Source organism: Hemiscyllium ocellatum, chromosome 18 (genome assembly GCF_020745735.1).
Source record: "Hemiscyllium ocellatum isolate sHemOce1 chromosome 18, sHemOce1.pat.X.cur, whole genome shotgun sequence".
NCBI lineage: Eukaryota > Metazoa > Chordata > Chondrichthyes > Orectolobiformes > Hemiscylliidae > Hemiscyllium > Hemiscyllium ocellatum.
The window spans coordinates 80,520,295-80,592,383 of NC_083418.1; the positions used below are offsets into that span (position 1 = coordinate 80,520,295).

Consider the following 72,089-nt stretch of genomic DNA (forward strand, 5'->3'; position numbering starts at 1 on the left):
TAGGTCCCCTCTCCTCCTCCTTTTCTCCAATGAAAAAAGTCCAAGCTCAGTCAAGCTCTCTTCATAAACCTCCTCTGAACCCTCTCCAAAGCATCCACACCTTTCCTATAATAGGGCGACCAGAACTGGACAAAGTATTCCAAGTGCGGTCTAACCAAAGTTTTATAGAGCTGCAACAAGATCTCAGGACTCTTAAACTCAATCCCCCTGTTAATGAAAGCCAAAGCACCATATGCTTTCTTAACAACCCTGTCCACTTGGGTGGCCATTTTAAGGGACCTATATACCTGCACACCAAGATCCCTCTGTTCCTCCACACTGCCAAGAATCCTGTCTTTAATCCTATATTCAGCATTCAAATTCGACCTTCCAAAATGCATTACCTCGCATTTATCCAGGTTGAACTCCATCTGCCACCTCTCAGCCCATCTCTGCATCCTGTCAATGTCACGCTGCAGCCTATAACAGCCCTCTATACTGTCAATGACACCTCTAACCTATGTGCCATCTGCAAACTTGCTGACCCATCCTTCAATCCCCTCATCCAAGTCATTAATAAAAATTACAAACAATAGACGCCCAAGGACAGAGCCCTGTGGAACACCACTCACCACTGACTTCCAGGCAGAATATTTTCCTTCTACTACCACTCGCTGTCTTCTGTTGGCCAGCCAATTCTGTATCCAGACAGCTAAATTTCCCTGTATCCCATTCCTCCTGACCTTCTGAATGAACCTACCATGGGGAACCTTATCAAATTCCTTGCTGAAGTCCGTATACACCACATCCACAGCTCGGCCCTCATCAACCTTTCTAGTCACATCCCCAAAAAACTCAATAAGGTTTGTGAGGCATAACCTGCCCCTCACAAAGCCATGTTGACTGCACTTAATCAAGCCATGCTCTTCCAGATGGTCATAAATCCTATCCCTCAGAATCCTTTCTAACACCTTGCAGATGACAGACGTGAGACTTACTGGTCTGTAATTGCCAGGGATTTCCCTATTTTCATTCTTGAAGAGAGGAATTACATTTGCCTCTCTCCAATCCTCAGGTACGACTCCAGTGGAGAGCAAGGATGCAAAGATCTTCGCAAGTGGCAAAGCAATTGCATTTCTCGTTCCCCAAAGCAGCCGAGAACAAATCTGCTCTGGGCCTGGTGACTTGTCAATCTTAATGTTTGACAAAATTTTCAGCACATCAGCTTCCTCTATCTCTATCCATTCCAGCATGCACATCTGCTCTTCAAAGGTTTTATTCACTTCAAAGTTTGTTTCTTTCGTAGAGACAGAAGCAAAAAACTCCTTTGGGGCTTTCCCTACCTCCTGAGACTCCCCACACAAGTTCCCTATACTATCCATAATCGGCCCTACTCTTTCTTTGACCATTCTCTTATTCCTCACATAAATGTAAAATGCCTTGTGTTCTCCCTAATCCGTTCTGCCAAGACTTTCTCGTGCTCCCTCCTGGCTGTCCTCAGACCATTTTTGAGTTCCTTTCTCACCTGCCTCTAATCCTTTAGAGCTGAGCTTGACCCTAACTTCCTCCACCTTATGTAAGCTACCTTCTTCCTTTTGACAAGAAGTTCCACCGATCTCGTCATCCAAGCTTCCTTTATCTTATCCATTCTTGCCTGTCTCAGAGGGACATATTTATTCATCACTCGCAACAACTGTTCCTTAAACAATCTCCACATATCTATAGTGCCTTTACCATGGAACAATTGCTCCCAGTCCATGCTTCCTAACTCATGTCTAATCGCATCATAGTTTCCTCTTCCCCAATTAAATATCCTCCCATTTTGCCTAATCCTCTCCTTCTCCAATTGTGGCCCAAAACATTTTAAACATCTGCCACAGCCTTACTCTGATCTCTCTTGTCATTAGTTCCTATGAACTCAAAAGAGAGCACCTTCTTTATCGATTAGTCCTTTACAGATTCCTGGTATAAATATTGAGTTCAACAATTTCAGTTCATAATCTATGTCTTCATTTGTACAGATAGCAACCATTGGTAATGATTCCATTATTGATATTTCCATGTTCTCCCAGTCACTCTATTGTTTCTTTCCTTGTCTCATTACCATCTCTGTTTGATCTGCATCATCATCTCTCTTTATCCTTTAATCTCTCTTGCTTTCCATCTTATTTAAGACTCTATCTCTTGTTCTTCAACCACAACCCCCTCAGCCTCTCTTTTCCCTCCTCCCCAACTCATATTCCAGCATCCTTTTCCCTGGCTGTCTCACTCTCTCTCAGGTACCATGCACCCATTCTCTATCTCTCACTCTCGTCCATACTCTCACTCTCGCCCTCTCCCTCACCCACCCTCTCTCTCACTCACCCCCACACTCTCTCTTGATCATGTTGCCAAGATAATACAGTTATTTTCTTCCATGGCTCTACATTTGCTTTAAATTTATTGCATCTCTCTTTTTTCGGTTCTGAAAAGAAAAGGCATCACCTTGAAGCATTCACATAAAGCACTTTTTTTTATATCCCTCTCCATAAACACAGTCTGGAACACAAAACCTTTCCAGCATTTTCTATTCCAGATATTCAGTGTCTGCAAAACTTTGCTGTAGTGTCTCCGCTGCTGTTTCTCGCTTAGAACAGAACGCACCATTGTTCAGTTGGCTTGAGTAGTCATTCTGTAATTAAAACTATTGATTCACAGCTATGAAAGGAAATAATGTCTCCCTGTTGCATGAATACAGAACAATTCGAAGTAGTGTGTTCTACCTATTTCTTCATCAGGAGACCAAACAAATTGATCAATGACCATATTTGGAAACTGTTCCGATTCTGCACTATTAAAACATTTACCTTTCATTAGCACCCATCGTTTTAAAGATTCTTATGCCTTACATATCTTTGGAAAGAGCCTGTGTTTTCCAACAATCCTCAAGACACCATTACACAAAATATACAGCAATACAATTTTTAAGCCACTGCCACAACAACAAATTATTGCTATCGATTTCCTTGCCAAGTTCAGGGTAATTTACCACAAAGGGCAGTAATTCTTTCTTCCGTGATATTTGATAGATCACAGATACCACAATAGTCAAGTAATTGCATCCCATGGCATTTAACCATTAGTGTACTAATAAGTCACAATGGCATGTGATTTATTTTTGTGTTTTTCAGTAATGTAACATTAGCTTTTCAAAAGATATTTAAGAATTAACTCAAAACAAAATGATAAACGGAAAATAAATACACTGAAGAGATCTTGAATTAAAAACAAATGCTGACATTTTGATTAAACATAACTATTTTGCTGTAACTGCCCGTCTTACCCTTTCCCACTTCTCTTTTTCTCATTTGTTCTCTTCTGTGTTAATTTTCCTTTTATTTCCTCTTATAATTGCTGAAAGATATTCCAACATTCCTACAACATATTTTACTCAAAAGTACTTTTTTAAAAGAAAAAGCCTTGTCCTTTACTTTCTGATTTCCAGATTCCGTCACTTACCTTCAAGTTTGGATACAGAATGAAAATCTTCGTTTCAGCTTCACAAAGAGAAATTGTTTCACAGATAGTAGGCATGCTCTGAGTGGTCAATGCCCTTGTGCTATTAAATTCTGCCCTAATCCTATTTCTCCAACAGCCTCTCTTCCCTTGAAACTCTGTGTTTGAGCAAAGGTTTTGTCACACCTCCAAATATTTCCTCATTTGATTTACTGTGCATTTTATCTCTGATTCATTAATTGTAAGCTTCTTTGAATAATTTAAATCATGTCCATTTATGATTCATAGACAGGTTGAGAGAAGAGAAGGAAAACATTGCCAGAATTAGAAATTTCAATATTATAATACTTTGTGAACAAGGTGCTCTGAGTATCTCTGACTATTGTACATGAAGCAATTTCTTACAGCCATGGATATATTTCCTAAAAAGATAATTGCAGGCAGTGGCAAGGTCACTGACCTGTTAAGCCAGAACCCTGTGCTTGAGATACATTGGTTAAAATTCAATAAAGCAGAGGGTGAATTTTGAGTTCAATAAAATTCTAGGAAATAGGAAAGTTAGCCTCATAGCAGCCATGACATGAAAACCATCTGGTTCACGGATACCTTTAGGAAAGGAAATCTGCCATCCTTACCTGGCCTACTCTACATCTGACATCAGACCCACAGCTATGTGACAGACTCTTAACTACCCTTTGGCAATACAAGTTAGCCCAACCAACAACATCCATATCCCTTGAACAAATAATTTTTTAAAAAATGTGACTTTCATAGAGACTTCTGCATCCAGAGAGTATTTGAATTGTGGCACTCACTACCACATGGAGTAGCAAGGGCAATGAACATAGATTCTTGACAGATAGAGGCTAGATAGATAACATGAAGGGAAAAGGTATTAAATGCTGTGATGAAGCAGTCATGATTTGGAGGGGCCGGTGTTGGACTGGTGTGTACAAAGTTACAAATCACACAACGCCAGGTTATAGTCCAACAGGTTTATTTGGAAGCACTAGCTTTTTGAGCACTGCTCCTTTGGCAATGGTTGTCAGCCACCTGATGAAAGATTGGCAAACCAAAAGCTAATGCTTCCAAATAAACCTGTTGGACTAGAACTTAGTGTTCCTGAAGAAGGACTTATGCCCAAAACGTCGATTCTCCTGCTCCTCCTCCTGTGTTTTTCCAGCACCACATTTTTCAACTCTGGTACTCCAGCATCTTCAGTCCTCACTTTCTCCTATAACGTAGTGTTGTGTGATTTGTAGTGGTGAAGCAGGGTTGGGAGAGATGATGAAGCATAAACATTGTCAGAGAATAGTTAGATCAAATTACCTTGTGTTCCAGAAAATTAATGTAACCACCTCATTATCAGTCACATCTCCAGTTTCAACAGTTATAAGGAGACTGAGCAAATCTAACCAAATGCAAACAACTGAACTTTGAAATAAAAACAGAAAAATGCCACAAATAGACAGCATGTCAGGCAGTATCTGTGAAGAGTAAACAGTTGAATTATGATATATACAAACCACTGTACAGATATCACATTACATTTGCAGGGCCAGATTTGTTCATCAGCAATAATTAATGCTCAGCTCACTGTTAAAAGCCAGGTGATATTTTTCAAAGTTGTTTAATAATGATGTTAGAGCAGAGGAGAGGAGTTCTCACCACATCAACTGATTTCAACGATTTTGACCTCATGATTGTGGTTGACAGTACAGACTGGGTAGACCAGTGAGTGACGGTTTGGAGTTTAATTGTTTCTGCTTTAAACTCAGTCTTTGAGCATATTTGAAAGAGGTTGTTTTTTTTTATTACCAGTTATGTAAGTGGTTATAAAGATTGTTTGGGTAAAAGGTGTTGAAAAGTTTGTTCAGCCATGATCATATTGAATGCTGGAACACACTCAGTGGACAGAATGGCCTCCTCCTATTCCTGTGGTCTGATGCTCTTCATCTATATTTGTGCTAAATCCGGAAGTTGATGGTCAGATTCAGAGAGACATTGATGGTGAACGCTAATGTTTCACTGTCAAAAGCACAGCAAAATCCAGGCCATTAATAAACTAACAGAACTGTCATATGGTTGGCATTTGAATTCAACTCAGAGAAGTGTTTGTTTTGATGGAGACAATAAAAGGGCCGTATATATCTTTGTTAATGAACCCGTGTCTAAATGGTTTGGATATAGAGGTATTCAATTTGGGGAACCATGTTCAATAAAAGTAACAATGTAAGTTAATAAGGCCAGCAAAATACAAATAACGCTTTGGAGTTAATTGAAAAACAGAACAATTCTTTGAAAACCTTAGTTGACCTGACTTTGGGCACGGGGGTGTAGATCTGGTCAGTATAACAAACAGGATATGAAGACATCGGAACCAATGCCAAAATGATTGGGTTCGGGTTAGCCTAACCTTAACCCTGACCTTACCGCAAGAATGATGCAGGGGTTATATTGAGAGGTTGCGTCTTTCAAAGGGGCTGTTTTTCACCGGAAATAGAAAATTGAAGGCTAATACACATGAAGGGTTTGATATGGTGGAGGTGGACGGGATGTTTCCATTTGAAATGGAGAAAGAGCTAGAGACCGCAAATGTTAGATATTCTCCAATACATGCAGTAGGGATTTTATAGATTTAAGGAGAAAATAGACAAGTATATGAAGGCGGAAGGAGTGAGTGCGATATGTTGATAGGGTTTGAATGACGGAGGAGGCTCAAGTTTGGTCAAGTAGCAACATAGTGCAGCTGACCTGGGGGTTCTGTGAATTATCTTTAAACCGTAGGATTTGGAACTCTGCCTTCAATCGGTTCAGGAATAATTTATTTTGCAGAACACGTTTGGCATAAACGACTTATGGATTAATACTAACCGGAACACTATAGTTTCGTTCCTTCCAGATTGTTTCCGATACAAGCTCTGATTGAGAAGAAGGATAGAATATTTCATGCTCACTTTCAGGAGCAGTTTCGTAAATGTTTGAGATTAATTAGAATCGGAAATTGGACCAGATTCAAAGGAAAGTTACCAGGGAAATCTGCCCGAAGTGGCAGTCACATCCAACATTCTGACTCGCACCTTGTCACATTTTGAACAGCGTAGTTAACATAACACATTCCACAATCGCAGAGGATCCCAAAGTTTACAGTTTAAATACTAACGTTTGTTAAATTGTGTTAAGATGGCAAGCTCCCGTTAACTCGATGATGCTGGTGTCCCCAATATTTCCAAATTGATAGGAAAGTTATCAATGTATGGGCAGCATGCAAAGACAGCACACAATTCAACACAACCAGAAACAAAGCAGCTCGACCAGAGTCTGTGGAGAGGAACAGAGTTAACCTTTCGAGTCGGAAGTTTCGGAAGAAAAGTCAAAATGGGCTGGAAACTTTAATTTGATTCAATTTAATTTATTCTTGTCATCTGTACCTGGTGTAGTGGAAAGTTATGTTTTACGTGCAGTACAGATAGATGATACCATTCAAAGTTCATAAGGTTAACGGAACAGAGCAAAGAACACCATGTTACAGCTGCAGTGTAGGTGAACATTAAATTTCTATTTTTTTAGATTAGATTCCCTACAGTGTGGAAACAAGCCCTTCGACAAGTCCACGCTGACCCTCCGAAGAGTAACCCGCCCAGACCCACTTCCCTTTGACTAGTGCACCTAACACTACGGGCAATTTAGCATGGCCAATTCATCCTAACCTGCACATCTTTGTGACTGTGGGAGGAAACCGGAGCACCCGGAGGAAACCCACGCAGACCCGGGGAGAGTGTGTAAACTCCACACAGATAGTCACCCGAGGCTGGAATCGAACCTGGGTTACTGGTGCTGTGAGGCAGCAGTGCTAACCACTGTGCCACCGTGCCACTTGTGAGGTCTAATCAGGAGTCTATTAACAGCGGGGAAGAAGCTGATCTTGAATCTGTTGGTAAATCTGTTTCTCTGTGAATAGATGCTGCCCTATCTGCTGGGTTCCTCCAGAACTTTCTCTTTCAGTTTCTGTTTTCCATCATCCTTAATATTTTTGACAGTGAAAATTAGTGCCGACACAAGAACACGGTCCTTTAAAGTCAGGAGCTGGGGCTTTGTGAGAATGCGTTGTCAATTGTGGAGGAGACCTGGAGTCATATTTCTGACCTAGTCCGACACCGGCACCTCCAGACAATGTGGAGATCAAATAGGGCTGTGCACTAGCGATGATAAAGAGTGTGATCCCACTCAGTCTCCCCTGCACTTGCACTCGGTTCTTGCGGGAAATGTGACTGAATTCCTTCCTGCTGGGTAAACAGACGGTAGACTGTGCCCAAGACGAGACAACAGCACTCTGGGAACATTCTGGAAGTTTCTGAATCGCTTAGTTGAAGGAATCAGGGAGTGGAGTGAATGGATTTGACCCAATGATCGGGAAGAAATGTTCTGAAGATATTTTTGCCCATATAGAGACTGTGTTTCTCCAGCACTTTCTTTGCCTGTTTGAGGAGGAAGGGAGTTCAGTTGGGACTGCTGACGAAGTAGGTGGGTGAATGCAGGAGCCCGGGCCCTCTCTCTGAGGAAGACGAGCAGAGGAATCCCCTGGAGCAGTGTGAGTGCCGGCAGATTTCCAGGTTAATCTGGAGCCGCCTATTGACAGCCCCCAGCTGCCCATTCTGACCCGCGGCTGTTTCCCAGGGAGCATCACATGAGGATTCACACAATGACTGTCTCCCCGGGGGATCCACTTTTGGTCTGTTTTTTCTCCAGGCTGTATACACTTTGCGGACGCCCACAGACTTTTATTAAAAGCAAAGTAGACATAGTAGAGTTCAGTCTGCAGTTTGGAAGAGAAGGCAAAATCGGATGTACTGGTGTTACAGTTAAATAAAGTTATTTACAGGGCATGGGAGAGGAACTGATGAAAATCGACTGGAAGCAGAGCCTAGTAGGGAAGACAGTAGAGCAACATTGGCAGGAGTTTCTGGATGTAATTGAGGACACAGTACAGAGGATCATCCCAAAGAAAGAAAAGATTATGGGGTGGGGGGGGGGGGGGGTGGAATTAGACAGGTTATGGCTGACAAAGGAAGTCAGGAAATGTATCGCAGAAAAATACAGAGCCTATAAAGTGGGCTCGAGCACTGCGAAATCAAAACATTAGGAAGGCTACAAAAACAAACAGAGGATAACAAAGACAGAAATAAGGAAGGAGAGGATCAAATAGCCGGTAATAGAACAATCCAGCGCAGAACAGGTCCTTTGGTCCTCGATGTTGCACCGACCTGTGAACTATTCTCAGCTCATCCCTCTATACTATCCCATCATCATCCATGTGCTTATCCAAGGATTGTTTAAAACTCCCTAATGTGGCTGAGTTGACTACATTAGCAGGTAGGGCATTAGAAATTATAATGAAAGTTTCTTTCAATACATAAGAAACAAAGGAGAGGCAAAAATAGAAATTGGGCTTCTCCCAATTGATGCAGGAAGGCTAGTGATGGGAAATAAGTAAGTAGCTGAAGAACTTAATAAGTACTTTGTGTCAGTCTTCACAGTGGAAGACATGAGTAATATCCCAACAATTACGGAGAATCAGGGGAAGAGTTGAGTATGGTAGCCATTACAAAAGAGAAAGTGCTAGAAAGCTAAAAGGTCTAAAAATTGATAAATCTCCAGGCCCCGATGGGCTACATCCTCGAGTTCTGAGGGAGGTGGCTGAGGAAATAGCGGAGCCATTGGTTGTGATCTTTCAAAAGTCACTGGAATCAGAGAAAGTCCCAGATGATTGGAAAATTGCTGTTGTGAACCCCTTGTTCAAAAAAGGATCAAGACAAAAGATGGAAAATTATAGGACACTTAGCTTAACCTCGGTTGTAGGTAAAATTCTAGAATCCATCATTCAGGTTGAGATTTCTCAATTCTTGGAAGTGCAGGGTCAGATCAGAACAAGTCAGTATGGATTTAGTAAGGGGAGGTCACGCCTGACAAACCTGTTTGAATTCTTTGAAGAGGTAACAAGTAGGTTAGATGAGGGAAACCCAGTGGATGTTATCTACCTAGACTTCCAAAAGGCGTTTGATAAGGTGCCTCACAGGATGCTGCTGAGTAAGGTGAGGGCCCATGATGTTCGAGTGAGCTACTGGCATGGATTGAGGATTGGCTGTCTGACAGAAGGCAGAGAGTTCGGATAAAAGATTCTTTTTCAGAATGGCAGCTGGTGACAAGTGGGGTCCCGCAGGGTTCAGTGTTGGGGCCGCAGCTGTCCACATTATATATTAATTATCTGGATGAAGGGACTGGGGGCAGACTGGGGGAAGTTCGCCAATGATATAAAGTTAGGCGGACAGGCAGGTAGTTCTGAGGAGGTGGGGAGGCTGCAGAAAGGTTTGGACAGTTTAAGAGAGCGGTCCAGGAAATGGCTGATGAAATTCAATGTGAGAAAATGCGAGGTCTTGCACTTTGGAAAAACGAATATAGACATGGACTCTTTTCTAAACAATGAGAAAATTCATAAAACCAAAGTACAAAGTAATCTGGCAGTCCTAGTCCAGGATTCTCTAAAGGTTGACTTCCAGGTTGAGTCTGTGCTTAAGAAAGCAGATGTAATCTTGTCATTTATCTCAAGAGAGTTGGAATATAAACGCAGTGATGTGCTTCTGCGGCTTTATAAAGCTCTAGTTAGGCCCCATTTAGGATACTATATCCAATTTTGGGCCCCATACCTCAGGAAGGACATACTAGCACTGAAGCATGTCCAGCGGAGATTCACATGGATGATCCCTGGAAAGCTGGGCCTAACATACGATGAACGGCTATGGATCCTGGGATTGTACTCATTAGAAGGTTGTGGGGAGTTCTGATAGAAACTTACAAGATAATGCAAGACTTAAAAAGAGTGGATACTGGGAAATTGTTCCCATTAAGTGGGGAAACAAAGACCTGAGGGCACAGCCTTAGAATGAGAGGGGATCAGTTTAGAACGGAAATGAGGAGATATTTCTGCAGCTAGAGAGTGGTGGGCCTGTGGAATTCATTGCCATGGAGCGCAGTGGAGGCTGGGATGTTGGGTGTCTTCAAAGCAGAGATTGATAAATTCTTGCTCTCACAAAGAATTAAGGGCTACAGGGAGAGTGTGGGTAAATGGAGTTGAAATGCCCATCAGCCATAATTAAATGGCCGAGTGGACTTGATGGGCCGAATGGCCTTAATTCCACTCCTATGAGTTATGGTCTTATGGATTCAATCACATTAGAGTCACTGTGATTTACAGCACAGGAAAAAAAGGCTCTTTGGCCCATTATGTCAGTGCCAGACAATAAAAATCACCTTTAACCTCCAACCACCTAGTCATTCTAATCTCATTTCCCAGAACTTGGCTCATGGCCGTGTGTGCTTAGTTATTAAGTGCACATCTAAATAGGTTGACAATGTGATGAGGACTTCTGCTTCTTCCACCATTACATGCAGCAAGTTCCAGATTCATACCAGCCTCTGGGTGAAAAGGATTTTCCTCACATCCGTGGGTTTCCTCCGGGTGCTCTGGTTTCCTCCCACAGTCCAAAGATGTGCGGGTCAGGTGAATTGGCCATGCTAAATTGCCCGTAGTGTTAGGTAAGGGGTAAATGTAGGGGTATGGGTGGGTTGCGCTTCGGCGGGTCGGTGTGGACTTGTTGGGCCGAAGGGCCTGTTTCCACACTGTAAGTCTAATCTAAGTCTAATCTAATCTCGTCTAATCTAATCCCCTCTAAACCTTCTGCCCCTTCCATTAAATCTATGCCCCTGATCACTGATCCCGCCATCAAGGGGAAAAGTTTCTCCCTGTCTACCCTGTCTATACCTCTCAGACTTTCAATACCTCAATTTTGTTCCCCTCAAATCTCCTCTGCTTTAATAATCCCAGTCTGAAATTCTCTGGCCCAATTAACATCTTGGTAAATCTCGTCTGAGATCACAGGAGGCTCTTGGGCCTAGTTAGTTCGATAAATTCAAGAGGGAGTTGGATGTGGCTAAAGGGGTCAAGGGTCATAGAGAGAAAATGGGAATGAGATACTGAGATTGCATAGGAGACAGTGAGGACTGCAGATGCTGAAGATCAGAGTGGAGAGTGCGGTGCTGGAAAAGCACAGCCGGTCAGGCAGCATCCAAGGGGTAGGAGAATCAATGTTTTGGGCAAAACCCTTCAACAGGACTTTTCCTCCTGCCCATCTTCCTTCCCACCTATCCATTCCACCCCCACACCCACCCCCACTCTGAGCTATCACTTCCCCCACCTCCATCTCCCTATGGCACTCTCAGCTACCTTCCCCCCAGCCCCATCCCTCTCCAATTTATCTCTCTACCCTCTTGGCTCACAAGCCTAATTCCTGACGAAGGGCTTATGCCCAAAACATTGGTTCTCCTGGTCCTCGGATACTGCCTGACTTGCTGCACTTTTCCAGTGCCGCCCTTTTTGGGTCCATTCAACAGTCTAATAACACCACGAAGACTCTGTACTTGAACCTGTTGGTACTTGACGTCATGCTTCTGTATGTTCCACCTCATGGAGAACGTTGGAAGCAAGTCTTACTGGGGTGGAGTGGGAGGGGCCTTTGATGATGTTGGCTGCCTTTCTGTGGCAACAAGGAGTGTAGATGATGCACTGAGTTCATGGCAGATGTACACTTCTCAATATTACACCTCCTCTTATACATTGGGTTAACACATTATAAAGTGTCGTGTTCAAATCATTAACTGAATTTCTCTCTCCCTTCCCAGATGCTGCCAGATCTGCCGAGTTGCTCCAGCACATACTTGTTCCAGATTCCCAGCATCTGCAGGACATTCACTGATGTCTGCAGAAGAATATTTCAAATTTCAACTAACTCCTGTTCGGTAAGGATTTTCCTGTTCCCCTCCAGAAAATCTTACTTCATTTTCTTAGACTTTTCTTAATCCTAGACTCCACGACCAATGCGATGACAAAGAATTTCAATTTTTCTTTTCTGAAATTCTTGATGTTTTATCAAATCATCTATCATGTTGCTATCATACCCCCAGCATGGAGGGGGGAGGGGGTGGGGGCAGGTCTCTCCATGTATTATGAAGTTCCAGGCATGTACTGTATCTTTAAAAAAGAATGAAGCTATTTTGCATTGAGGGCTTGCAGGCACCTGTCAAGTGACTGGCTAGCAGTCTCACAGTGTATTGAAAAATTGAAAATATGTAACATTTTGGCTGTGAAACAAATACTCACATTTTAGTTGCTATGTTGACAACCATTTGAATTTAACCAATCTGTTTAAGTTATGCCTCAGAATAATAAAACCCAATTGATTTTGAATTTACTGTTTTGCCAACATCGAACCAATAAGATGATCTGATGTTTGGGGTATAAAGAAGCAGACATTTTGAGAGTTAGCCAGAGAGACCAACTGCCATTGACAGAGTAACTGCCAGCAAAATATTCTCTATCAAAGGTACTTTTTTCATATGAAACAGCTCTGCAGCAAAAAGACCAAAGTCAACCCAGGAAGATCTGTAGCTGAGAGAAGACAGACACAGGAGACAACAGCTGCCATGTGGTTTTAAAATTATGTTGATGCAATTTCAATATGGGTGATTATTGGAGCAGTATATTGTTATAGACATAGAAGCAGATAACAAGCATTTAGGAGAAAGGAGGTTTAGAGTTGTAAATAGTTGTTGTTTAGATTAGATTACCTACAGTGTGGAAACAGGCCCTTCGGCCCAACAAGTCCACACTGACCCTCCGAACAGCAACCCATTCCCCTACATTTGTCCTTGCCCCTAACACTACGGGCAATTTAGCATGGCCAATTCACCTGACCTGCACATCTTTGGACTGTGGGAGGAAACTGGAGTACCTGGAGGAAACCCACGCAGACTCGGGGAGAATGTGCAAACTCCACACACAGTTGCCCCAGGCGGGAATTGAACCCGGGTACCTGGCACTGTGAGGCAGCAGTGCTAACTACTGAGCCACCACGCTGCCCCAATATGAATGCAGCAACACGTAGTTTAACTTGCTTCAGGGCAAGCTACAACTCGCACCAGTTTAGTGTTCACTTTTAGAGTTAACGAATAAATTGTTTTTTTTTCTTTAAATAGTTGAATTTAGTAGTTCTCTGTCACTCATACTTTAACAGAATATGAGGCAAGGTGAACTTTTCTGGATGTTTGGCTTAGTTAGCGGAGAGGTTCACTGTAGTAGCACCATGCAATTAACCCTTGGAATTCTTATATAATTCTGCAGATTCCACCCTTTCCAAAACCAATGTCACCTTCATAGAAATCATGGAATCCCTACAGTACGGAAATAGGCCATTTGGCCCAATAGGTCCACACTGATGCTCTGAAGAGTAACTCACCCAGACCCATTCCTCTACTATTCTACATTTCCCCCAACTATTGCACCTAACTTACACATCCCTGGACACTATGGATAATTTAGCATGGCTAATTCATCTGACTGGCACATCTTTTGGTTTGTGAGAAGAATCCGGAGCATCAAGAAGAAACCCGTGCAGTCATGGGGAGAATGTGCAAACTCCACACAGATAGTCGCCCAAGACTAGAATCGAACCCAGATCCCTGGCGCAGGGAGGCAGCAGTGCTAACCATTGAGGCACCATGCAGCCCCACCTTTTAAAGTATGATTCTCAGAATGACTGAGCATTCCAGCTATAGTCTAATAGGGACTTTGTTTAGCTGAAACGTGACTTGACTCCCTTGTTTCTCATCTTTTAGATGTAAATGTCAACATTACATTAGACATTTTGCTTATTTTCGCTATCTTTTCCCAACAGTTTAAAGACTGTTGCATTTCACAGACCTTCTACTCTTTCAAGATTTTTACCATATGTTAAGCACATTGTTTTATCCCATTTAACATGACGGCATTGCATTAATTCTCACCTGAGGAGGTTGCATTGAGTTCCTGTAGGGAAACCAGACAGTTCCATTTCAGGGACTAGGCTTTGGTCAGTCCCAGTATTATTGCAGTAGAATTCACACTGTGGATTCTAATGGGAAGATAGCATTGCAAAAGCTGATTTAATCCCAATGGGATAATAGCTACATTAGTAACTATAGGCTGGTTCATTAAATCTGAAGGTACCATTTGCCAGTTCTCCCTTTGTTCCATATGCACATTTGCAAACCTTTGGCTTTTTTGTATTATTATTGTGTTTGATCATCAGTAACCTGTTGGGTTTTGGGGGTTCTTTTTGGCAGATGCTGATGCCCCTAAGAAAAGGATGGTTTGTAACTCATCCAGATGTAGGGTTTTCAGGGAGTTCCTCTTCAAGCAAGCAGAATGTCTGAACCACTACCGTTAGAAATTTAGACACCAGAATTACTGTTTGTCTCCAGGCAACAAGTAAGATCTTGCAGGCAAAAGACAAGCAAAAACAGGGTATGCTGGAGAAACGCAACAGTTTGGGAGAAGATTTGTAGCTCAACAGGCCTGGCAACATCTGTGGAGAAAAAGCAGAGTTAACATTTCGAGTCCAATGAACTTTCTTTGGAGAAAAGGTGATAGGCAAATGGACTGGTGATGGTAAATCGGGAAGAAGAGAAGCTAAGTAAGTTATAATGGGGGCTTGAAGTAGTTGAAAATGTGTCGGTTGTGCTGTAATCAACCCTTTTCATGAAAGTTCTGAGGAAGGGTCACTCAATCCAAAATGTTAACACTGATTTCTCTCCACAGATGCTGCCAGACTCGCTGAGCTTTTCCAGCAATTTCTGTTTTTATTTCATGACAGGACTGGTTGTGGGGATATGAAATAGATAAGGAATGAGATCTAATTAATGATTTGGAGGTGCCAGTGTTGGACTGGGATGTGCAAAGTTAAAGATCACACAATACCAGGTTACAATGCAACAGGTTTATTTGGAAGCACTAGCTTTCAGAGCGTTGCTCCTTCATCAGGTGGCTGTGGATTATAAAATCGTAAGACACAGAATTTATAGTACATGTTTACAGTGTGATGTAACTGAAATTATATATTCAAAAAAACTTGGATTATTGGTTAAGTCATTCATCTTTTAGAATGACCATGTTGGTTTCAGTTCTTTCATATGTAATTCCTGAACTTTTTAAAAGTTACATTCTTAAGTGAACTTTAACAATGGGTGCCATGTCAGCTTAGATAATGTATTGAAGGTGTGAGGTGCCCTGTGTGAGGCTGTCTGTGCTCCAATGTTCAGACTGATCTCAGCAAGGTCTTCCTCAGTTTATTCGGCCATTCCCCCTCGGCGGACAGCACATTCTTGCATTGTCTGCATAAAACCGAGCTGAAAATGTGTTGCTGGAAAAGCGCAGCAGGTCAGGCAGCATCCAAGCAGCAGGAGAATCGACTTTTCTGGCATAAGCCCTTCTTCAGGAATTCCCCATGGGTTCTGATACCTTTTCTCTGGGTTCGGGCTCATGCCCGAAACATCGATTCTCCTGCTCCTGTGATGCTACCTGACCTGCTGCGCTTTTCCAGCAACACATTTTCAGCTCTGATCTCCAGCATCTGCAGACCTCACTTTCTCCTGCATAAAACGGAGCACAGCACGCTTTTCTTTTCGATATGAGCTGCTATCTCAGGAGGCTCCAGATTTTTCCAATCCAGAGGAAGCGACTTACTCCCGGTGTATCCCGGTGAGACGCATCGGCAACAAAACCCGGACAGCAAACTTTCAGCACTCAGATGGACAGACTTCAATGCAGCTTGACATGAAACCACCACTTTATAAAAACAAAGTCAGAATAAATGGCCCTTCGGTTTCATTAAGACCACGTGGTCAGAGAAACCCTGAGAAAAGGTGTCAGAACCCATGGGGAATTCCGGAACTCCTGGCCTCTCGTCATTGGCTGAATCCTTACTTAGAGTCATAGACATGTACAGCACAACAGGCCGTTCAGTCCAGCTTGTCCACGCCGACCAGATATCCTAAATTAATCTAGTCCCATTTGGCACATATCCCTCTAAGCCCTTCCTATTCATATACCCATCCAGATGCCTTTTAAATGCTGTACTTGTACCTGCCTTCATCATATGTTGTCTTAAACAATAATAATGGTCAATTTGGGCTGAATATTTTACCACAGCACATTCTAGCACCATCACTCATTCCAGGGTCGACTATCAAATCCCTCCAAGATTTTTACGATTTCTCTGGAAAAAACCTCCAAAACGGTGTCTGTTAAAGGCGCCGTGCAGGCGGCCGGCTCGATGAACAAGTTATTTTGACAAATCGAAAGACCAATAATAATTTGAAACAAAAGCAGAAACTCGGCGTTTGTGAAGAAAGAAACAGAAATGTTTCGAATCTTGTGACCCTTCGTCAGGATTGACCGGAGCCAGGAAAAGGCGAGATTTATGCTGAGGGCGGGAAATGGGGAAGGTGAATAGATGGAGACAGAGCCCAGAGAGAGAGAGAGAGAGAGTTAGGCAGACAAAGGATAGAAAACAAGGAAGGAGGGCAGCTGATAGTGGGGACCTTGAGGAGGTGAGAATGTGTGACAGGACCTGGAATGGGTAAAGGACATGAACGGTCGTGTTCAAGTTCTAAATGTAATGTGAAACATGTCATGCGATAATTGCGGGCATATAGCTCAGAGAGAGGTATTGTTTTGGGGAGAAAAGAAACTGTTTCGAAGCTGAAGAGTCAGCGATGAAGAAAACTCTGAAGTTGGTTCACATTCCATCAAACTGACGAGGAAAGTGGAACAACCGGAATCAGCCTCAAGTCATCAGATACAATCTTACCGTCAAATAACACAGGGAACTTCACATTGAATTTTCTACCAAGGTTTGTCTTGTTCAAGGTACTGCCCTCGTTCATGTAAAACCTTGCACAATACCAGAGGTGTACCAGTTCCAAACGGGGTTTTGATTGCGTGTGTGTGCTTTTGTTAGTTGTTGATTAAAATAACGGTGGGTCCCTGAACAGGCGGGGTATGTCTCAATCTGCCCAGCATTAAAAGTTAAAGCAGTTTCTCCATCCACTGCGCCCGTCAGATTCTGATCAGTTTCAAAAGAAAACCCATTTCGTTCCTCTGATCAATTTTATGCAGATTACTAACCTGGCTCGCAACAGTGCTGGAACATTAACGGGTGGCTTTCTCAAGACTATCATGAGATTAAAGAAGGAGTTGTCAACGCAAGTCACTATGAGGGACAGAGTGACATTCTGCCAATGTCACTGGATTAGTATTTCAGACTATTTCCGGTTAGTGTTTAGATCCCTTCCTGAAAAACGATTAAATTTGAAATCAATCATAATCGTGAATAAAAAGCTAGTTCAATGCTCACCTTATAACCATTGTTGATTGTTGTGAACATCCATCTGGCTCTCTAAAAGTCTTTTAGGGAAGGAAATCTGTCATCCTTACGTGGTCAGGCCTACATGTGACTCCAGACCCACAGCGATGTGGTTGACTCTTAGCTGCCCTCTAGGCAATTAGATTTAGACAATAAATTCTGGGGACTATCAATACTATGTAGAAGCTCTATGTGATAGCGATTAATAAGGATCATTGGACGGTGTGGGAATATGTATTTACACTCAATAGAAGAGAATTGTAAATTAGCTCAGTGTTCCCCTAATTCCCAGATCTCTGTACTAATAAGAATAGGTCTGTAATGTTCGTATTCACCGTCCCTTTTTGATCACCAGAATGATTTGGAGAGGCCGGTGTTGGACTGGGGTGGACAAAGTTGTAAAAAAATCACACAACACCGGGTTATAGTCCAACAGGTTTAATTAGAAGCACTAGCTTTTGGAGCGCTGCTCCTTCATTAGGTGGATCATCAGGTGATGAAACAGCAGCGCTCCGAAAGCTAGTGCTTCTCATTAAACCTGTCGGACTATAACCTGGTGTTGTGTGATTTTTTTTTAACTTTATACACCCCAGCATCTTCTGGTGTTGTATGATTTTTAACTTGGATTAGATTACTTACAGTGTGGAAATAGGCCCTTCGGCCCAACAAGTCCACACCGATCCTCCGAAGAGCAACCCACCCAGACCCATTCCCCTACATTTACCCCTTCACCTAACACTACGGGCAATTTAGCATGGCCAGTTCACCTAACCTGCACATCTTTGGACTGTGGGAGGAAACCGGAGCGCCCGGAGGAAACCCACACAGACACGGGGAGAATGTGCAAACTCCACACAGTCAGCTGCCTGAGGCGGGAATTGAACCCAGGTCTCTGACGCTGTGAGGCAGCAGTGCTGCCCACTGTGCCACCAGAAGGAATACCACCCTTTGTTTTGTTAAGATGATAATTCTGATCTATTCAAGTTATAAATGCAGGCTGTAGCATTCAATGGAAAAAGTGAGGACTGCAGATGCTGGAGATCAGAGCTGAAAATGTGTTGCTGGAAAAGCGCAGCAGGTCAGGCAGCATCCAAGGAGCAGGAGAATCGACGCTCAGGCATAAGTCCTTAGGGCTGATGAAGGGCTCTGGCCCGACACGTCGATTCTCCTGCTCCTTGGATGCTGCCTGACCTGCTGCGCTTTTCCAGCAACACATTTTCAGCTCTGTAGCTTTCAATGCTGGAGATTAGAAGTGACTGTTCTGCCCTTGTGCTATTGATGGAGCGGCTGTGTTATTCAATTTATTCGAGCCTGAATTACACAGATTTTGGATAGATAATGTGGTCAAGGGTATTGGGGTCAGACAGGCAAATGGGGTTGAGACCACAACCAGATCAACCATCATCTTATTGAATGCTAGATGGTTGGAGGGTCCGACTGACCCAAGCCTGCTCCTAAATCCAATGTTCCTATATGCCGAAGTGAACTAAACCGAGGACCATTCTGTACATCAAACTTTGCAAGTGCACATGATATTTAAACAAACTAAGCACATAAGGATAAGCCTTTATGTACATTGTCCAGCCAGGCTTCTGAATTCCATTGCAGTTTCTTTAGTTTAGACTGAGAGAATTGTATTGTACGGACAAGGAGAGTTCCGGCTGTTTTCAGGTGACCCTTTGAACGAACAGTTAATTAATCTTTTCCCCATGGCTTGGTAACTGTTTCCTCTTCAAATATTCATCCAAGTCCCTTTTGAAAATTTATTCAAATTTGCATACGTCACCCTTTCAGGCTGTAAATATCTGAATTCTTCTCGCCCACTCCCCATCCCGACACACTCACTGGGGGAAACCCACTCCCCTAAATTCTGTGACCTGTTCTGTTTGAATATGTTACGATCCCACATGAGGTCTACTAAAGTGGAACCCCGCGTTCTCTCCACAACGAGGGAAAATAATTAGAGTGCTACTCCACTAATCTGTTGTATTTTCTTCTGATGGAAAAAAAGACATACAAAAATAGAACATGTTTCAAATATCACTGACTACAGGAAGTCCCTACAGTGTTCCAATCAGACATTGGAAATGATCAACACGAAAACAACGACCAAATAAAAACTAATTTACATATTTACATTAATTAATATATCACAGATAGTCTCCATCTGCAATGCTAAGTATATCATTCTACAAATAAATTTTGTTCTATTTCAAAAGCGAGTCCCAACAATGATAAACTTTTAAGTTACGGCAGCAGCAATCCTGACTAGTGGCCGGTTCTTGTCCTCTCGGCTTTACTCGAGCTTTTCCGGAGGCCCTCTCGGAATTTCGAGCTGGTGTGGAATAATTGGACCATTTCGTGGTCTTTGCCGTCCAACACCCTCGGCAAGAAGAGGGAGGACTTTTGAGTCCGGCGGGTTTTGAACCCTCTGCGCGGTCGGCCTTTGCCGTTGATGGAGACGTACCAGAGTCTCTCGGCGCTGTTCCTGCGCCTTGCGCCGCCTGCGTTCGGAACGGTCCGGTAGGCTCTAGAAGCGTAAGTGTTATAGCCCAGTTCATGAATCCGTTCGACAAACTCACACTCCGGATTATAGACTTCCTGCAAATGGGGAGAGAAGTTTATGAGATTCATATCTTGAGGCGATGGTGCTCTAAATTATACCAGTCAGCATCAAACTAGGTCCCAATAATTTGGGATCATTTCCCTCCACTGAGTCCCGGAAGGTTCGACAGATTGTTGCTGGTGCAAATAAAGGTGCTACTATGTGGGCCAGTATTTATTATATTAGCTTTATTTTTATGGCAGCAGGAATAAATGAATAAAGCTAATCCTGCTCTGCTCGTCACCCTCCCTGACATAAGCAAACTTCGAGTTTTTGGTTTCTGTGTCAGATCATCGTTCCTTCGTTTTGTGATATTCCTGTAAGACCAGCCCGTTCTTCGCTAATGTGTACAGAACACACACCAGACAGAGAGAGAATGTGACATGTCCAGTGTGGCAATCAAAACACAGCAGATTGTAGCTGTTGCAAAGTGACCAACTGTGGTCGTTCAAATTCCAACATCCTTGCAACCGCGACTTTGGAAATTCCTGATTGTATTCATTGTACCTTGGAGAAAGTGAGAACTGCAGATGCTAGAGATCAGAGCTGAAGAAGGGCTCATGTCCGAAACGTCGATTTTCCTGTTCCTTGGATGCTGCCTGACCTGCTGCGCTTTTCCAGCAACACATTTTCAGCTCTTTATTGTGCCTTACTCAACCGGGTGAAACTTGAAGTAACTTCAGATTGAATCGCAAACAGAATCCTGTGAATGTTGGAAGCCCAGGGATGGGGGCTACAGCAAACAGACTATCCTGGTCAAAGGTCATCGACATGAAACTTAAAAATCACTAGACATGCCACATTTTCTCTGTGATTTGTATGTTGTGTACACATTAGCGAAGAACAGGTTATTCTTAGAGCGAATGTCACAAAACCAAGGAACGATGATCTGATACCGAAACCAAAAAAACTCGAAGATTGTCAATTGCACAAATGCTGCCTGATCTGCAGAGTACTTCCAGCATTTTCTGTTTCCCCAATGGTATATTCTTCACCATTGTTTTGGATTAGTGGAGAGAGAATGTAAAAACCCACGTGGGCCCTTTAGGAAAGAAAATCTGTCATCCTTGCCAGTTCGGTCCTACATGTGACTCCCTACGGGTAGCAATGTGGTTGACTCTTAAGTCTAGATTACTTACAGTGTGGAAACAGGCCCTTCGGCCCAACAAGTCAACACCGACAAGCAACCCACCCAGAGCCATTCCCCTACATTTACCCCTTCACCTGACACTACGGGCAATTTAGCATGGCCAATTCATCTAACCTGCACATCTTTGTGATTGTGGAAGGAAACGGAGCACCCAGCGGGAACCCACACAGACATGGGGAGAATGTGCAAACTCCACACAGTCACCTGAGGCGGGAATGGAACCTGGGTCTCTGGTGCTGTGAGGCAGCAGTGCTAACCACTGTGCCACCCACAAGCTGCCATCTGAAATGGCCCTGCAAGTCATTGATTCAAGGGACACTTAGGAATGGGTAATAAATACTGGCGCAGATAGTGACGCCCACATCCAGGTACAAAGAAGAAAACGTGAAAAGTGCAGCTGTTATTTAATTATTCTTCTGTTTTAAAAAGCACACGCACTTTATTAATAAAATGTGCAAAAGCACATTCCAAGATGTTTCAAGTTGAACCTTGTAGAAAGTGCAATGAAATTAAACTTTGCTCCAGAGAGCACGTTGCATTCTGAGGTACTGCACTGTAATTTGCAATACACATGAGACTTCCAATGTACATTCCATATCAAGGGTGTGGCTCTAAGAGTTCTACAACTTGCTGTCCGTCAGTATACTATGTAGACAAGCAGGAGGCTGGGAGAATACATCAAGCCAGGCAGCATCAGGTGGTGGAGAAGTCAATGTTTCCGGGGCAACCCTTCTTCAGGACCCCCTCTCCACCTCCTGTCGCTGCCTGGCTTGCTGTGTTATTCCAGCCTCCTGTTTGTCTACTTTCAATTCTAGCATCTGCAGTTTTGTTTTGGTCTCTAGGTCAGTTTACTGTGGCAGATTAGTGGTAAACTGTGATCGTTCACGCTGAACGTCTGTAGTAGCTGCCCCATCCTTCATCACATTCCCCCACCCAGAACCTGAACTTTGGAACATACGAGTCTGCAAACACTCCAGCCTGTAAGGTCAACACGTTTCCCGCAAACTAAAGAACGTCTATTACAGGGAGCTAATGCACCTCCAACCGCCCAGTCTGTGTCCCTGGGAACAATGGGCAGAGCAGTGTCCTGTGTCACAGAACTGCTCTACATGTACAAAAGGAGACAATGCACCTCTTCCCAGATCTTCCAATAGAAAGGCATATTCCATGAGTAAGTGGGAATTCCCTCTTCCTCACTGTTGCTGCCCTGGTGAGAGGGAGTGTGTGTATGTGTGTGTGTGTGTGTGTGTGTCTGTGTGTGTGTTTCGGGCCTCTATTCAAGTTAGTGCTTGGAGCAAGTTAGCGCAGATGCTGGAATCGGTACTGAGAACAACAAATGCCTGATCCGCTGTAATTTCCAGCATATTTTTTATCGTTTTGTTTTCAGAACCTTTTAATGCTTGTTGGAAGTTTTGGTGATAAATCATCCTGCCAAAAGACTTTGAGAACTGGATAGTTAAATTTTAGGGGTTATGAGAAGAGATTATACATTTTAGCCTTTTCTCTTTAGCATTTCGAATATTAAGGAAGTGATCCGATCGAATAGGAAAAGACAGGGTCGACAAAGATAAACTATTTCCACTGGATGGGGATTCTAGCTCTAGGGGATTATTCGGAGAATTTGGGCAGACCATTCTGGAGAAATGTTAAGAAACACTTCTACATATGAAAGGTGGTAAATGTCGTTCCAAAAACGGCAGTCAATGCTGGACTAGTTGTCAGTATTTAATCTATGATAAGACTTATTTTTTGTTCAGCAATGATATTAAGTGATGTGCGCCAAAGGCAGGTACATGGATTTAAATCACAGATCAGCAACGCTGTCATTAAATGGCGGAACAGATTCGAGAGGCTGAATGGCCTACCCCTGTTCCTATATTCCTCTAACAGTCTGCTCAAGGAAACGACCCAACGCTTGTTTGAATAATTGGCTCATCCCTAAGTCAGCGGGGAGTGCTCTAATCCTGCATCACCTCAATTTAAATCAAATCCTGTTCAGGTAAGTGAGTTCAACATTTTAAGGGTGTTATCCCGTTATATTCATTTGTCGCATAAATCAAGTTTCCCCGAATCAAACGGGATGTTTTCATTTTTTTTAAAAAAGGTTATTTTTATTTTCTTGTAACAAAATTAGCTCCAATACCCTGAACAGACCAATGAAATAGAAGTGCTGGACAATTTCGTCAGTTAGTCAGTCCCCCACCCCCGATGGGAAAGCGGTTAGAACCTGTGGTGTAGGTATAATGGGCGCTGCTTCTTTGTTATATCAAAGTTAAGAACTTCCATTTTAACAACTATCCCTTTTGGTTGCGATAATTACGCATTGAATAAAAGTTCATTTTTTCTAAAGGCCTTATCAGGTCAAACGTCCAAAATTAGTCGGAAGTAATGTTTTAATAATCGCTTTCCTTTTTAAAGTAAAATTTGAAACACATCATAAGCTTTTTGTTAGATAATCTCAGCTATCGGAAGTTGCTCGGTTATATGTCTGTGAGAGGTATCAGTCAATCGTGCATATAACTGCATTGAAACAAACAGGGACGTATTGAAAAAGCTGCTACTGAGACGGTAGCACTCTGATGGGAGATAAGACTGGCCGTGACAGAAGGCTCTGTCTGTTCTCACAGCTCCACTTTGAATAGATAAAGAGATTTGAAGCCCGTGATATCAAACGATGTTCTATCTGAATAGCATTTACAGCAGAATAAAGGATCAAACAGAAATTAAGAGAGCCCACCCTTTTTGGAGAAGCATTATTGAATATTTGTACAGTTTGCAGATTTGGAACTGGGAGAAAACAGTATACACTTATGACATGCAACATCAGCCAGGTATCAGTCTTAAAACTATTCTTCCATGTGAACATTAACCTAGTCCAACCAAAAGACGGCATTTAAATTAACGATCTGAAAAGAATGAACACAATTTATTTCTCACAAGGTCTCTGCTACTGTACCATCACTTGTCACAAAAGCTACTCTGAGAGGTATTGCAATTCAGCCAAACTGCATTGTGTTCGTCAAACTGGATTTGAATCAAGCCGGGGGGCGGCCGGAGGGGGAGGGAGGGTGGTAGCCAAGATTTGGAAATTGTACATAAACAGCTGATGGTGAGGTAGTTAATCTGAAACTTCCGGCGAGGGGGGGTTCAATGTGGAGCTTCCCCACTGGCTGGAAGCCGGGCTGGTCGCTCGTGCGGTCTCCGGTTTGTGTGTTGCCACATGAATCTCACCGTTATCTCCCTCTCCTGGAGCTGGGGGTGGTGCTGGTGCAGGGGGTTGACGGGTGGTGGAGCAGGGGTGGGGGTGGCAGTTAGAGTTCTGGTGGTGACGGCGCTTGGTGTCAATTACTTTCACATTCACACACCAACATAACCATTGATTGGTCAGCGCGCAGTTTCTGGAAACTTATTTTGGGCTTGAGATGAAGACGGAATATTTGGAAGTTTGTTCTGTGTTCGAGAAGTTATTGGGAACTTTTAGATTTGGCATTTACATCACAGTGAGCTCACAGCTGTGTCTGGTTCAGTGAGGAGTCATTTGCCCCCCTCCCCCCTCTCCTTTTTTTGATAAAGGTTAGAAAGTGTTCCAAAAACCAAACGCCTCAGGGACCAATTAGAAAGTGGGCCCCATTCCCAGGGATGTGGTCAAGACCTTCCTCAATCTTGCAGCGTTACTTAACATCCCAGAAACCATCAAAATGATCCACATCACTCCCATCTTCTCAATGTTCACTTTAAGCTGGGGGATACCACCCGAGCAAGCCACTTCTTAATGCTATCAGTTAACATCCAGAGACCACAGGATTGTTCATAAAACAGATTAACAGTTATTGGAGAAAGGGAAGACTGCAGATGCTGGAGATCAGAATCGGGTGTGTGACGCTGGAAAAGCACGGCAGGTCAGGCAGCATCCGAGGAGCAGGAAGATCGATGTTTCGGGCAGGAACCCTTCATCAGAAATGAGGATAGCAATTATTGTCCGGTCTCTCCAGATTTCAACAGGGAACTGAAACCTGACGTTCAGAAGGCCAGTCGGAAAACCTAGCAGATTGACAAGTGGCTGGGATGGGAATACCAATGGGAGGGATGACAGGGATATGGGCATATAGGATCAGATTAAATCGGTTATCTGAGCGGCATGGACGAGTTGAACCGAAGGTGCTGTCCAGCTCAATGACCCTAACCGGAGCAAACTCACTTCACTGTCAGCCATTGTCGCTGGCTGCTGTTCCTGAGTCAGTACACAACTTCTCTCACTGGCTGAATGTATTTAATAAACAAATATCTGGCTCTCTCCATGTTAAAGGTGTCAGGCATTGTGGGAATATAGAGGATCAGTGACCATCACGCTGAAGGGAGGAAAGTAACTGAAAGACCAGATTGTCTAGTCCAGCTCCATTTTTCGGAGTTTAAATGGTGCCAGCTATTTATCTCTGAATACAAACGTTTAACTCAACAAAGCTAACGGGTGCACTTGGCTATATTCTTATTGTAGTGTCTAATACTAATGAAGCTTATTATCTTACCCCATCCTGACGATGTGAGGAACGCTTTTTAACTGCTTCATCTTAGTATCAGAAATGGGCATCTCACCAACAATCACATCATTAAAATGTGTCGTGATTTTAATATTTTTATCATAACGTTAACTCACCGATGCATATAGGCGTCCTCTTTTATTCATAGCTAGGTATTTACCAGAGAACAGACCTTTAATCGCCACAACTCCCACATCAACAGCAGTTATTTCCAAAATACCTGAAAAAAAGAGAAACAGCAAGGCATGGAGGGGGATGTCACATATGCTGTGGTTCACAGATCATGGCAACCTCAACACAAGAAGAGTTAGGGACCAAAATAAACCGAGTTGAACTGTTCCAGAGATTGTGACATAGCAGGTCTGAACATGCTGATAAAAAAATACCTATAATCGCTCTGTGAACTTCCAACAAAACCCCGACAATATTCCTGCCAAACTAAGAATGTTGCGTCCATGGGTACAATAGAAAAATCCAGCTGAAAGAGGCCGAAACTCGGAGTAAACAAACAATGTAGGGGAAAATGAAAACAACAAATGCTGGAGATCACAGCAGGTCAGACTGCATCCATGGCGAGAGAGAGAGAGCAAGCTAACGTTTTGAGTCGAGTTGCCTCTTCATCAGAGCTCCAGCCGCCTGACCCGCTGTGATTTCAGCACTTTTTTTTTTGTTTTCTGTTCAGATTCTCGCATCTACAGTGATTTGCTCCAACAATGTGGAGGTAAGTTGATTCCCACCGGTCATTTGGTCTCCCATTATGACATGGTTCCAGCCAATGCCAGGCTCACCTACATCTTTTGACCCAAATTTGAGTATCTTATGTTACGATTTTACTCAGTTCCTTTATCAAAATATTTCTAACAGCTGTCATGGGGCTTCGTGAGTTTCCACATCTATGAACCTTCTTATCTCTTTAATGTGGGATAATTAAAGCCACTACACCTATCACAGGTAGTACAGGTGCTTTTCAGATATTTATATCAATCTCGTAGAACATCAGTCGCTTTCGGCTTAATCTGAACGTGGTTAACTGCTTTGTATCCAGAAAGCAATCATTATCTTGTGTTCTCTCCCGCCGCCCTCCTCTGCTGTGTGTCATACATTTCGGAAGTCTAACCTTAAGATATTGTCTCTGCGTCATTTCAGTTAATCCCTGTTCAGGCTATTACAGCAATTCATTGTTAATGGTTTCGCGGATGCACCGTAAACAAAAGGGTGGAAGAAGAGGAACAATTTAACCCGCTTTGTGGTCTTAAGAAAACAAATCTGAGTCTAGTCTCTAGAATGGCGCAACGCATTAGAATTGCAATGACACTGACCCTTCAGGGGAAATGACGCGTGTTGGGATAAATCCCTGGAATGGGTCGGCTCCTTTAGAAATGTTTTTCAGAAATGTTTAACCAAAGTGACAGCTCACTGGAGTTAGCCATTGTTCAGGGGAATAAACTAGCTTCCTGTCACTCCTGGACTGATCCCGAAAACAGAGCCCGGAAACTGAGCATATTGCTGCCCACAGCACGTGGACTGGCCTCAGCCGGACAGAGAACTCCGAGGTATCAGAACCCAACAACTGTGCTCCATTCAAACAGACCCTCAAATCCTTCATCACATCCCGGGAGAGGACAGAGCGTGTTCAAAGCACGCGGCGGATCTCTGAGATTTTATAGATGAATAGGGGATGGACTTACATCCAGCGATCGACTGAAGTTTGCAGAATTGTCGGGGGTGGGAGCTGCTCTGAAATGCTTGGGGGCCGGATGAGAAAGTTGGAGATTGAATATAAGAGCTCATTGCGCTGATGCTGAGCAGAGGAGTCGGCCGTTGCTGGACCCTGGTGAATAGGTAGCGAGCCTGATACTAATATGTCCCTAACAAGCCCTAGGGAGGGGCACTGCTGGACTAACTACTGATATCGCGAAAATAAACTGATCCCCCTCCCAAAAAATGCACAATGAAAAGACATTATAATCATACAGTATCAACTGTTAAACTAAATCTCCATCCAATGTGAGAAGATACCTTTGGGTAGAATTACGAGGAGGGGAAATTTGAATTCAGATGTTGCAGAATCTAAACCAACCAGTTCCCTGTCCGGACCTTCTGCAGCCCTTGGCTTGAGTTTCAGATCCTACACAATCGGTTCAAGGAGCTTTCCGAGTTTCCAAAAAGACATGTGGTGTCAAGCAGTGGGATACAGCCTGCGGCTCAGTGCAATGACATCCAGCGGCACGGTCCAATGTGCTCCCGCCCCCCCTCACACACCCCCATACCCGACACACACCCCAACCTACCCCCCCCCCCACACCCACCTCACACACACACCCACACACTCTACCCCCCGACACCCCCCCACACCCACCTCACACACACACCCACACACCCCACACCCCCACACATATCCACCCCCCGACACCCCCCACACTCACCTCACACACACACCCACACACCACACCCCCTCACACACCCCACCCCCGACACCCCCCCACACACACACCTCACACACAGCCCCACCCAACACCCCCACACACACCCACCTCACACACCCCCTCAGCCAAACCCCCTCACACACACATCTCCCACCCCAACACACCACCCAACCCCACCTCACACACACCCACACCCACCTCAAACATACCCCCCACACCCACCCCACACATCACCCCCCCAAGCCCTTTCATACACATCACCCCCATGACACACACCTCCCACCCCACTTACACACAACTCCCCCACTCCCCCCCCCACACGGACACACACATATCACTCCCACCTACACATCAACTTCCCTCACACACATCATCCCCCACTAACATACACCCCTCACCCCATTACCCTCAGCTACACATCACGCCCCCCCACGCACGTCACCCCATCTCCTCATCACCTCCTTACACCACCTTCACCCCCTCTCACACACATCACCCCCCAATCCACACACCACGCCCTCACACAAACACACATTACACATTTCACCCCTATACACACACACGGCCCACCTCATACACACTCACCATCCCTCACACTCACACACCGTCACACATACACCACCTCACAGACATACACACACCCTTACACATACAGACCTTCACACGCACCCACATTTCCCCTCACACACACACCCTCTCACACTCCCCCACACACTCACACATACTCCCACACTGCCCTCCCCCCACACACACCCTCTCACACTCCCCCCTCACACACACATACTCCCACACTGCCCCCCCACACACATTCTCATACTCCCCCCCAACACACTCTCACACCACCTCCACTCCCCCCCCCCCCCCCACCCCCACACCCCTTCCCCCCGCACCCCGCCACCTCGCTGTCACCTTCGGAACACGGGAAGCTGGGAGTACTCACTGAAGATGCTGTTTTTCTCCAAGCTGCCATCAATCTTCCCGTTCAGGTGGATCTGCAGATGGTACTTGGTGGCGCAGTACAGCCTCCTCCTGCGCGGGGCACCCCCGAGATGCTCATAGACACCCCCCCGGCCGCCGGCATCTCTCCGCAGTCTGGGCTCGCAGGCCAGCGATGGGCCGCACGGCTCCCTTGGAGCAGCAGCCGGCGCCCGGGCCAGCGGTGACTGCTGTGCACTCAACTCCAGCGAACTCAGCAACAGGCAGACAGTTATAATCATCGTGACATGGTCCAAACCCAGGCGGGGACAATCCGAGGCGGAGTGGCCGGCTCAGGGACTCCCATTAATGAAACGCTCCCGGCGGGCGAGCGGACTGCAGGACGCGGCGCTGGACTCGCTCACACTCCGGGCACTTCATCTGACTTGACCTTCTGAATTAATCCTCACTTGGCCGGCCCTTCATAATCCCCCTTCAACTGGCGCCTGTTCCGCAGATCCTCCTCCTTCCCAAATACCGCAGGGGAGACTGCAGCTAAAAAAAAAGGCACACTTTCATTTAAGACACTATCGTGAGATTTCGGCGCAGCTCCGGCGAGCGACCGCGCATGGAAAGGAAAGAACTTTCCTGGGAACAATAGCCGAAACTCCAACCAATTGATACAAAGGAGAGGGAAGGAGCTATCAGCCGTGTGTGTGTGTGTGTGTGAACTCACGGATAAGATTACAACATGACACACATCGGCACAATGCGGAAAACCGCATCACAAAGACACCAGCAGCGCATCTGATGGAAGACTTTCTTCAGAGGCCCCTTTTAACAGCCTCACCGCACCCCCCCCCCCAAAAAAAAGACTAATTATACACATGAAAAAGTATACACACTGAAGGGACAGAGAGACTATTCCCCAGGGCAGGCGGGATCTTGCAGTTCCTATCAATGCTAGCTAACAATATGTGACATCCTGAGTGACTGATGCTAAAATGAAGCAACTTCGAAAGGCAGAGGAAAAAGACGGTCTCTTCTAAACAAACAAAAAGCCCACAGTTTTTTAAAAGAAACACTGAAACTACATGCGAAAGGGATTCGCCAACGTTGCAAATTGTGTTCTAGAAGGCACTCGGGGCTGCAGTCCAGCCCAGTCCCACTCATCCACGTGAAACGACCATTTAACACCTTCTTATAGTCTTCTGATAGGCTGCTGTCGCTTCGGGCGTGTGCAGGACTTTAACGTTGCGTTCAGGGAATGTACCGAATATCACCTCCCAGCCCCCGCCTCCCCACACCACCCCCCCCCCCCCAACCCCAAAACTCGCGCACACCTCCAGCCCAGGCTGGTTATCACAGTCTCCCCCCACAAACCCCCCCTCCCAACCCTAAGATAATTCCTTCGCCCGATGCAGTGGCAGGAATGAAGTGCAGGAGAAAGTTTTGTGAATGTGTAGCACCTCCGTTCGCGGACTTTGCCCAGAGAAATCCGCACCGTCTTTTTACTTAATTAAAACTGTTCATCTTTTTAGGGAAAAAGAATTTCTTTCCAAAACAAGCACTTACGCCGGCAATTCCTTCCACACTTTTATTTTCCCTGAGAATTAATGAGCCCACATCTGTCTGATGTGTGATAGAATCACTTGCAGAGTATTCCCCAGCTGAGGTACCGCGCGATTATTTGCTGTAACCGGCACCTCAGAGGCTGGAAATGTTTCAGATGCTGATAAACCTGCCGAGTTTTCCCAGTATTCTCTGTCTCTGTTTCACTAATCCATCCCGGTTTCGGGGTTTACCATCAAGGATGTTCAAAGACAGTGATGCACTAATCGGAATCTCGCTTGGAAACGTCCATTCTTAAGAGATATCGAGATATATTCGGAGCGGATCCCAAATTCGTTTGCTCCTGTAACATCCGATTTACACCGCGATCTGGAATAACATCAGAACCTGGCCATCTCCCTTACCCATCCCGGGTGAGCTGTTTTTACTGGTCAGAAACTTCTGTTAATGGAAACCTGATTGTCTCACGCACAATCCGTTGCGTACCTTAACGAAATGCGGCTTACAAACCGATTTGATCATTGAGGTGTGTGGGGCGGGTAAGGACACAAGCGAGGGAACCTGCTGCCTTCAGTTACAATCCGAGCCAGAATGGAGTTAATTACAAACTATTCGAGCTAAAATTTGTTTCCACTAGTATCCGATGCCTCCAATCAAACCACACAACAAAATCCAATCGTTGTTTAATGTTGCAATGAAGATGTATGTGCTGAAACCAAACCCTTTTTAAAAAAGTTGAATGTTAATCACTGGACTATCATGGCAACATGCAATGACCTTTGTCAAAATTGCCTGCATCCCGCCTACATGGTGGTTACCATTCTCATAATGGCTACCCATTGCCTGTCGGTCTCTGTCTGCTCTCGCTAGTTGCTGGGCTGTCATTTCAACTCACTCGTGAGATTGCCAACCCTGCCCTTCACTCGGCCAATTTAGACCCAAGCAATCTCCCATTCGGGACAACTCACTCCCCCAACAAACCACCCAACAAAGTTAAAGCGATTGTATAAAACAATCTTCTGTTTGAACACTTTTAGTATCAAGTGGTTCTTTCCGGCAGACAACAGTCAAATGGAAGCTCGGTGACGTAGATTATAAGTTGTCTGGTGACCATTTCTCTCTTTTTTTAAAAAAAAGAGCCCGCTTTTGATGTGGTCTGGTTCTGACTGAGGGTGGTACTTTAGATGTGGTCTGCTGTCTGTTTCTGGAAGCATTTTTAATTAGCCCTTAACCTCCCAGAAAGTGCTTTTAGTGGCCCTACAGAAACAATACTGGAACAACTTCGTTTGTGGAGATTTTTCCCCTCGTCTCTCTGCTCCCCTTTGCTGGACTTACGGAGAGCCCGTGGCCAGACACAGCACTTCAGTCCAAAACACAGAGGTTTCTCAAGGCAGTTAGGGACTGAGGGGTTTGGCAATTGCGTCTTCACTGTGTATCCAACCGAGCAAAGGGGTTTGGCAAAATCTATCCCCATGTATTCGGGATCCCGTTACAATCGCATCGAACATGAGGGGCGGAGAATGTTTAATCTAACCAGAGGTTGTCACTTGCAGCCGGAGCTGTATCGCTTCCAATTATATCCCGAGCAATTTGGTCTCACTGAGCTTCTGTACCACACGCCCATTGCTCTGCGTTTGGCTGCAGAAGGATCGCTGTGGTTTCAAATCAAAGTATTCTTTGCGTCACTTCAAACTACACAGAAAGATACTGCCGGATCATTCCTATCCACACAACATATCTCCATCATGTACACCGCAGTGCAACTGTCAGCTTTCCTCGTCACGTTTATATATATATATATATATATACACACGCACATATATATATACATATATATATATAATATCGATATCGATCCAGTTTTATGAATAAATAGCTGAATGAAATAGAGATTATGAAAACAAATACTTCGGAGCAGGAAGTGCAGACGCTAAAGAACACTTCGAGATTCTAAACACAATGCACTATCATCTAATAAGAGGACTGCCTCTGCTTAGCGCCTTTTCTCAACTGGGAGGGTGTACACAAAGTGGACGCTGGTTGCTCGCTGTTGGAATTAAGATTCTCGTCCAACAGGTTTATTTGGAAGCACTGGCTTTCTGAGCACTGCTCCTTCATCACAATTACCTGATGAAGGAGTGTCGCTCCGAAAGCTAGTGCTTCCAATTAAACCTGTTGGACTATAACCTGGTGTTGTGTGATTTTTAACTTTGTACACCCCGGTCCAAAACTGGCATCTCTAAATCATTGTAATTAGGAGGTATCTATTATTAATAACCAGAAGGGGAAGGGAAGAGGGATCAGAAAGCAATTTCCCCCCCTCCCTCAGGAAGCGGAGCATTTTTGATCATTACAAAGTCATGGTGAAAAATGTATTTTCGGATTCACTATTCCCAATTCCTCGTAGGCAGTACATCCTGTTGGAAACTCTCCCTCTGTCTGAACATGTCAATGACTTACTGTGTTCAGTGGGAGCGGGCGAAAAAAGGGGGAAGTTACAATTTGTAGCCGCAACAAACACAAATGGGGGTGGTATAAATTCAGGACCCCCCCACCCATCCCCCCTCCCCCCTCCCCCACACACACACCCGCCTCCTCCACCCCTTCCTCGCCAATTAAAAAGTCATTACTTGTTCAAATATTGTGAGTTCTCTGGCCCCAAAGAATGCAATATTTAAAGACCGTCATTAAGTGTTACCTTCCCTTCTTAGTCGTTTTGTTAAGCAGAACTACCCTAAGCAGTTCTTGCAATAAAAAAGACCAGATTTTTCCTGTAATACTATTGAAATGTTATCTTTCAGAGAAACTGCCGACTGTTTCTTTCCAACCAATTTTGTCACGAAAATGAATGGAAATATTTCACGCCCCCTCAGCTCTTTACGTTTATAATTCACAAACCATTTCCCACCTTGAACACTTTTTGTAGCATTTAGGAATTAGGCGCTGATTAATAGCATATACCTAATTGATTTTTTTCTGATTGAAGTTAAAAATTCGATTAAGAACAGACTGGAATGGCACTATTTTTTATTGGTGTTCACGATAATTTGACATTTTCTCTCTCATCGACAAAGATGCACACCCGCTGTATAACTGACACGCCGTAATCGCCTGTATTGCACCCCTCCGCCCAACTGAAAGAATTACCTCAACATGTAGCTCATGTTCTGAATGTAAAGACATTACTTTGCACTTTTCAATATTTTACCCGTCTACACTTTCCTTCTAAGCCCCGCCCAGTATTTTTTAAAAAAGGGGAAATTTCACTGAAAAATAGCTACAACTGAAATGATTATGGATGGCAACAATTCACGAATTCCAAACTTTCTCGCTTCTAAAACAAAAGCTGTTTACTTTCATAAACGGACAAGCGTTGAATGAAGCGGGAGAATTTCGATATAGTTTTCAATATGATCAATAATCATTATGTCCGCGTCTGAATGCTAGCGTCCCTGGCTCCAGGAAAAATCACAGCCACTGTGCTGACCTCAAGAGGACTAATTCAATCTTTGCGAATATCCACAAAAGCTACACATTACTGAACCCACACAACATAAAACCTTCGGCGCCAATAGTCTGAAATATCGACACATGGAACTGTTAGAACACAAGGAGAGACCACTTGGTCCGTCGAGACAGTGCTGGCTCTAGCTAAAATGATTTTGGCTAATTCCCCCTTTCCTGTCTTTTCTCCTTAACCCCATAATTCGCACCCCACCCCCCACACATTCCCTGACGTAGATTTAATTCCGCTTTGGGAGGCTAATTGTAGGCATTGTTGTATAAATGTGTTTTCTCTTTTGTCGCCTTTCGTTCTGTTGACAATCATCTTAAATGCTGTCCTTCGCTTCTCAATCCTTCTGCCAGTCGGAACAGTTTCTTCCAGCGCAGAATTCTCTTGACTACAGACATAGAACAGTACAGCACAGAAAACAGGCTCTTCGGCCCACCCCTTGCAAACCATGACGCCATTATACACTAATCCCACCTGCCTGCACATGGTCTGTACCCCTTTATTCTGTGCCTGTTCATGTGTCTGTCTAAATGCCTCTTAAACATTGCTCACGTACCTGATTCTACCACTTCTCCTGGCAGCGATTTCCAGGCACGTACCACCCTCTGTGTAAAAAAAACTTTCCTTGAACATCACCTTTAAACCTTTGCCCTCTTCACCTTAAACTTGTGGCCCCTGGTACTTTGACATTTCTTGAACATCTCCTTCAAACTTCCTCTCAGCCTTTTCACCTCTGAGGAGAACAGCTTCACCTTTCCAACCTATTGGCACCTGCGAACTCTCACTCCACCATCCATCCTTGGGAATCTTCCATGCACTTTCCAATCCTTCACTTCTTTCTTAAACTGCAATACTCAAAGTTAGACACAATTCTCTCGATGGCGCCTTATATCAAGCGCAGGATCTTGTGTGTCTTCTTTAACCTGTCCTGTCACATTCAACAAATTGAATAAAAATCTTCCTAAGTCCGTCTGCTCATGAATTGCGTTTAGAATTATACTTTTCCGTTCATATTGTCTATTCGATCTTTCTACTAAAATGATCACTTTAAACATCTCATTAAACAGAATCTATCAATGCACCAGCCTATCTTCGGCCAGTTATTTTGTTTGTTCATGGGATATAGGTGTTCCAGGCTGAGCCAGCATTTATTGCCCATCCGTAGTTGCCCTTGAGACATTGATGGTGAGCTGCCTTCTTGAATTGTTGCAGTCTTAGCGAGGAGAGACATCTGACAATCTTTTAGGGAGGGAGTGCCAGGAGCTGTTTCAGGTACGGCGGCTCAGTGGTTAGCACTGCTGCCTCACAGCGCCAGGATCACGGATTCGATTCCAGCCTCAGCTAACTGTCTGGGTGGAGTTTGCTCATTCTCCCTGTGTCTGCGTGGGTTTTCTCCGGGTGCTCCTGTTTCCTCCCACAGTCCAAAGATATGCAGGATAGGCGAATTAACCATGATCAATTGTCTACTGCGTTCAGGGATGTGTAGGTGAGGTGCATTAGACATGGGTAAATGTAGAGTAATAGGGTAGGGGACTGATACTGGGTCTAGGTTGGTTGCTCTTCGGAGGGGCGGTGTGGACTTGTTGGGCCAAATGGCCTCTTTCCACACTGTGGGAATTCTGTGAATAGGACATGAACGTCGATACATTCCCAAGCCAGGATAGTGAGTGACTTGGAGGGGAAATTTCAACTGGTGGTGTCCCATATATCTTGTCCATCGAGGTAGAATTGGTCATGAGTTTGGAAGGTCCTTGAAGTGTATCACTAACCTCTCTATAATTCATCAGACTCTTATGTTATCTACACTGTAGCCCGAAGTGTTAATAGATGAAGGAAAACACTTGCCTTTTAGCATGATTCCTGCAAAACCCAAATATGCAAAAGCAATATTTATCACTATTCTCTGAGTCCTGCCTCTGGGCCAGCTTTAAATTCATGCGGTCACTGCCCATTTTATTTCATCTTTAAGTACCTTTGTAGTTTATCAAATGCCTTTTGGAAGTCCTTTATACATGACCAACCGCATTTTTCTCATTAACTCTTTCTGTTACCTCATCAAAAAATCATGAAAAAATTCACACAATTTGCCTTTAACAAGTCCGTGTTGACTTTCTTCAATTCATCCACAATGGTCTAAGTAACTTCTGATTATCTATCATTTGACTCTTTCTAAAAGTTATCTCATTGCAGCATGTAAATTAATTCATTGTCAATGCGGTATTTATCCTTGCGCCCTTTTTCGTACAATGTCTGGCAGTCGAAATTCTGTAGTCCTCTGGTATCCAGCCCGATATTTCAGGAAGGCGATTGGAAAATTTGGCCTGTACTTCTGTCATTTCCACGTTTTGTTCCTCCATTATCTTTGGATGGGTCCCACTGAATCCTAGGAAATTATCAACTTTGATTCCCGCCTCAGGCAATTGTCCGTGTGGGGTTTGCACATTCTCCCCGTGTCTGCGTGGGTTTCCTCCGGGTGCTCCGTTTTCCCCCCACTGTCCAAAAATGTGCAGGTTAGGTGAATTGGCCATGCTAAATTGCCCGTAGTGTTAGGTGAAGGGGTAAATGCAAGGGAATGGGTCTGGGTGGGTTGCTGTTCGTAGGATCGGTGCGGACTTGTTGGGCCGAAGGGCCTGTTTCCACACTGTAAGTAATCTAACCTAATCTAGTCTAATTATGGCAAGCATTTCCAATGCCTTCTTTTCATTATTTTACAAAGTCCATCATATATCTCAACTACCTATTCCTTCATTGTGACTACCGCAGAGACTCGTCTTGGTTAAAGCAGATATAAAGTATTCTGTTAGTATCTCAGCCATCCACAGTTCTGCATGTGCAGATCCATTTTTTTGGTCCCCAGTCAGACCCATTTAGCAATGATATTTATAGGAGGCTTTTGGATACACTATTATATGAGCTGTCAGTCTGTTTTATGCCTCTTTATTTCCTTCTTCACTTCTGCTCTGGTATTTTCTTTTCCACTACAAACTACTGGTTCTGACTTTCTGGTGTGTAGAATGTGGAATCACTCTCAAAGACGACTGAAAATATTCGACACAAAATTACTGACATTGTCTGATATATGAGACTGTTTGGGATACTCAGCATAGAATGATTGACAGATTAATAGATGTAGCAAACATAGAGTCATTGGCTACATGTAAAAATCTCCAGAGAAAATCTCGGACCTAAATAGAAAATAGATATTTCAGGCATTGTCTGATATGTACAATTTAAAATCACTGGTTTACATCAACTACTTATAAAAAGTAAGGTCTGCAGATGCTGGAGATCAACTACTTATGCCTGACCACCTGATGAAGGAGCGTCGCTCCGAAAGTTAGTGTGCTTCCAATTAAACCTGTTGGACTCTAACCTGGTGTTGTGTGATTTTAAACTGTGTACACCCCAGTCCAACAGCGGCATCTCCAAATCATGACTACTTATGCCTCGGCAGCGTGGCCAAATTGCAACACCTGGAGATCAGATTCCATCGGTGTGTACTCTCTGCATAGCGCAACACTCCTATTTAAAAAAAAGTGGCATTTTATGTAGATCACTTTACTGAGATGGATACCTGACAGATGATTCAATCCCAAACTCTTCTCATTCTTGTGTATCATAGGACACAGAATTAAAGACGGAGGCCATCGGCTTATCACGTCTGGACGGTCTCTCCAAGGAATTAAGGGCTACGGGGGAGAATGTGGGTAAGTGGAGTTGAAATGCCCATCAGCCATGATTGAATGGCGGAGTGGACTCGATGGGCCGAATGGCCTTACTTCCATTCCTATGTCTTATGGTATTATTACAAAAGTGATATCTTACATTTCGGCGTATTCCCACAATAATGTTGTGTCGGTCTCCCCTGCTTTTTCCCCGTAACCCTGCTGGGGAGAACGACACACCGTTATTGTGGGGATACGCCGAAATGTAAGATATTATTTTTGTAGTGCCTTGGAATTTCATTTATACGTAGCTGGGTTCGTCCTTCAGTAGTCATTCATCACAAGTTAAACGACAAGCATTGGAATGTTATCGATCAAAATACCTTTCCTCTGCTTTACAGGAAGGGAATTGCTATGATGCTAACCCAATCAAACTGACCTTTGAACCTTTTCTGCTGTACTTGTTCCCATGCCTCCGTTTCTTCAGTTCATTACCGGTCTGAGCTTCAGTCACTTTCTCAGACATCAGTAGCTTTCGTCCTTGACAAGTCACCGCTGAGCCCTCTTTGTCCTGTGCTCTTTGATCTCACCTGCCTGTCAGCAACAACACACACAAAAAGAAACAGGCTACAGTCAAAATGCATTGCAAGCAAATTCATTCCCATTCACCACTTGCAGGCAAGCACAAAAAGCAAAAATAAGTCTTAGCATCTGATGAGCAACTGTGTTTGAAGGGCATGTCGATAGGACCACATTTATTCACTCAGTACCTGGGGTAAAATACATGCCGGATTTAATTATTTTAGATTTAAATGTAGAAAGTTAAAATAGATCACTTTGACCTCTGTGAAAGGGTGTTGGATCCTCTAAGCCAAAGTATGATCTCATGTCCATTTGTACCTTTGTGATACTAGTTATGTATGAGTGATTAGTTATGTATGAGTGATTAAGAAGCAGCGTTTCAAAATACTGTATGAATGGAAAGCTTTTCTCAACTGTAATTGGATAGGATTCCTTATACTTTCAGTTTTCTTTTACTGCTGACTTCAGGTTTCAACTACTTCAACTACCTTTCAGAGGGTATTAGAAAACTCTATACCTTCCAACAGTGTTATCTTTGTGGTGTCCTGTAACACTATCATCCAGTTGTGGACTATTCAGCAAGAGAAAGAAAATAACTATAGGCAGAACTGATTCTGAACTGATTGGATGAGGTGATCTGATAACAAGCTATCTCTCAATATCTAAAACAGGATTGTCAAACATTCGTCCTCATGCTCCAATGATGATGTTATATGAGTAGAGAATGATATAATTCAGAGGTAGCAGAGGGATATTACAGATATTTTCTAATCAACCTATTCAGAGATGTTGTGACACTCCTACGCAGTAGTTGGGACTTGAAGCCTGGCCTTCAGACTCAGAGATAGGGACATTGCTACTGCACCAAAAGAGGTTTCTTATTAGAATGATGTTTTCTGATCAACTTGCTCAGAGATGTTATTATATCCCTTTGGAGCAGGAGATACTTTACATCCTGGCCCTCCTAGTTCAGAGATAGGTACACTACCACTGAGCCAGAAGCGTCTCAGACAGAAGTTATAATTAGTATTATATAACTTAGCTTTTTCTAATTAACCTGTTCAGTGATGCTATTACACACCTCAGATGGGAATTGAACATGGGCCTCCTACTCTGGAAGTAAGGATGCTACACAAGACTGAAGTTATATTAATGGCTCCACACTGCTGAGCTTTGTGCTTGCACACAACACAGCCCTCAATTAACACAAAAAATTCCATTTATTAAACTTCAAAAAATTGCCTCTTCACTATAAGGGTGAGAAATTCACTCCACTCAGATAGATAGATAGGACTGAGGAGATACTTGGTGTTTCATCGTATTTCTGCTGGCTGCCAGCTAACACAAATGGAACACAAGGCTGATAAATCTGGTTGCCTCTTAGATACACCAGCAACATTTAAACTTCTCCATGTATTCCCATCTTGAAGGTCTCACCATTTAGTTAGCGAGAATGCTCTGATGTCTATAAATAACTTTTGGAATTGGTTCTCCTTAATTTGGTTGCAGGCAGGGCTCAGATGAATCTTGCCTGCAATTGATTACAAGTCACAAAAAACTATTTTGATCCTGAGTAAGATTAGGATGTGTCTCATGCTGTACAGTATAGAAATTTATAGACAACTTATTATCAAAGGAATATTAATTAATTAGAGATGTTTATTAAAGAGCAACACAAATTCTTCCAGAACTTATTATCAAATTAGATTTGTTCATCTCAGAAATAAAAATATGCAGCTGGAGTACCATCCCAATATTTTGAATCACAAAACCACAATGTGGCTGTCACAGACAGTTTAGCTTAAAATGTGCTCACAGGGCAAGAAAACACAATAATTGACAAGTATCATGTTTCACATTGGGTCAGTTTTCCACAGAGTGTTTAAAACATGTTGCTACTATTGCTGTTCTTAAGCATAATATTTATTCACTAAAGTTGAAAAAAGTCACCTGCATGAAAGTTGCTTAATATGCTAAATGGATATTGTTCACCCCGTATAATCCATAAGCAATATGTCATTGATTTCCCAGCCAGGTAATCAAAGAACGCATTCCACTTATTGTGTCGGAAAGTCCTTTGATCCCTGTCAGTCTATGAACAGAGAGAAGAGAAAAAGGGAGAGACAGACAAGAATACAAGGAAAACATTTTTTCAAATCCAAAAGGTGTAGGGTCTAAAAGAAATATGTGAAAACTCTGAATAGGGAAAAAATGATTGGAAATGTTGGAGAATAATTAGAAGTCATTATAGTTAGTCAGTCATGCCAGCTATTGGATAGCATGATGTTTTTGTGCCATTATGTAAATGATAAGTGCATGGGTTGAACTAAATGATCTTGGTTATAAAGGCTTGATTATCTGTGAAGTGATAACATTCGATAATTTTTAAAAGATCTATTTTCATGTTTATTTTATTCTCATTTAGAGAGCTTGAAGAAGTACACTTGCAAAAGAAACAAGTATTTGGTTCAGGTTAAAAGGGTTACACTCCCAGCTTATTGTTCTGTTCAAACAGGAACACAGCAGTGTCAGTTCATTCTGAAAGAAGAAAGATGCTCAGACCATTTATGAAAGAAAACAGATGCAACCAAAATCACAGAAAGTATCTATTGTAGACTAAATTTGCAGTAGCAAACAAGTGACCTTAGGAGAATTTTATCTTCACAGTGAATTTAAAATGCTAAATAATTGAAGTTAGATACCTCTTTTAATGTGACTGTAAAAAAAACTTGTAGTGAAAATGATTGAGAGTAATCGGAATGAGGAGAAGGATTGGGTGCACTTAGGATTATAATGGTTTCAGCTGTCTTGTACCATCCATGAATTATCACAAATCATGGCTTCTTCTATTCCTAAGCCACATTTGGTTTGTGTTCTGCCCAGGTTTGAATCACCTCTCTAGATTTTTGATATTTAGTTCTGGAAAAGTATCTTTCTGGATCTATTCAAATGACACTATTCATTATTTAAAAAATTGGATTATGTCCTTTCTCTCTTAATTAACTTTTTTGTTTCATTGGTATCTTTTTGACGTTGACAGAATAAAAATTGAAACCATCCATGCTTCAATTCTCTGAATCCTTTCACTGTGTCTGTAATTTTCAAAACTACAGTGACCACAACTGGGCATAACACTATGTCTTACAACATTAGACAACATGTATTGAAAGATTCAATTTATACAGCAAGCATTCCATGCACCATTTAACCATTACCATATGCTATGCTCCATTAGTTGGTCACTGTTGCACCAATTTATTTTTTTTTCACAGCAAATTCTTGGGTTTCAAGCTATCTTGCCTATTTTAAGAAAAGAGCATATTACCTTGTGTTTGTCAGTGTTAAAATCTGTCATTTGCTTCCCCACATTTTAAGGCTCTGTTAACTTTTATCAGCTCTTGTAAATATCCTTTTCACAATCCTTACTTAACCTGCTATAATCTAGTCATTTTAGACATTCCAATTTCAGCACTCTCATCAGGATTATTTATAAATGCAAAGAGAGAGGCTCTATGTCTGTTTCGTTGGCATCTCACTGATCATAGTAATCCCATTAAACTGAAGAATGTTCATGTTTATTTTTGTCCATCAGGAAGAGACACAACTTCCTTTACTGTTCTAAATCAAATTGTCACTGAATGATTTGGGATGGAGAAAGCATCCATTTGATCAAATTATGGAAGATCGAATTGATTAAAAGCAACTTCTGTGCAGCTGTGGAAGACTTTGTGCCACTCATGCCATCAAAGTTTTGGATGTCAATCTGGTGAGGTATTCACCATCTTCATTAAAATCACTGATCTCCATGGTTCTGGATAGTAGTCATTCTCAGTAGAAAGAGAGAAAAGAAGCCCAGTTTTTAGCCAAAAGAAGCTCCCATCACTTAACTTTGTGTGACTTCTCTATTTATTCCGTTAGTACCTTTTCTCTATCACTACTATTTCAGTCAAACAGTTCAATCAATTTCATGAGACAGCTGTCTTGCATTGGTGGCATCAAGTAAAGTCTATTGTTATGCAATTTAATGTACAATGGTTCAGTATTACAACAAATCATTTCCCTTGTCTGTGTGACCCAACCAATATACAAACCAGTTTACAGCTTTCTATTCTGTCAGACATTGAAACTGTCATGGCATCACCAATTCTGTTTTGAGTAAAGAAAATATACAAGAATAAAGAGCCTTAAGTAGCACAACCCAAATGTTAGTCAGTTTCCTTTGCTGGAAAAGCTGATGGGATTATTGGGTTAATGGCCTTTGCCTATTTTGCTTGAAAAATCATATTCTTTATGGACAAAACAAAGGCATTACCTTATATTTATACAATTGTAAAACCAATCCAGAATTATTTCATAAACATTTGTATGCCACTATATGGGAAAGATGGGAAATGTTCCATCCACATTAAAGGAATAGATCAAATTACTTTGGACTGGGAAACTGAGGCTAAAAAGCAAACAGATAAACAAAGTGGTAAAACAAACGAGCAAACAAAGAATTTTAAACTGAAAGAATGCAGGAACATTATTAAAGTTTGTTGATGATTAGGTTCACTGTATTATGCTTTATGATAAAATAAAAGTACTATCTTGGATTGAAAGTTGGTTGGCTGACAGGAAACAAAGAGTAGTGATAAGCGGCTCCATTTCAGAATGGCAGGCAGTGACCAGTGGGGTACCGCAGGGATCAGTGCTGGGACTGCAGCTTTTTACAATATATATTAATGATATAGAAGATGGTATTAGGAATAACATTAGCAAATTTGCTGATGATACTAAGCTGGGTGGCAGGGTGAAATGTGAGGAGGATGTTAGGAGATTACAGGGTGACCTGGACAGGTTAGGTGAGTGGTCAGATGCATGACAGATGCAGTTTAATGTAGATAAATGTATGGTTATCCACTTTGGTGGTAAGAACAGGAAGGCAGATTTCTACCTAAGTGGAATCAATTTAGGTGAAAGGGCAGTACAAAGAGATCTGGGTGTTCTTGTACATCAGTCAATGAAGGTAAGCATGCAGGTACAGCAGGTAGTGAAGAAGGCTAATAGCATGCTGGCCTTCATAACAAGAGGGATTGAGTATAGAAGCAAAGAGGTTCTTCTGCAGCTGTAGAGGGCCTTGGTGAGACCACACCTGGATTATTGAGTGCAGTTCTGGTCTCCAAATTTGAGGAAAGACATTCTGGCTATTGAGGGAGTGCAGTGTAGGTTCACAAGGTCAATTCCTGGAATGTTGGGATTACCTTATACTGAAAGACTGGAGCGCCTGGGCTTGTGTACCCTTGAGTTTAGAAGATTGAGAAGGGATCTGATTGAGACATATAGGATTATTAAACGATTGGACACTCTGGTGGCAGGAAACATGTTTCCGCTGATGGGTGAGTGCTGAACCAGAGGACACAGCTTAAAAATATGGGGTAGACCATTTAGGACAGAGATGAGGAGAAACTTCTTCACCCAGAGAGTGGTGGCTGTATGGAATGCTCTGCCCCAGAGGCAGTGGAGGCCCAGTCTCTGGATTCATTTAAGAAAGAGTTGGATAGAGCTCTTAAAGATAGTGGAATCAAGGGTTATGGAGATAAGGCAGGAACAGGATACAGATTAAGGATGATCAGCCATGATCATAATGAATGGCGGTGCAGGCTCGAAGGGCAGAATGGCCTACTCCTGCACATATTGTCTATTGTCTTTTGTCTATAAAATAGAATTGCAGATTCTATTTTATAGAAGATAATTGCAGATTACAAGCTAATTTGAATTCTCAAACAGGCCACTCAGCTAAGCCAGCCAATGACAGTGATTATATTTTCCATTAGCTATCTTCTAACCTTTCTCAGCTTCCCAGCTAAACACATCCTTCTGTTTGTGTCTCACTTGTCTGCTAATCAAACGTCTCTTAAAAATATGCTTATGCTACTCATCTTCACTACACTTTGAGGGGAACAATTCCCTATTTTAGCCACTCACTAGGCAAACATTATTTTATGACTTGCCTATTGGATTTATTAGTAACCATGTGTTCATAATAGACTTTCAATTTAGTCTCAACTGCAAATAGAAACACTTTCTTTCCATCTACTTTAACAATTTCCATATTTATTTTTAACAATTGGAGACCAGAATCCTAATACATCCAGTGTGTAATAATAAAGGTTTCAATACAGGCCTCCCCTGAGAAATGAACTCCAGTATCTTGCTTTTAAATTAACTCATAATCTTAATCTATATAATATTTGTATGTAATATTGTATGCAATGTATACAAATTCAGATTCAGAATCAACAACAGTGAAGATACTTTAAAACAATTTTAAAAGTCTTTGCCATCCATCAACGAACAGGAATGAATGAGTAGTGTCATATGTTGCACTGAAGGAACATCATCTTGAAAAGCATTTAATATTTCTAGTTGCATCTAAGCTTGATAAGGCAACCATAGACAAGAGCGTGAAGTGATCTAACTTAGATTAAGCATGATGTGGAGGCAGGGTGGAAAAGAAAATGAGCCCATATACTGTTATGAAATCAATGAGACTGTATTCCTCTGTTTGTCAATTGTTGCTTAATAGCAGTTGAGTAGGATTTAAATACATTAATTGAAAATCATAAAAAGCGATTGTACTTAGGACTGTAGAATATATATTTATGTTTGAAAATAACATGTTTGAACATTCACAGAAATATCAGGTAATGGCAGGTGTTTGATAAGGTTCTGTCAATAATAAACTCATCCAACTTTCATCAGCTGCTCTCTCAAATTAAAAAAATCTTTTAATCTAAGCGAGACTATGATAGATACAAAATAAATGATTACATTACTTACAGTGTGGAAACAGGCCCTTCGGCCCAACAAGTCCACACCGACCCACCGAAGCGCAACCCACCCATACCCCTAACCTAACACTACGGACAATTTAGCATAGCCAATTCACCTGACCCACACATCTTTGGACTGTGGGAGGAAACCGGAGCACCCGGAGGAAACCCACGCAGACACGGGGAGAACGTGCAAACTCCACACAGTCGCCTGAGTCGGGAATTGAACCCAGGTCTCAGGCGCTGTGAGGCAGCAGTGCAAACCACTGTGTCACCGTGCTGCCACTTGCATTTATAGATATTTTAATCACCTGATCAGTCACATTGTGACATACTTCAGAACAGGTGCGACTTGCACCTAGGCCTCTGGCTCTGAGATAGGGACATTACCACTGTATCACAAGAGCACATGGCTGGCATATTCACCACCTCAGAATGTGTTAGAGAGCTTTGTGGTATATGGAGTACTGTTGAAATGTGGCCACTATTATGTTAAAAGAGCACAGAAATTTCAAATATCACTCCAGTGGTGGCAGTGTGAGTACAATGATTACTTACAATCATAGAATCCTTACAGCGTGGAATCAGGCCATTCAACCTATCAAATCTACACCAACCCTCTGAAGAACACCCTAAACAGACCCATCACACCAAATTATCCCTGTGAACTTGAATTTCCCATGGCCAATCCATCTAATCTGTGCATATTCAGACTGTGGGAGGAAACCAGAGCACCTGGAGGAAACCCACACTGATACAGGGAGAATGTGTAAACTCCACACAGACAGTCACCAGGTCTCTGGTGCTGTGAGACAGCAGTGCTAACCACTGAGCCACTGTGCCACCCTACTCTGTGCTAATAGGTGTAGTTTATGGTCTGATTAACATTTAAGTTACATGTTAGAGTTGAAGAAGAGAATGTCTGGCAAGGTGACAGGAGCAGTGCATTGGAACTTCAATTCCTCTCTCAGTCGGTGTCCATCTTCAGTGCAGAGCAGATCTTGAAATTGGAATCTTTTAGTTATAACATCATCTTGGAATTGGGCCAGTAAGAAATACATAGCGGCAGCAAAATACTTACAAAGAAACACTTGGGCTCTTAGTCAGGAGAAATACAAACTAAATCCAAACATTGTTTTGAGGGAGCAAGGTGCAGCTGAGCATTCTGAGAATTTACATAGCACAATGTGGATATGGTAGTTTCATTAGGAATACCAATGGTAAAAACTACAGATAAATCTGCATAAGAATGTTATTTTCTAAAGCATAACCTCCAAGTGCTATGCTTATTGGTGTCAATATGTTTATTGTGTTTACCAGATGCTTATACACAAGCATTTTTATTTTGGGGTTTTCATACACTGCAAAGTTAGCACATGCCATTATCAAAAGTAAATCTCATTACCATATTCCATACCAAACCTGCCCACCGTCACAAGTGTGGTAAGAAAGGAGAGGAGACAAGGCTTTGAAATTATGGTGGTTTGCCCATGTGTCTGCCCATGTTGCAACTAAAATGTTACATAAAACATTTGTCTAAAGTTAACTGAAATAATTTGCATATACAGCATCTTTCATGACCTCAGAGCATTACAATATACTTTACTGCTAATTACGTTGTGTTGAATTACACACACTGTTACAGCATAGGAAACAAGGCAATCAATTTATGCAAAGCATGGTGTCTCTAACAGCAATGTGCTAATGGCTAATTTAGGTGTTGGCTAACAGATGTGCATTTCATTGTTCTAGTGGGTAATTTTTTATTCATTCATGAGATGAGGACATCGCTGGCTAGGCAGCATTTATTGCCCATCCCTAATTGCGCAGAGGGCAGTTAAGAGTCAACCACATTGCTATGTGGTCTGGAGTCACATGTAGGCCAGACCAAGTAAGGATGGCAGTTTCCTTCCCTAAAGGACATAGGGAATCAGACGGGGTTTTCCAACAATCGGCAATGGTTTCATGGTCATCTATTCCAGATGCTTATTGAGGTTGAATTCCACCATCTGCCACAGGAGGATTCAAACCCCATTTTCCAGAACATTCCCTGGGTCACTGGATGAACAGAATATAGTGATAATACCACTAAGCCATTTCCTCCTCCTACTTCCATGGGATGTTCAAGGTTCTCTATGTCAGGCATGACTCAGTTATTATTATATCTTAATCCTAAATTAATGTGTCCAGGCACCATTATATGGCTCAAACTAAATCCAAAGCAGCACTGTGAGAGTATTGCACTGCTAAATGTGCTGCTTTTCAGATGAGATATTAAACCTCTCGCAGGTTGTAGAGTCATAGAGCACAAGAAAAGACCCTTCAGCCCATTTTATCTGCACCAGTCAAAAACATGTAGCTAACTTTCTAATCCTACTTTCCAGCACTTGTATGTCCTGGCATCACAAGTGCACAATTAAGTTCTGTGGGTGTGTATGGATTGAATTCCATCCCCCTCCACTCAGAGTGGCATGAGCAATGACAGGGAAGGTAGGAAAAATGGCAGGAATGATTACATTGGAATTTTTTTGATTTTGAGAATGAAACTCTTGATTTTCTCCTTCAGCTTTAAATGGTGACTTTAGAATCTTGTTATTGAGAAACAGCAAAATTATTTTCATACATTTGCTCCTCATTATTACTTCAATTCAGTTCATTTCTCCTCTCCATCTTCAAGAAATTCAATGATACCAGTTTTGACATTTCACTGAGCTCAGAACATTTCATTGAATTAACGTCAAAGATTTACTGGAGTCGCATTACCTTATTAATGCAGTGGTTGGTACGATGGAGGGATTTGGGTTTAGAAGGAATGAAGTTAACCTTTAATGGGAGATGGACAAGGGGACAATAGTCATATTAATAATGAAGTAATTGCCAGTGGTCCTTGTCCAAAAAGAAATAAGACAAGTAATTAACACAGCGTAAGGCAGAAGCCTGTAGAAACATTGTATATTGCCATGTGCTTATGGGCAGTGGGGCATCCTAACTAGGTGGCCCCTGTCAATGGCAATGCTTGGTGTGTGGTTGGCAGGCAGACAGGAAACAAAGAGGAGGAATGAATGTCTCTTTTTCTGGCAGTGACTATTGGGATACCATGGGAATCAGTGCTTGGGCCCCAGCTAGTCCTAGTATTTATTAGTGGACAGGAAGAAAGCTAGTCAAGGCTTGTATCTGTTAGAGTTTAGAAGAGAAAAGGTGGCTTTCTTGAAACACAGAAAATCCTGATAGTTTTTAATGGGGTAAATATTGAAAGGATGATTTCTCTTGGGTGGCACGGTGCCTCAGTGGTTAGCTCTGCAGACTCACAGTGCCTGGGATCCAGGTTCGATTCCAGCCTTGGGTGACTGTCTGTGTGGGATTTGCACATTCTCCCCATGTCTGTGTGGAATACCTCTGGGTGCTCTGGCTTTGTCCCACAATCCAAAGATGCGCAGATTAGGTGAATTAGCCATGCTAAATTACCCATGGTGTTTAGAGGTGTGTGGATGAGGTGCATTAGTTTGGGAAGTGTAGAGTAAAAGGGTAGAGGAATGAGTCTGGGTGGGATACACATTGAAGGGTTGGTATTGACTTGTTGTGCCAAATGGCCTGTTTCCACACTGTAGGGATTCTCAATTCTTTTGTGGGATAATATAGAATTAGGGGGCACTGCTTAAAAATAACTGTTGCACATTTAAGACAGAGATTAGGTGATTTTCTTTTCACAGCACAGGGTCATGGGTTTTACGAACTTTTTTCCTCAAAAGACAGCGAAAACAGAGTCACTGATTAGTTTTAATGCAAATGTAGATAGATTCTTAGCTTGTGGATTAGTGGTGCTGGAAGAGCACAGCAGTTCAGGCAGCATCCGAGGAGCAGTAAAATCGACGTTTCGGACAAAAGGGCTTTTGCCCGAAACATCGATTTCGCTGCTTGTTGGATGCTGCCTGAACTGCTGTGCTCTTCCAGCACCACTGATCCAGAATCTGGTTTCCAGCACCTGCAGTAATTGTTTTTACCTAGATTCTTAGCTTGCACCAGATCAAACATTATCTAGAGGAGGCAGGAATGTGGCATAATCAGATCAACCATGACCTTACTGAATGGCACAGATTGCTTGTAGGGCTGAGTGGCCTATTTTGCTTGTTGAATTGAATTGAATTTTTGAATTGAATTTATTGTCACATGTTGACCTTTCGTGAGGCAGAAACCTTGGAACAGGTTAAGACATTTCTGTGGAACCTACAGTGGTAAGTATAGGACAGTATAGATTTCTTTTATTCAATCACAGGTGAGGGCATCATTGGCGAGGCAGCATTTATTTTCCATCCCTACTTGCGAGAGGACAGTTAAGAGTCAACCACACTGCTGCCAGTCTGGAGTCACATGTAGACCAGACCAGGTAAGGATGGCAGCTTCCTTCTCTAATGGGGTTTCGTGAACCAGATGGGTTTTTCTGATAATCAGCAATGGATTTACAATCATCCTTAGACTCTTAATTCCAGAATTTTATTGAATTCAAATTCCACCATTTGCTGCGGTGGGATTCGAACCAGGGTCCCCATTATCTAGGCTTCTGGATTAACAATCCAGCGATAATACCACTAGGCAATCACTCTCCCACTCTCGATTGAAGACAGGAATAAGGAAAAAAGAACATTTTTATTAGAAAAATGTTGGTGAACTTATAATGTGCATCAAATTTATTCTCCTGATTATTGAACTTTGACCTGTGGTTGAGTGTGAATATTATAGGTTGATCTGAAAAGTTAAAAAAGCTGTAGATATGAAATTGCAGGCTACTGGACAGTAATTGAATTCATTCTTCAGAGTTTTATCCTTTCCTCTTCCCTCACTGTTGATTCCTATCTGGGGTTCTGTTGTTGAACACTGCTTCTCTATTAGTATCTTTAAGTGACAATCATTCACCTGTGATCTTAACAGTAAGTGTGGCAGATTATCGAATCAGAGAGGGGTCTGTTTTCACTCAGTATCCCATCCTATCAGGGTCAGTGGGAAGTGATCCATCCCTGTACCACTGCCTTCAGTATGACAGGATAACTGTAACCTCACTGGAGATGTTTGATCCCCCCCAGTCCAGAATTCACCTTTTGATCTATTTCCCTGCCTGAAGATTCACTCTGGGGGAGATGGGGGCGTGGTGGTGCAGTCACTGCCACTGGACTAGAAACCTAAGGATTAGCTTTTGTGATGAGGGCTCAGATCCTAGTAGACATCTGGTGAAATTTAATTAATAACATCTGGAATTTTAGAATCAGTCTGTTATTACTGTCATTGATTGTTGGAAAATCCATTTGGTTCGCTAATGCAATTTAGCAAAGGAAATCTGGTCTGCAAGTGACTCCAGGCTCTCAATAATCTGGTCGACTCTTAAGTTCCCTTTGAAAAAGGCTGTTCAATTCCACAGTAATTAGGGAGAAGCAATTCCTTGCCAGTGGTGTCAACATCTCATGATTGAAAATGCAATACTCCCTCCCTCCATCTTTGTCGTTTCACTTTACATTGTATGTGGAATGCTTTACAATGAATCAACAAGCTACTTCAACAATGCATTCTCTTCTATACCAAAAATCCCTCTGATAACCAGGAGCAGTAATGTTGCAACCACATTCTGGATGACATTCTCCAAATTATTCTGCTTCCAGATGGGATACTCCAAATGTCAAGCTTCCAGTAAGGAGGGGTGAACTGGCTCCCTTTGTCTTTCACTCAGTCCCTCACAATCAGGATCACTTTCCTTGTGATTACTTTCCTCCCAGGTCACGTGAATTGATGTTTTAAAAGGAGATAATGCAACCAGGCAATTTCTTTTATGTTGAGAGAAAGTGAGGACTGTAGATTCTGGTGAGTCAGAGTTGAAAAATGTGGTGCTGGAAAAGCTTTCCCAGCTCTTCACTTCTCAATGTCTTTCATGTCGACAAGTTAGAGTCCAGCAAATGCAACTCAGCACCATCATGAGATCACTACTTCCATAAAGAGATGCACTCAAGGCGAGAGTCCATCAGGACATTTCCTCAGGGTGACAGCGAATAAGAGAGCTACTTTGTTAAGCTCACTCTCTGAGAACAAATATCAAATAGCACATTTAGAGAAAAGGAAACTGAAAGGTCTTGCTGTTTAGTTTTTTAAATATTTGTTTACAGAATATGGGCCAGCATTTATTGCCCATCCCTAATTACCCAGAGGGCAGTTAAGAGTCAGTCACATTGATGTGGGTGTGGGTCACATGTTGCATAGACCAGATAACGATGGCAGATTTCCTTCCCAAAGGGACAGTAGTGAAACAGATGGATTTTTGCAACAATTGACAGTGTCTACATGGTCATTCATCAGGCTAGTTTTTTATTGACTTCAAATTTCACCATCTGCAAGGTGGGATTTTATTACAAATGCACGCAGTATTAGTTTGGGGCTCTGGATTACAATCTAATGATTTCCCATGATGCCCCAGCTCCCCACAAAGTATTTTGGCACAGACATGTGAAATCAGACTGAGACTTCCTTCATTTAGATAGCTCAAACATTCACTCAGTAAACTCAGCGAACTCTGGTGATGATCAGTGGGGAGATAGCAAACAGAAGTAAGAGAGAGACGAGTTATTCTCTTTAGAGGTATATGTAAGGGAATTAGCTAAATAGTGGCAGGGGTTTTGGCCTAATTCAGTTACATGGAATATTATAGATAATGTTAAGGAGGAGAAGGCTCAGCAGAGATTATTAAAGTTTCAAGAACTGGGCCAGATGGGATATACCCAAAGTTACTACAGAAAGTAAAGGAAGAGATCGCTGTTTCTTTGGTGATGACCTTTGTGTCCTCACTGTCCACTGGAATAGTGCCAGATGATTAAAGGGTGGCAAATGTTAATCTCTTGTTCAAGAAAGGGAATAGTATAATCCTGGGAATTACAGACCAGTCAGTCTTACATCTATGATGGGCAAATTATTGAAAAGGAGTCTGAGAAACAGGAGTTTTGATTTCTTGGAAAGCCATAGTTTATTGGAGATAGTCAGCATGGCTTTGTGAGGGGCAGGCCATGCCTACAAGCCTTACTGAATTCTTTGAGAATGTGACAAAATACATTGATGAAGGTAGAGTAGTGGATGTGGTGTACAGTTTAGCAAGGCGTTTGATACGGTTTTCGGGGAGAAAGTGAGGACTGCAGATACCGGAGATCAGAGCTGAAAATGTGTTGCTGGAAAAACACAGCAGGTCAGGCAGCATCAAAGGAGCAGGAGAATCGACGTTTCGGGCATGAGCCCTTCTTCAGGTTTGATACAGTTTCCCAAGGTAGCTCATTTAGAAAGTAAGGAGGCATGAGATAGAAGAAAATCTAGCTGTTTGGACACAGAATTGACTGGCTCACAGAAGACAGATGGTAGTAGTAGGTGGAAAGTATTCAGCCTGGAGCTTGGTAACCGATAGTGTTCTGCCGGGATCTGTTCTGGGGCCTCTGCACTTTGTGATTTTTATAAATGATTTGGATGAAGAATTGGAAGGATGCGTTTGAAAGTTGCTGATGACATGAAGGTTGGTGGAGTTGTGGATATGGTGTAGGGCTGTTGTAGGTTGCAACGGGACAATGACAGGATGCAGAACTGGGCTGATAAGTGGCAGATGGCGTTCAACCTGGAAAAGTGGGAGTGATTCATTTTGGAAGGTTGAATTTCAATGTAGAATACAAGGTTAAGAGCAAGATTCTTGGCAGTGTGGAGGAACAGAGGGATCTTGGGTCCTTGAACTCCAGGAGCAGCAATTGTTGTTTTATATGATGCCACATTGTTTTGGAACTTTGGAGAAAAAAGTCAAAACTATGTCATTTTTGAAAAGGAGAGGACCAGACAAAGGCAGCACATGGTGAGGTCAGTGCAGGAGAGAGAGAGAGAGAGAGAGAGAGAGAGAGAGAGAAACCCACACTGCTAACTGATACAACGGTAAACCTGCACAGTTACTGCCTTTGCTGATTGAATTTATGTATCGCTGGACACAGGAGTGCATCTGGGAAAATTAACAAACAGTGAAATTCACTGATCTTGGAGGAAGCTTGGGAGAGGTCACAGCACAGAGGCAGACAAGTGAATAGTTTTAAATGTGGCCTAGGGGCCTTGGTGTAAGTCTACAGTCATGAATAAAGTGGGTTCTTGCTTGATTATTTTATTGAGATATGTCTCTTGATTAAACAAAAAAAAAAGCCTTACACATTAAGTTAGCCTGGAGCAGTGTTTTGTCGAGGAATAAGACAGTGCTATTTTCTGGGTCTGCAGATTGGAAGAAGCAAAACTAGCCCTTAGCAGAGTGGTATGCTTTTCTTGTCTGATGTGGGAGTTTAGGGAGAGTTTACGTGTTACTGAGGATTATTTCTGCAATAAATGCCTTTGGTTGCAAATCCTATCAGATCGAATGAAATGGTTGGAGCAAGAGTTAGAGACAATGAGTAATTTGCAAGAGAAGGGGGTGTGATGGATGACAGTTAGGTGAAGGAGAAAAGTCACAGATAGAGTCACACAGATTGGTTAACTCTATGAAATGTAAGAGAGGTAGGCAGGTAGTGCGGGAAACTTCGATGGCTATCCCCATTTCAAACAAGTATGCTGTTTTGCAAAATGTCGGGTGTGATGGAGTCTCAGAGAAAGTAGCACAAACAGCCTGGTATCTGGTATTGAGACTGGCTATAATGCAATGAAGGGTACGTCGAGTTCCAAGCAATCGATTGTGTTAGGGGACTCTCTAGTCCAAGGCACAGACAGATGTTTCTGTGGCCAACAGAGAAAAAGCAGAATGGTGTGTTGCTTCCCTGGTGCCAGGGTCAAGGATGTCTCAGAGATGGTGCAGAATGTTCACACGGGGGAGAGAGGCCAGCAAGAGGTCATTGTACACATAGGAAGAGAAAAGATTGAGATTCTGAAGGGAGAATGCAGAAATTTAGGCAGGAATTTAAAAATGAGGTCCTTGAGAGCAGTAATACTTGGATTACCCCTGGTGCTATGAGTTAGTGAGGGTAGAAATAGGAGGTTAGAGCAGATGAATGCATGGCTGAGGAGCTGGTGTATGGGGGAAGCATTCACATTTTTGGATCATTGGAATCTCTTTTGGGGTAGAAGTGACCTGTAGAAGAAGGACGGATTGCACCTGAATTGGAAGGGGACTAATATACTGGCAGGGAGATTTGCTAGAGCTACTTGGAAGGATTTAAACATGTAAGGTGGGGGGGGGGGGGTGGGGGGGGGGGGGGACGCAGGGAGATAGTGAAGAAAGAAATCAATCTGAGACTGGTCCAGTTGAGAAAATAAGTGAGTCAAACAGTCAGGGCAGGCAGGGACAAAGCAGAGAACAAGATAGGACTGATAAATTAAACTGCATTTATTTCAATGCAAGGGGCCTAACAGGGAAGGCAGATGAACTCAGGGCGTGGCTAGGAACATAGGACTGGGATATCATACAGAATATTACAGAAATGTGGCTCAGGGATGGGCAGGACTGGCAGCATAATGTTCCAGGATACAAATGCTACAGGAAGGACAGAAAGGGAGGCAAGAGAGGAGAGGGAGTGGCATTTTTGATAAGGGATAGCATTACAGCTGTGCTGAGGGAGGATATTCCAGGAAATACATCCAGGGAAGTTATTTGGGTGGAACTGAGGAGTGAGAAAGGGATGATCACCTTATTGGGTTTGTATTATAGACCCCTTAATAGTCAGAGGGAAATTGAGAAACAAATTTGTAAGGAGATCTCAGTTACCTGTAAGAATAATAGGGTGGTTATGGTAGGGGATTTTAACTTTCCAAACATAGACTGGGACTGCCAAAGTGTTACGGGTTTAGATGGAGAGGAATTTGTTAAGTGTGTACAAGAAAAGTTTCTGATTCAATATGTGGATGTACCTACTAGAGAAGGTGCAAAACTTGACCTACTCTTGAGAAATAAGGCAGGGCAGGTGTCAGTGCTGGAGCACTTTGGGGCCAGCGACCATAATTCTATTAGATTTTAAATAGTGATGGAAAAGGATAGACCAGATCTAAAAGTTGAAGTTCTAAATTGGAGGAAGGGCAATCTTGACTGTATTAGATGAGAAATTTCAAAAGCTGATTGGGGGCAGATGTTCGCAGGTAAAGGGTTGGCTGGAAGATGGGAAGCCTTCAGAAATGAGATAACAAGAATCCAGAGAAAGTATACTCCTGTCAGGATGAAAGGAAAGGCTGGTAGGTAAAGAGAATGCTGGATGACTAAAGAAATTGAGGGTTTGGTTAAGAAAAAAGAAGGAAGCATATGTCAGGTATAGATAGGATAGATCGAGTGAATCCTTAGAAGAGTATAAAGGCAGTAAGAGTATACTTAAGAGGGAAATCAGGAGGGCAAAAAGGGGGCATGAGATAGCTTTGACAAATAGAGTTAAGGTGAATCCACAGGCTTCTTACAAATACTAGGGTAACTAGGGCGAGAATAGGCCCCCTCCAAGATCTGCAAGGCGGCCTTTGTGTGGAGCCACAGGCGAGTATTTTACATCAGTGTTTACTGTGGAAAAGGATATGGAAGATATAGAATACAGGGAAATAGATGGTGACAACTTGAGAAATGTCAATATTACAGAAGAGGAATTGCTGGATATCTTGACACACATAAGAGTAAATAAATCCCCAGGACCTGATCAGGTGTACCCCAGAACTCTGTGGGATGCCAGAGAGGTGATTGCTGGGCCTCTTGCTGAGATATTTGTATCATTGACAGTCACAGGTGAGGTGCCAGAAGATTGGAGGTTGGCTAACGTGGTGCCACTGTTTAAGAAGGGCGGTAAGGACAAGCCAGGGAACTATAGACCAGTAAGCCTGACGTCGGTGGTGGACAAGTTGTTGGAGGGAATCCTGAGGGACAGGATGTACATGGATAAAAGAAAGGCAAGGACTGATTAGGAATAGTCAACATGGCTTTGTGTGTGGGAAATCATGTCTCACAAACTTGATTGAGTTTTTTGAGGAAGTAACAAAGAGGATTGATGAGGGCAGAGCAGTAATTGTGATCTAGATGGACTTCAGTAAGGCATTCGACAAGGTTGCCCATGGGGGATTGGTTAGCAAGGTTAGACCTCATGGAATACAGGGAGAACTAGCCATTTGGATACAGAACTGGCTCGAAGGTAGAAGACAGAGGGTGGCAGTGTGGTGGAGGGTTATTTTTCAGACTGGAGGCCTGTGACCAGTGGAGTGTCACAAGAATCGGTGTTGGGTTCAGTATTTTTTGTCATTCAGATAAATAATTTGAATGTGAGCATGAGAGCTATAGTTAGTAAGTTTACTGATGACACCAAAATTGGAGGTGTAGTGGACAGCGAAGAGGGTTACCACAGACTACAACAGGATCAGGACTACATGGGCCAATGGGCTGAGAAGTGGCAGACAGAGTTTAATTTAGATAAATGTAAGGTATTGCATTTTGCGAAAGTAAATCTTAGCAGGACTTATACACTTAATGGTAAGGTCCTAGGGAGTGTTGCTGAACAAAGAGACCCTGGATTGCAGGTTCATAGCTCCTTGAAGGTAGAGTAGATAGGATAGTGAAGAAAGCATTTGGTATGCTTTCCTTTGTTGATCAGAGTATTGAGTACAGGAGTTGGAAGGTCACTGTTGGAATATTGCATGCAATTCTGGTCTCCTTCTTATTGCAAGGATGTTGTGAAGCTTGAAAGGGTTCAGAAAAGATTTACTAAGGATGTTGGGGTAAAAAATGAGGTCTGCAGATGCTGGAGATCACAGTTGAAAATGTGTTGCTGGCTAAAGCACAGCAGGTCAGGCAGCATCCAAGGAATAGGAAATTCGACGTTTCGGGCATAAGCCCTTCATCAGGAATCCAGCAACATATTTTCAACTTTACTAAGGATGTTGCCAGGGTTGGAGGATTTGAGCTATAGGGAGAGGTTGAATAGGCTGGGGCTGTTTTCCCTGGAGTGTTGGAGGCTGAGGGGTGACGTATAGAGGTTTATAAAATCATGAGGGACATGGATAGGATAAAAATTTTTCCTGGGGTGTGGGAGTCCAGAACTAGATGGCAAAGGTTTAGGGGAGGGGAAAGATATAAAAGAGACCTAAGGGGCAACTTTTTCACACAGAGGGTGGTACGTGTATGGAATGAACAGCCAGAGGAAGTGGTGGAGGCTAGTACAATTGCAACATTTAAGAGACATTTGGATAGGTATATGAATAGGAATGGTTTGGTGGGATATGGACCAAGTGCTGGTAGGTGGGACTAGATTGGGTTGGGATATCTGGCCAGCATGAACGGGTTGGACCGAAGGGTCTGTTTCCATGCTGTACATCTTTTTGACTCTATGTCCATAGATCCCTCAAAGTTGGCACCGAAGTTGATATCTTCTAGGAGAAAGTGAGGACTGCGGATGCTGGAGATCAGAGCTGAAAATGTGTTGCTGGAAAAGCACAGCAAGATGCTTCTTGGATGTTTCTTGGATGCTGCCTGACCTGCTGTGCTTTTCCGGCAACACATTTTCAACCCAAGTTGATATGTTTATTATTAAGGTGCATGGTGTGTTGACTTTTATTGTTCTATGTTATTCTTTTCCATTATGTAGTAGGATAGAATATAAAAAGGGTCAGGATTCTAACTTCAGGTACAGTAGATAAGGGGACAATTATGAGAACGGGGCAGTCGATGCAGGATTGTGGGAGTTTAAGTTAAATACACACAGTGTACGAAACAAGGTAAGTGAGCTTATAGCACAGATTGAAATTGACACGTACGACATTGTGGGTATCAGAGAAACATGGCTGTAAGGGGATCAGTGCATTCCTGATGAAGGGCTTATGCTCGAAACGTCGAATTCTCTATTCCTGAGATGCTGCCTGGCCTGCTGTGCTTTGACCAGCAACACATTTGCAGCTGTGAGGGGATCAGGACTGGGAACTAAATACCTAGGGATGCATGCCCTATTGAAAGGACAGGCAGATGGACAAGTGGGCCTTGTGAGTCAGAAATAAAATTAGATCAATTGCAAGAAGTGATACAGAATCAGAAGGCATAAGATGTGTGTGGGTAGGGTTGAGGAACCAGAAAGGAAAGAAGATAGTGATGGGAGTTGTTTACAGGCATCCTGGAGATAGTCAGGATGTGGGGAAGAAAACAAATTAGGAGCTAGAAAAGGGAGACATCATCACAATAATCATAACAGACTTCAATATGCAGGTGAACTGTGAAAGGTAGTTTGGTAACAGGTCTCAACAGTAGGAATTCATGGAATATCTATGAGATACTTTGGAGCAGCTTGTGGTAGAACCCAATAGGGAACATGCAATTCTGGATTTGGTAATGTGTCATGAGGCAGACTTGATTAGGGAGCTGAAGGTGAAGGAACCCTTAGGAACAGCGATAACATATGATGGAATTCACCCTGCATTTTGAGAGGGAAAAGCTGGAACCAGATACAATGTGAAGATTAGTGAGAAGCCAGAGGATTAGAAGGCATTTTAAAAATAGCGGAGGACAACAAAATTGCAATAAGTGGGATGGGAAAGAGATGAGATATGTGGATACGCCAGCTAATAACATAAAAGAGGATTGTAAATGTTTTTTTACTCATATAAAAGGAAAGAAAGGAGCAAGTGTGGACATTGGACGACTGGAAATTGTTGTTGGAGAAACAGTAATGGAGAACAAAGAAATGATGGTGGAACTGAATGGATACTTTGCATCAATCTTCACAGTGAAAGACACCAGCAGCTCATCAGAACTTCAAGAAAGGCAGGAGCAGAGGTGAGTGTTGTGGCTGTTATGAAGGAGAAGGTTCTGGGGAAGCCGAAAGCTTTGACGGCGGATAAATCACCCCCGGAGCACACAGACGACATCCCAGAGTTCTGACAAAGCTAGCTGAGGAGATTGTAGAGCCATTAGCGATGATCTTTCAGGAATCACTGGAGGCAGTGAGGATTGGAAAATGGCTAATGTAACACCCCTATTTAAGAACGGAGAGAGGCTAGTTTCTAAAGGCATCATGGGTCAGTACAGATTTGATGGACCAAAAGGTCTTTTCTTGTGCTGTATTGTTCTTTGTTCTTTGAAGCAGATGGGAATTTTAGGCCAATTAGCCTGACCTTGGTCATTGGTAAGATTTTAAAGTCCATTACTAACGATAAGGTTGCAGAGCACTTGGAAGCACATGGTAAATATGACTGAATTAGCATAGCTTCATCAAGGGGAGACCATGCTTGACAAATCTATTAGAATATTTTAAGAAGATTCAGAGCAAATTAAACAATGATGAGCCAGTGGACGCGATCTATTTGGATTGCCAGAATGTGTTTGACAAGGTGCCAAACAGGATGTTGTAAATAACATTCCACTGCCTCGCAGTGCCAGGGACCCAGGTTCAATTCCCGCCTCAGGCAACTGTCTGTGTGGAACTTGCACATTCTCCCCGTGTCTGCATGGGTTTTCTCCGGGTGCTCCAGTTTCCTCCCATAGCCCAAAGATGCACAGGTTAGGTGAGTTGGCCATGCTAAATTGTCCCATAGTGTCCAGGGATGTGTAGGTTAGCTTTATTTGAAATTATAAGCTTTCAGAGTGCTGCCCCTTCGTCAGGTAAAGTGAAAATAGAACACAGGCATAGAATTTATGGAAAGATATTTTAATTGGCAGTGAGATCAAAAGATCATACAAATGGTGTGAGTGGAGTGCCCATAGGCTGAACAATAATTCTTTGCAGATGATCAGAGGGGTCACACGTTGTGAATAAAGTGTCAACAGCTGAATAGCAACTGAAGGGATGACCTATGCTCCGATTAATTGAGGCTGAGAGATAATCGCAAGAAATTAAAAATGATGTGGTGCTGAGGACAAACCAAACAGCTGGAATAACATGATAGGTATAAAAGTTGCATGTCAAGGGTCCAACCAAATTACAAACTAATTAAGGTTGAGTGACCATAAACATTTTATCAAGATGATGGTGTTATAACGGGACAGTAAGGAGGAATGATGACTAAACTGTGGAGTATTGACACCAGCCAATCAGGTGTAGGCAGCGCAGTGGATTGATGGTTAGTACTGTTACCTCAAAGCACTAGGGACCTGGGTTCGATTCTACCCTCGGGTAGCTGTGACATGAACCCAACTCTTGATTGCCGACAGAGACTTACTGTTTTTGCCTGTCAACATTCCACTCACACCATTTGTATGATTATTTGATCTCTCTGATTATAAATTCTATGTTTGTGTGTCTTCTCCTCACCACCTGACAAAGAGGCAGGGTTCCAAAAGCTTATGATTTGAAATAAACCTGTTGGACCATAACCTGATATCGTGTCACTTCTGACTCAAAAGACCACACCTCTGACAGCATAATACTCCATCAGTATGTACAGGAGTATCCACCTGGGTCTCATGCTCAGCGCTCTACAGAGACAAGTGAACCCCTAGCCTTCAAGTGAGTGAGCAATCCACAGTGGCAACAAGCAAATATAGCAGGTCAAAACCTGAAAACAATAGTCTTTTTTTAAGCTTACACTAAGTAATATATGCATCACTCTCAAGTGTGTAGTTAGCTGAAGTGAAGTTCTCTTATGGTCAGCATTTTTCTTAAATTTTTGAATGGAGCCCTGACCAATATCGTGCGTGCCAATATACTTGATGATTATTGTTGCAATCTGTACCCACATTTCAGCTTCTTAAAATATTTCTAAGGGGAGACATGACGTTGTTACATTTTTTTGCACTCATCAGGACTGAAATACAAGAAAACCAAAAACAGAAAGAGAAGCTCAGCAGGTCAAGCAGCATTTGTGAAGAAAAATTGGAGATAACGCTTTGGTTCCGGTGACGTTTCCTCAGAACCAAGAAAAGCAACATTGGAAAGAAATGATTTGGGGGTGCCAGTGTTGGACTGAGGTATACAAAGTTAAAAATCACACAACACCAGGTTATAGACCAATAGGTTTATGTGGAAGCACAGAAGAGGGTGTTTTCTTCTGCTTAAATATCTGTGCATTGACTAATCATTTATTGTGGTCAGCTTCATGCTAATGCCTTCAATATCTGCCCTAGGTTCCATCTACAAATCTAACGGGGTGGGGGGGAGGGGGGAGGTACTCATTAACCATTTGCCAAGATTTGGAATCAGTGTGGAAAGAGGCCATTTTGCCTATTGAGTTTGCACCTGCAAAAAACATCCCATCCAGATCCAGCACCCCCACCCCATGCTATCCCTGTAACCCCATATTTACATGGTTCATTCAGTTAGCCTGAACACCAAAGATAATTAACAATGTCAGACTACCTAACCAGCACATGTTTGGACTGTGTGTGTGTATGTTGTGGGGAGGGTGTGCCGGATGCTGGAACACCTGGCGAAAATCCACGCAGACACAAGGCGAATGTGCAAACTCTACACAGACAGTTACCTTGGGCTAGAATCGAACCCAGGTCCCTAGTGCTGTGAGGTAACAGTACTAACCATCAAACCACTGTGTTGCCTATACCTGATTGGCTGGTGTCTCCACTCCACAATTTAGTCATCATTCCTCCTAAAATCTGTTTCAATCATTGTTTTCAGTGGAGAGTGAGTTTTGAATCAGGAGAAAACGATACAAAGTCTGTTATTCACAACCGGATTTTATTTCTGCATATTTATTGTGGCTTTGAATCCTAAGATGTGATATAATAGATTACTAACAATTGCAGTTACACGAACTGGATTGGTCTAACATTTCTGTTATGAAAGTAGTATGATGATGTTTTGTTAAACAAGACTGGTTTGTTATACATCCTTCTCTGGTTGCGGGTTTGTTCAAATGCCGAGAGGGTAAACATGACAGAATTCCTTCCCTATTCCATGTAATGTAACTTTGTTAGATGTGTGTATGAATAGGAAAGAGTTAGAAGGATATGGATCAGATGCTGGCAAAATTAACTTAGGATATCTGTTTGGCATAGATGAGGACTGAAGGGTCTGTTTCTGCACTGTGCATTTCTATGGCTGTAAGTGCAAGGGCAGGATAGTCATTGATGAGATGACATAGCTAAAAAAAATGTGGCGCTAGAAAAGCATAGCCAGTCAGGCAGCATTGGAGCAGGAGAGACGACGTTATGGGCATAAGCCCTTCATCACGAATGACACAGAGGCTGGAAGGCAGTGGGTACTCCCTGTCTTTCCTTCGCATTTTATGGATCACCTCAGCCTCCAGAATCTCCTCAGACAGTTGGGTAAAATTCAGCCATTAACACCATAAGGAAATGTAGACAGAGGGGTGGTTAACAGGAGGTAACAATGAGGAAGGCTAATAGGAAGTTTTGCTGTGTATATTATTGAAAAGAATTGATTCACAATCACCTGAAGAAGGAGCAGTGCTTCAAAAGCTAGTGTTTCCAAATAAACCTGTTGGACTATAACCTGGTGTTGTGAGATTTTTAACATTGTCCACCCCAGTCTAACACCAGCTCCTCCAAATAATGAAATAATGAAAGGAACGAAACTTTAGAAGAATGACATGAATCATCCAGATTTAAAAATTGAAGAAACAATAGCTTGCTCTTGATACCACGGTGGTGGGCGGCACGGTGGCACAGTGGTTAGCACTGCTGCCTCACAGCGCCTGAGACCCGGGTTCAATTCCCACCTCAGGTGACTGACTGTGTGGAGTTTGCACGTTCTCCCCGTGTCTGCGTGGGTTTCCTCCGGGTGCTCCGGTTTCCTCCCACAGTCCAAAGATGTGCGGGTCAGGTGAATTGGCCATGCTAAATTGTAAATTGTAAGGGGTAAATGTAGGGGTATGGGTGGGTTGCGCTTCGGCGGGTTGGTGTGGACTTGTTGGGCCGAAGGGCCTGTTTCCACACTGTAAGTCTAATCTAATCTAACCAAGTTCAAGGGAGACAAGGAGGGTGGAGGTCCACGTGGAAAATTGTGACCAGTATTATGGAAGACTACAAGAGGAAAAACATGGAGTGACGAGAAAAGGGGGTGAAAGGTCATTGAGACAAGCGCATGGGCTAGTCATATCAACCATGATCAAATTGAAAGACAGAGCAGCCTCAAGGGGTCAAGGTTTTTTGATTTGTACCTGAGGTGTGAGCATTGTTGGCTGGGCCAACATTTATTACACATCCCAAGAAGACCAGAGAGCAGTTAAAAGTCAACCACATGATGTGGGTCTGAAGTCACAGGTGGGCCAGACCAGAGAATAGCAGATTCGCTTCCCTAAAGGTCATTAGTGAACCATCTTCATGATGATTAGCAGTGGTCACATAGTTATCAGTGGGCTACCTTTTTATTGTAGACTTTTTAAAATTGAATTATTAATCCTCAGGTGGAGCTTGAGCTCTTTTTTTCCAAGATCCCTCTTGAGTTCTGGACTACTAGCCCAGTGAGATTATTGCTGTTGTTATGAAGAAGTAGGTGTACTGTACCTTTAAGAGAGTTAAAAGCTAGCAGTGACAGCACCGATTGTTCTGAATATGACATCAAAATTGGGGGTGTAGTGGACAGCGAAGAAGATTACCTCAGATTACAACAGGATCTGGACCAGATGGGCCAATGGGCTAAGAAGTGGCAGATGGAGTTTAATTCAGATAAATGCGAGGTGCTGCGTTTTGGGAAAGCAAATCTTAGAAGGACTTATTCACTTCATGGTAAGGTCCTAGGGAGTGTTGCTGAACAAAGACACCTCGGAGTGCAGGTTCATAGCTCCTTGAAAGTGGAGTCGCAGGTAGACAGGATAGTGAAGAAGGCGTTTGGTATGCCTTCCTTTATTGGTCAGAGTATTGAGTACAGGAGTTGGGAGGTCATGTTGTGGCATTGGTTAGGCCCCTGTTGGAATATTGTGTGCAATTCTGGTCTCCTTCCTATTGGAAAGATGTTGTGAAACTTGAAAGGGTTCAGAAAAGACTTACAAGAATGTTTCCAGGGTTGGAGGATTTGAGCTATAGGGAGAGGCTGAACAGGCTGGAGCTGTTTTCCCTGGAGCATTGGAGGCTGAGGGGTGACCTTTTGGAAGTTTACAAAATTATGAGGGGCATGGATAGGATAAATAGACAAAGTCTTTTCCTGGGGTAGGGAGTCCATAACTAGAGGGCATTGATTTAGGGTGAGAGGGGAAAGATATAAAAGAGACCTAAGGGCAACTTTTTCACACAGTGGGTGGTACGTGTATGGAATGAGCTGCCAGAGGAAGTGGTGGAGGCTGTTACACTTGCAGCATTTAAGAGGCATTTGGATGGGTATATGAATAGGAATGGTTTAGTGGGATATGGACCAGGTGCTGGCAGGTGGGACTAGATTGGGTTCGGATATCTGGTCAGCATGGCTGAGTTGGACTGAAGGGTCTGTTTCTGTGCTGTACATCTCTATGACTCTATGTCCATAAATCCCTCAAAGTTGGCACGCAAGATGATATCTTCTAGGAGAAAGTGAGGACTCAGATGCTGGAGATCAGAGCTGAAAATGTGTTGCTGGAAAAGCACAGCAGGATGCTTCTTGGATGCTGCCTGACCTGCTGTGCTTTTCCAGCAACACATTTTCAACCCAAGTTGATATGTTTGTGATGAAGGTGTATGGTGTGTTGACTTTCATTAGCAAGGTGATTGAGTTTAAGAGCTGTGACATTATGCTCCAGCTCTATAAAGCCTTGGAATATTGTGTTCAGTTCTGGTCACCTCATTATAGGAAAGATGTGGAAGCTTGAGAGAGGGTGATTAGGAGATTTACCAGGATGCTGCCTGGTCTAGAGGGATGTCTTCTGAAGTAAGGTTGAGGGAGCTCGAGATTTTCTCATTGTAATGAAGAAGGGTGAGAGGCGCATTGATAGAGGTGTGCAAGATGATGACAGGCATAGATAGAGTGGATAGCCAGAGGCTTTTTTTTCAGGACAGAAATGACTATCACAAGGGGGTCTAATTTTTAGGTGATTGGAGGAAGGTTTAGGGAAGATGTCAGAGGTCAGTTCTTTACCCAGAGAGTGGTTCCTGCATGGAATGCACTGCCAGCAGTGTAGTAGAGCCAGATACATTAGAGACATTTAAGCGACTCTTGGATATGCTCACGAATGATAGTAAAATGAAAGGTGTGGAGGTTAGTCTGATCTTAGGATAGGATAAAAGGTCAGCACAACATCAAGGGCCAAAGGGCGTGTGCTGTGCTGTACCATTCTATGTTCTATGTTATTTTTTTCAATTATGTAGTAGGATAGAATATAAAAAGGGTCAGGATTCTAACTTCAGGTACAGTAGATAAGGGGACAACTATGAGAACGGGGCAGTCGATGCAGGATTGAGGGAGCTTAAATTAAATACACACTGTGTACGAGAGCTAAGGAGCAACTTTTTCATGCAGAGGGTGTTATGTGTATGGAATGAGCTGCCAGAGAAAGTGGTGGAGGCTGGTACAATTGCAACATTTAAAAGGCATTTGGATGGGTATATGAATAGAAAGGGTTTGGAGGGATATGGGCTGGGTGCTGGCAGCTGGGAGTGGATTGGGTTAGGATATCTGGTTGGCATGGACGGGTTGGACCGAAGGGTCTGTTTCCATGCTGTACATCTCTATAACTCTATGTGGTCCAGCTACTGGGGTAGCCAGGGTAGTTGGTTGCAAAGAGACAAAAATAGATCTGATTTGGGTCAATCAGTTTAAATATGCACCCCCCCAAAAAAAACTCTAATCCAGTTTGAATTTAGTACATTGACAATCATAAAAACCAATGACACAATCTGATACTTTGTGGGTATAAACCTGGGGGAAATTGAACAGTTGGGAGGAAAACTGCCAAGCAACAATATCTGCAAACTGCCCAGACAATAGCTCTCTTAAAAGGTACCTTTATTGATCAGTAACCTGGGAAGCAGAATCCCCAAGAAGAAGAAAAAAAGACAGCAATACAAAAAGGAACCAAAAGCTGCTTAGTTTTGAGATCAGAAATTTTGTTTTGTAAATCTTAATTGGGATTTTAACAGACTGGTATTGTAGAAGGTGAAGGTAAAAGAAGGTTAAAGGAAGGAGTTGTAAATGGTTGTTAGTTAATTATTCTCTGGTATACTTTATGAAATAAAGCTGTTAATGTTTTATTTTAACGAGTTTTTGACCTATCGAATTTTCAAAGATTACTGCACAGGATAAATCTTTACTGTGTTGCTGGTTTTAAGTTGAGCGTGAGGGTTTACCCCATGTCGTAACAGATTTGGGGCTCATCTGGGAGTTGAACTGGTTTAGACAGATTTGAATAGAGTTGAGTGTACGAAAAATCCCATCAGATTTAAACACTTGCAGGTTAGTGTCCTAAATCTTTAAATAAAACATAGATGAGGCAATTTGTTTACTTCCAGTGACTTGTGGTTGATTAAATTAAAAGTGAGAGAAATGGCTCTTAGAATTGCTAAAGGGGTTCTGGGATTTGAAGATGATTCACAAGTTTGTCAAGAAAGTTTAGAAGGAAAGAAGAAGGCCATACTTTTAGAATCAGCAAATAAGTTAGATTTGGGTTTATCAAGGACAAAAGTAAAGCTGAAATTGTAAGGGAGTTACTCAAACACTAGGGTGTATCAGAGAAACAGAGACGTGCAGTAAAGGTAGGAAAACATAAATTACAATTGAGGAGAAAGGAGTTAGAAGATAAACAATGAGAGAGATTGAAAAATTGAGAGAGAAGAGAGAGGAGTAAAAGAGGGACAGAGAAAGTTCTTAGCTGAGCAAAGAGAAAGAGAAGAAAGGGAGAGAGAAGAGAGAGAGAGAGGAAAAAGAGAGAGAAATTTCTTAGCTGAGTAAAAAGAGAGAGAATTTGAACTTGAGAAGTTGCAACTTAGTCAGCAAATCAAGTTAACAGAATGGAGATTAAAAGAGAAAATAGTGATATCTATAAATATGTCAAAACTCTGTCACATTTTGATGAGAAATAGGTTGAAGTCTTCTTTATTTCATTTGAAAAATTAGCTAGGCAGATGGTTTTATCCGAGGATTTATGTGTAATGCTCATTCAGACTAAACCGATAGGCAAAGCTAGTGAGGTATTTGCCGCACTGTCAGATGAGGGGTCAAGAGTTTATGAAGAGGTTAAACAGGCCATTTTGAGTGCTTATGAATTGGTACCAGAAGCAAATAGACAGTGGTTCAGACACACAAAGAAGGAACCAGGTCAGGCTTATGTCAAGTTCAAAAGAATTAAACATATTCATTTTGATAGATGAATGACGTGCTTTGAAAATAGATAGGACCTTTGAGGTTCTAAGAGAGATTATTCTGCTGGACGAATATAAACCTCACTTCCAGAGATGGTAAGAATTCACGTGGAGGAACAGAAAGTGAGAGGTGGGAAGAGCAGCAGAATTAGCAGATGAGTACATGTTGGTGCATAAGACAAGCTTCCGACCAGAATTTCGTCCTGTGAGAGTAAGAAGTTGGGAGAAAAGGAGATCCTACAGTACGAAACCCAGAGTACAGAGCATTGTTAAGATTTTACCACAGGTTAAAGAAACCCAAGAGGGTGGACAGGAGGTAAAAGGCCTCAGGTGTTTTCACTGTAATGGAGTGGGACACAGAAAATTACAGTGCCAGTGTGTCAGAAGGCCAATGGGAAAAGGAGTTTTCACTGCCAGAGGTTGAGACAGATGAAAGACAGAGTATTGGTCGCTGAAGAAAGGCACTGTGGGAAAAGATGTGGTAAAAGAAGCTAAGCCAGTGGCATTAGTGAAGGTAGTAAAGGAGACCCCCAATAAGAGCCAAGGAGCTGCAGGAGAGTGCAGAGTCTAGGCAGGGGGCTGGGAATGGAGTTAGTACCTGATCTCTACAAAGAATTCACCTCTGTGGGTAAAGTTTACTCTGAAAGAACAGGGGGAGATGGACAAGAAGTATAATTTTGAGAGATACAGGATCTAACCAGTCACTAATAGTAAGAGATTAGAGCGAATATGCACTCTTTCTGACCTGTTACCCGAGAGTGTGGTAATTTGTGGGATAGATGGACAGAAATCTAACGCTTGCCTATGTAAGATCAAATGGAAGTGCCAACTCAAAACTGGGGAAGTTACAGTGGGAGTGATTGACAGAGTGTCAGTTCCAAGAATTCAGTTTGTTCTTGGGAATGATTTAGCAGGATCCAAGGTGGGAGTGACACCCCTTGTTGTGGAGAAGCCCAAGGAAGACCAAGAAACTGAGGAGTTAGGACAGAAATAGCCTGGTATTTTCCCAGACTGTGTGGTAACCAGATTTCATTCTCAAAGTCACAGCATGAAGCAAAAAGTAAAGAGAAAGATGAAGGAGTTGAGGTTCAGTTACACTGTTTGATGTAATGGTGCAGAAAAGACCTGAACAGGCAGACGGTCAGACAAAAGTGTTTAGCCCTGAAAGGCTAAGAGACTTGCAACAGCAAGACAAGACAATAAAAGATATATATGTTGTTGTGGTTCTGCTCGCCGAGCTGGAAGTTTTTGCTGCAAACGTTTCGTTCCCTGGCTAGGGAACATCATCAGTGCTGTTGGAGCCTCGTGTGAAGCGCTGCTTTGATGTTTCTTCCGGTATTTGTATTGGTTTGTTCTTGCCGCTTCCGGGTGTCAGTTTCAGCTGCAGTGATTTGTATGTGGGGTCCAGGTCGATGTGTCTGTTGATGGATGTTCTTGCCGTTTCCGGGTGTCAGTTTCAGCTGTAGTGGTTTGTATATGGTGTCCAGGTCAAACGAAACGTTTGCAGCAAAAACTTCCAGCTCGGCGAGCAGAACCACAACAACGGATACCCGAGCTACAAATCTTCAATCAGATTTTAGATATATATGTGGATGCATACTCTGTAAAGGAGGCAGAGAATATTCTGGAGGGTTATTATCAGAAAGATAGAATCTTAAGGCGGAAATGGAGACCATGACAGGTTAGTGCAGAGGAGAAATGGGCCGAAGTGCACCAGATTGTGTTGCCAGTAGCACACAGACAGGAGGAGTTACAGGTGACACATGAGCCAACTGTAGGAGGTCATCTAGAGATATGAAAGACTCAGGCTAAGGTACAAAAACATTTTTATTGTTCTGGAATGCACAAGGATGTGGTTAACTTTTGACATACGTGTCATACATGGCAAATGGTAGGTAAGTCACAAGCGTAATAAAACCAACACCTTTGTTGCCAATTCCCACATTTGAAGAACCTTTCATGCTGGTTATAATTGATTGTGTAGGTCCCCTTCTGAGCACTAAAAGTGGGAACCCAGTATTTGTTAAACAATGGATGTGTCTCCCAGATTTCCGGAGGCAATTCCATTAGGGAGCATCAAGACAAAAAGGTAGTAGAGTAATTAGTAGCTCTCTTCACATGGTATGGGCTACCTAGAGAGATTCAGTTGACCAAGGGTCAAAATTTACTGCTAGACTATTTAAGGAGGTTATGGATAGCTTAGGTATACAACACTTTAAATCCAGTGCATATCATCCTGAAACCCAGTGAGCTTTAGAAAAGTAGCATCAGACCTTGAAGACCATACTGAGAGCACACTGTCAGGATTACCCAAATGATTTGGATAAAGGTATCCTATTTATATTGTTTGCTATTAGAGTTGCCCCAAACGAATCTACTCAGTTCACCCTCTTTGAGTTAATATTTGGTCATGAAGTGAGAAGCCCTTTGAAATTAATTAATAAGATTAGATTAGATAACTTACAGTGTGGAAACAGGCCCTCCGGCCCAACAAGTCCACACCGACCCTCTGAAGAGCAACCTACCCAGACCCATTTCCCTACACCTAACACTACGGGCAATTTAGCATGGCCAATTCACCTAACCTGCACATTTTCTGGACTGTGGGAGGAAACCAGAGCACCAGGAGGAAACCCATGCAGACATGGGGAGAATGTGCAAACCCCACACAGACAGTTGCCTGAGGTGGGAATTGAACCCGGGTCTCTGGCGCTGTGAGGCAGCAGTGCTAACCACTGTGCCACCAGGCTGCCCATTGTGCCACCATGCTGTCCATTAAAGAGAAATTGAGAGGACCAAAGCCGGAGATCGCTCACTTAGATTATGTCTCGGAGGTGAGGGAAAGATTAAATTGAGTAGGCGAGTTAGCTAAACAGCACCTAAAGAGGGCACAGTGTAGACTGAAGCAGGTGGCAGATAAAAGCTCTGAGACTCGGATGTTTTCCTGAGGAGCTAATGTGGTCGTACTGTTCCCAGTGATAGGAGATCCCTTCAGAGCCAGATTTAGTGGTCCCTATCAAACTGAGGAAAAATTGAGTCAGGTGAACTATCTAGTAAAGATGCCAGATAAAAAAAATCAGGTATGTCATGTGAACATGTTGAATCCACATTATACTGGAGAGAAAGAACTGGAGAAACAGGTGTTGGTTTCTGCCCCACAGAGTGAGGTGTCAAATCCAGATGATTTTGACGTGCCTCAAAATAGATTAAAAAATGAAGTCCTTGAGGAGTGGGACAGGTTAGTAAGCTATCTGTCTCAGGAGCATAGCACGCAGTTGGAAGATTTGTTACTGCAGAATAAGGACATATGTAAGAATCAGATGGGGAGGACTAATGCGATTGTAATGAAGTAGACGTAGGGAATACCGCGCCGATAAAACAACATCCATATCAGCTTAACCCTTTCAAAGCCAGACAGGCCCAAATGGAGATGGAGGCCATGCTTGAAGAGGACATCATCGAACCAAGCCAGAACGAGTGGAGTTCGCTGATCATCTTAGTTCCCAAAGCGGACGGGACTCAATGATTCTGCGTGGATCATCAGAAGGTCAACGCCATAACAAAATTGGGACTCATATCCAATTCCTAGATTGGAGGACTGCATCACGATAGTCGGACAAGCCAGTTACATCATCAAGTTAGCCTTAATGCGTGGTTACTGGCAGGTACCTTTCTCAGAGTCAGCGAAATAAATTTCTGTGTTTGTAACCCCAAATGGGCTATATCAGTTTAAAGTGATGTCCTTTGGAATGAAGAACACACCTGCCACAGAGTTATGAATAGAGTTGGGTGACTGGGTTAAGAAGCTGCGCAGTCTATTTGGATGATCTAGTGATCTTTAGTAAGTCCTGGAAAGACCACATTTTCAGTTGGCAGAACTCTTTGAATGATTATGAGAAGCAAAACTGGTGATAAATTTACATGAAATGGAATTTGCGAAAGTAAAGGTGATGTTCTTGGGACATAATATTGGTCATGGAAGGTTGACCCGACAGAATGCAAAGATGAAGGCCATCAAGGAATTTCCATGACCAATATTGAAGAAAGAGCTGCTTTGATTCTTAGGACTCAGCAGATTCTATTGGAAGTTTGTTCCAAACCTCAGCAGTGTAGTGGCACCGTTAACCGATTTGCTGAAGAAGAACACAAAGTTTCAGTGGACAGAACAATGCCAGGAGGAATTTGACCATTTGAAATTAATATTAATCACCAAACTAGTTTTAGCTACACCGAACCTCTTAAAACCTTTATAGTTGCCATCGATGCTAGTGACATAGGAGTTGGAGATGTACTCCTACAGGAAGATGAGGACTAGACTGCACTGCAGGTTGGTTACTTTTCAAAGAAGATCAACATCCCCCAGAGGAAATCCTCCACAAT

General features: G+C 42.8%; 1 protein-coding gene across 1 annotated transcript; it reads right to left on the reverse strand.

Moving 5' to 3' along the window:
- Positions 1-19,855: 19,855 nt before the first annotated feature.
- fgf3 (fibroblast growth factor 3) lies at positions 19,856-29,939 on the reverse strand. The gene is made up of 3 exons (XM_060838627.1): positions 29,428-29,939; positions 26,178-26,281; positions 19,856-20,369 (listed from the first exon to the last, which is right to left on the reverse strand). Exons 1-3 carry the CDS (start codon positions 29,702-29,704, stop codon positions 20,037-20,039), a joined length of 714 nt encoding a protein of 237 aa, XP_060694610.1. The 5' UTR covers positions 29,705-29,939; the 3' UTR covers positions 19,856-20,036.
- Positions 29,940-72,089: the final 42,150 nt, after the last annotated feature.

Bases quoted from the DNA above. Each gene is read 5' to 3' on its own strand.
- fgf3 (XM_060838627.1), bottom strand. From the start codon at position 29,704: ATGATTATAACTGTCTGCCTGTTGCTGAGTTCGCTGGAGTTGAGTGCA. The intron at 26,282-29,427 runs GTGAGTACTCCC...TCTTTTTTTCAG, and splicing joins GGAGAAAAACAGCATCTTCA to GTATTTTGGAAATAACTGCT. The intron at 20,370-26,177 runs GTGAGTTAACGT...CCCCATTTGCAG, and splicing joins GAGGACGCCTATATGCATCG to GAAGTCTATAATCCGGAGTG.